Below are 69666 nucleotides of genomic sequence, written 5' to 3'. Positions count from 1 at the left end.
CATTTTTCCTGTTAACTCCACTGGTTCCATGTCCAACAAGCCACAGTCGGTCTTTCCCTTTGCCCAGACGGGGTGGTCCTGGAGGTCCTCCCTCTTGAGGCTCCTCATATTCATCGTCACCTCTCCATCCTTGAAGTCGAGGCTAGCATCCATGCATAGTAGCACATCCATCCCGAGAAGGGCTTCCTGGATCTCTTCTCCTGTCCACAGCTGTATTGTTATCTCGGTCGGTCGAACAGCAAAGTTGATGGGATTTGTTTGTGAAAGCTGGAGGCAGTGTCCTCCGGCGCTGCGGGCCATCTTCTTTGTTTTTGACATGGGGAGGTTGAGGGATTTCAAAAGTCGTTGTGGGATTGTAGTAAATTCGGCACCCGTGTCAATCAAGAAATCAATTTCAAATTGGTGCTCAAGTAAAGCAGTTACGTAGAAGCTGTTTTTGTCTTGTCGGATGGCAGCGGCGATGGCACGAAGAGAGGGGGCTAATTTTTACACAGTGTCCCTTTAACACCAGACCCTCACTTGGACACCACTGGAGAAAAATAGTTTCAGGAACAAATGCTTGTTATTTAGGTATTCACAGAGTATCTATGGATACCTATTATGCCTATTATTAACTATGACTCTAATCAATTAAATAATATTAACCACATAAACCTTGATAATTTCCAGTCACCCAATCATTTCAATTAAGTTGTTTGCTCTGTTCTTGTTTTAATTGGATGTTCCCTTCTGATTTAGGGGACAGGTTCACCTTTCACAAATATTGGTAGCCTATTGTACTTTATTTTTCTTATCATGAATAGTCCCTTTATTGACTGATCGACCACTGCCTTTGGCCATACAAGATTTTTTGGAAATTGTGTTTCCACATTAAGCCTATTGTTACGCCCCACCTCTAGTTGGCCCTACTGGGGCTAACAACAAACCACCCTTGACCCCAAATATTAAAGGACACCTTTTGCAAAAAAACCAACCAGTGGGATTTATTTACATAAACAAATGAAAAGGACACGACATTAGGATATACAACAAAGTCCAAAACATAAAGACAAGACAAATCCCAGAGAGGCGGCCCGACCAGCCAGCAGCCCCATGACCAAAAGCATCCCCATGGGAAGGGGAATCTGGCGCTTTGAACTCCGGTCTTGACGAGCGGTCCAGGTGCTCCTAATCAGCTCCACTGATGCAGCACACCTGAGCATGGGCTGAGACATGCCAACAGAACAGGGACAAACACAGAAAGCAAGCCCCCTTCTGAGGCTGAAGTGTGCACGTTTAACTTGATTGTGCCCCTGAACCACAGACCAATGCACTGCCACTGCAAGGCCAGTGGGGTGTAGAGGGGCGTAACACCTAGGCAAGGCAAGGCAAGGCAACTTTATTTATATAGCACTTTTCATACACAAGGCAGACTCAAAGTGCTTCACATATAAACATTGTCATACAATAAAATAAAATAATAGATAAGTAAAAGAAAACATATGCAAGAAATGAGTAAAATAGAAAGTGCAATGTATTTAAGAGAAAATTAAATTGAAAGTTAAAAAGGCTTTTAATAAGTAAAATTGAAAGTGCAATGTATTTAAGTAGACCCATCCTGATGGTGTTGTTGATAGGCTTTAAGGTTGTTTTTGGTTTGGAGGCAATATGTATGAGATTTGTGAGGTTAGCAGTGTGTCTAAGTTTCCCTTTGTTTACTCTCTTAGTGGTTACAGCAGGAATGCAAAAGTGGCCATGTTTTGACATAGGCAACCTATATCATTAATTCGTTGGTAATCAATCCAACTTGATCATGTGCCTCATTTCCTACCTATGAGGTAGATATTTGCTAAAACTTTGACTTGTAAGCCTTTATATAGGCTATAGTTGGAAAACAATAGACCTCTGATACACAATATCATCTGGCCGGAAAAGGTCATGTGGTCGAAGGTGAAAGAATTTCACACGCCTATAGCATGATATAGACGAGTGAGTTAACGTCTTTTTATTTGTAATGGCTACAAGAAAGTCATCTGATATTTTGCTCTACTTATTCTTAACATCAGAGGACATGCTCTCACCATCAAATACTATTAAATATTTGTCCTGTTGCTTAAGAAAATAAAATGAAAGTCAGTGAACCCAAAACCAATAATTTATTTAATTTTAAGTGGTATTTTTTCTTGTATCATCATCATAGTATTCTATGCCATTGTTCACTGAACAATTACAGGGTGGGGATCATGTCAGGGTAGGGGTTGTTTTGCATGTGAAATGCCTTACTCGGACTAGGAAAGTTTCACCTTCATGAAGCTCACACACTAGAGCCCCATCTGAACATATACTGTTAATGTACCTGATTCAAGGGAACAAAGGAACGGCATTCCAGGTTTGAGTGCGTGTCATGGCAGGCCTTGTTGTTTCACATTTTATGGGAAATGCATGCCTTGCCTTGCACTGATGAGGAAAGGGTCATCAATCATGAAACTCCTCTGGTGACAGAAACAAGCCCACACTGTCTCTTAAATTAACCTAATATAAGGAAACAAAGTAAGGTTTTAAATGTAAGACTTCATGCCACGGCTGGCCTTATTTTACATTTGCTGTATGCACCCCCTGCCTCACTCAGACTACAAAGGTGTCCCATCAATGAAACTCACATAGGTAACATATATTAGCCCCAACTCACACACACACACACACACACACACACACACACACACACACACACACACACACACACACACACACACACACACACACACACACACACCAAAACTCACTCATGTAGGTTACTAACAGGTGATATTGACATTGGTTCTTCAGGCGTGGTTAGAAAACATCTTCTGGATTTCAGAAAGGGTCTCCCCTGGGTCTTCATGATGTGGGAGGTCAGTGCCTGTGATCCTTGGATGTGGCGGCTTCGACACAGGAACGTGGCTGGTCGTCTCCCACAGCAAGACCAGTAGATATCCTCTTTATTATGGTTTTACCCTTTCTGTTAATGTCTCAGGCCTTATGTCTTTGATCCATTTGAAAAGCCTACGAGATCTCGATCTCTGTATTCCTGAACCTGATTGCTGGTGACCACTGCTTTGGAACCTATTGCTAAGAAAAGCAAGGATTGTTATACACTTCGGCTATATTTCCACCTAATGCTTTATCGTGGGATGATAAAGTTTTTGGTTTGGGTTTGTTTTTATCCGTTAAGAACTATGTGTTTTAAGGATATTGTGTTGAGAAGAATATCAGTTATTTACCCTCTATAATAAAAAATCTACAGAGTGAAAATAGCCTGTGCTCATCTCTTCCAAGAATTACTGTGTGAGATAGTGTTGCAGAAAGTACCACACTTTTCAACTCTAACCAGGAAAGAGGGCAGGAAACACCCACATATAGTTTAAGACATACCAGTTTAACAAAGGCTCCAAGCCAGCGATCTGATCAAACAATACATTGCTTCACCACCCACCAACTTCCGTTCTTTTCGTTATCCTGGGATTAGAGCCATGTATCATTGTCGCCTTACTTATCGAAGTCCTCAAGTTTGAACCTGCTTGTATCAGACACTGCCTGCCATGCATGTGTCGGGTGCAAATCAAGACGCTTCACGGCAGGTGAAGGTCGGTGCCTGAACAAACTGTGGATGCTTGGTCTACCTCAATCTCTTCGGTTTAAGCCAGTAGCACCCAGAGATCAAGATGACGCAATTGTGTCACCTATCCCCCGCCCTAAATATTTGTAGGCCTACGGCACAGATCATCGGATGGCCATTTTTTTAAGCCGCGATAGTCTCTTCAGAAGTCTCTCAGTGTTATTCCACTCTTATTTAAACATATAAAGCAATCCATCATAATCCTTCGACGGGTAGAGTAAAAAATCTGCCACTATAGTTGCTTCACTTTTGACGGGTGCAGCACGAGACACTAAACCTGTTTTTATTAAACAAATAGGTTTTTGTTTTTTTCGTAGTTCCTACTTCCTTTACGGCAGGGGAATTTCAATCATGCCAGAGGCTGGGCAAGCATTTGTAACAAAGGGGTGCCAAAATGACGCTGATGTCGGGAATGATGCAGAATGAGTGGATGATGTGTGTGAGTGTCTGTCTGATCATGATAATAACTTCTCTATTTCTGATTGTATCACTGCGTGATTGTTCATTATTGTTTGTGTTGTGACCAAAGGAGCAGCAGTCTCCATTGCACTCCCGATCATCCCTGAAGGGAGGTATCCCCAACACTGCGTTCTTCCTCAAGATTTTCTCCAAGAGGGAAAGACTTCTTGGGGGCTAGGGTCCGGGGATGTGTCATAAATATGGACTGTTAAGGCCTTAGGAGCTGTACTGGTTATTAAGAGTTATACAAATAAAATTGAATTGAATAATAAAATAAAAAATGTAATTAAATATTGAATTGAATTGAGTGGAGTTGTGGGTGGGTCTGATCTGAACCTGAGGACCTAGAGGTGGAGCGCATCGGATGCAGCGAACAGCAGCCTATTGATGGAGTGGCAGCCGCTCGTCTCTGTTTAATAAAGGAGGGGCATATCGCTGCTCCCATTGGCCGAGCAGCAGCCAGCGTCATACGACACGGACACGCCGGAAAAAGTCGAAGCAAAGGGAGGTCACAACCCGGTCACACAACTTGTCCACCTCGTCAAGGTTCCGTCCACCAAGAAAAGTGAGAAGTGGACGATGGATTTCCTCCTCAGCGGCGGTGCAGCCTGCGGTGCGTGTGTGTTCACCAATCCGCTTGAGGTGGTGAAAACACGCATGCAACTACAAGGTGAACTCAGAAGCCGGGGGTCGTACCAAGTGCATTATCGGAACGTATTTCATGCCTTTTACACGATCGGCAAAGTGGAAGGACTCGCCGGGCTGCAGAGGGGACTCGCACCGGGACTCGTGTATCAGTTCGTGATGAATGGTATCAGACTGGGCTCCTACTCCCTCATTGAGTCCAGCGGGTATATATACACGGATGGGAGGGTCAGCACATTTAAGACCACGTTAGCAGGAGCAGCAGCCGGTGTGGCAGGAGGTGTCACGGGAAGCCCTTTATACTTGGTGAGTAGACTACATTTCATGGTACAGATATTGCCAGAGTTTGTTGCTGTTGATTTTTTATTCATGTTATTTAATGCACGGATGGCCCCGCCCTCCTAAAACGGTGTTACTTAAATAAACAAAACATCCAAATTGATAGGTGAAGACCCATCTTCAGTCCCAGGCGACCTCCTCCATCGCGGTTGGTCATCAGTACCAGCACCGGGTAAATATGTAGCCTTTTTAGGTGTGTGTGTTTGTGTTTCGTTTGTGTTTGATGTTACGCCACTGGCCCGCAGTGCATCCTCCCTCACACTTCGGCCCCTATCTGTTGCCCAGGGCATGGTACACGCCATCGCAGCCATCTGCAGGGAGCACGGCTTCATGGGGCTGTGGAGGGGGTCCTTCGCCGCGGTTCCGAGGACCAGCGTGGGCTCCGCTGCCCAGCTCTCCTCCTTCTCTGCCATCAAGGAGCTGGTGGTCGATCTCAAGGTTGGCACGCATTGATGTTCTCAAAATTTGCCTAAGTAGCAAATGGCATCAATTCAAATCATCATCCTTACTCGACTCATCCTAATCAATTAAACTTCCTCCATAGCTCAGTTTGTCTGCACTGGCGGGAAATCAATGCACTGATATTCAGCTCTTTTTCTTTGCCCGTGTAATGGGAAAATTATATTTTTCCATTCTCTTTCTCTAACTGCCCTTCGTTGGTTTGGGATTAAAGGCTCCAGGTCTTGGGAAGGTTGAAGAGCAAGGGCTCCAACTGATAAGGCTCGGCTACGTCCCCCTTTATGACATCCTGAGGAGGTCATCGATAGTTTACTACCATCTGGTTAACCAATGTGCTCAGTATCTTGAGACCTGTCTGCCACTGTATAAGAAGTTCTTGCTTTGGCCAATGAGTTGGACTCCTCCTTGCGGAGCTCCTAGAGAGACACAGGGCGAACTCCCATCTGAGGTCTCGGATTATTGTATGTTAGGCCTTGGATTATTGTGTATCTGTTGTATGTTGTTATGTTTATTACTTAAGTAAACCTAAAGGTTTGGATGACCCTTTATTAAACATTTTAGAGAGAAACAATTGATGTGGTCCAAAATGCCACCACACCCGTTATTTCTAGTGAACAATATGACCTCATACAAAAATAGACGCCAGTTAAAATAATGCTCCTATTTCAGCTCAATGACCTGGATGACATGAAATAATTTTCTGAGCGCGTATTATTTCCCTTATAATACCAGCATGAGACAATGGTCAGACTAACAAAACTATCTGCCATATAATAAGTGACGTTTTGCTTGACTTGAGTTAAAAGAAGAACAACTTGTTCACTTAATAAGCAACGTGCAACCCTTCCCTCCACAGTCACTAGAGGCTGACTGTGGACAAGAACGGACAATGTCTGAAGGTTACATACATGTTGATCAGTGTTTGTAATAACACTGTTTAAAAGAACGGCGTTGGGTAACGCCGTTATTTTTTCAGTAACGGGGTAATCTAACTAATTACTTACTGTATGTTAAATGCGTTGCGTTACTAATAATTGATTGAATTGAACTGCGTAATCCGAACGCACCCCTGGCTCCAAACACAAACTCCTCGGGAGGAGACCGGGTGGGTTAACAACGAGACAAGCGATTATGATTGGCCAAGGCAGTCATGTTTCATGGTAGCCAATCGGATCCACTGTTTTTACACACTAGCCAGGACACGCGCGCCACACAGGCACACATCAAACTGATTCGATTAAGCAGCAGAAATGGTGAGTCCGGAGCAATCCGATGAAAAGTTGGCATTTTCTGTAGTATTCGGCAGATGTTCCACAGCCATTGATTGCAATCAAGCAAATACAAATTATGTTGGAAGTATATCAGGGCCTTGAATGGGCAGTTAAATCCAAAATCCAACAACTTTGGCATTTATCTTTTTTTATTTTTTTACAGTAACGCAAATAGTTACTCTCCCTGGTAACTAGTTACTTTTATAATAGAGTAATTCAGTTACTTTTTGGAACAAGTAGTGAGTAACTATAACTAATAACTTTTTTAAAGTAACGTTCCCAACACTGATGTCGATGCATATATTTCTTTCAAAAGGTATTCTCCAAAGACAGTTTGATGGTGTCGCTGAGTGCCGGTATGGTGGCCAGCGTGGTGGTGGTGTTAGCCATGACGCCCTTCGACGTGGTGAGCACACGCCTTTACAACCAGCCGGTGGACCACTTAGGCAAGGTGAGCAAGCTGACATTTTGTTAGTTCGTAGGGCGTTTTTTTTTCCGTGTGTTTTCATGTTTTAGCTGTAAAGTGCTATACAAATCGAATGTATTACCATTGATGTCATGTAAGGATGTTAAATGTCAAATCCCAGAACAATTCAAAAGGTATGCCATCCCCCCAGGCTGACTCAAATAAATGTGTGTTCAGGGCCAGCTCTACCGAGGATACGTGGACTGCTTCTCAAAGACAATGAGGAAGGAGGGCTTGACCGGACTCTACAAAGGCCTGGGGGCGTCCTATTTCAGGCTTGGACCACATACTGTCCTCAGTCTGTTCTTCTGGGAGGAACTCCGCAAACTCTACCAGAATCACTCATCGCCAGGGAGGGGGCAAGCCAGGGAGATTGATACTAGTAGATAGATAAAGTGACTGGAAAGCCTGCGTTGTTCATGGGAGGATCAATCATGATGAATGTCTCAAGGAAAGATGTTATGGAAGCCTTGAGCCAAGCCCAATGTTGTTTTAGGTTGGCATGAAACGAATGCTTGGACAAGAAATGCCTTATCTAACCCTACCCTAAAAACAATGATTGGCATAAGGCTTTGCTGGGTGAGGTCAGTTACCAACAGTTCCTGGTTGCTGAAAACTGCCACCTTCCAACTTCCTCTCTCTTTTGTCTCTTTTTCCATGCCCTTTTCTCATCTCGAAGGAACTGAGAATATTCCGTACCTTAACGCGCAAGGAGGTTTTATTTCCAAGTATGTAGTCCACTAATACTCTAGTAACAACTCAGTCAATTTTTTGTTTCATACTCGTAGAGACAATAGGCAATTAAGCTTTGCTGGAGAACAAGTGCCTGGTAATAGCAGAATTGTGAACAATCTGCAGTTTTCTGATCTCCTGTCCTCACTTTACCGCACTTTCGTAATATAACGTTTTTCGGTATCCCCTTTCTGCTATCATAGCAGAACAGTACTAGGTTTAAAAACTATGGGCTCACTTTCAAAATGCCCCTTGAAGCTACTTTGGATAAAGAGTGCTAAATTATTTAAAAATATATTTTTATCTTTCTTACTTCATATTTGTATTTGAACTTTTTAATGTCTTCAACTTCAAGATTTTATTTTGTTTTATGGAGATTCTGTTACATTCAAGGTTAACGGCGGCTCCAGACGGCGCCGGCGAATCCGGTGCCTGAAACCGCACATTTCTGAAGCCACCCTCGGAGGTGGTTTCAAATCTATCCGGACCTATGCGGTTTCGTGTTAGGATTCGTGTGTAAGTCGGCGCTGAACATTCAGCAAAAAAGAAAAAGTTACACACCTTATGTAGCCGTTAGCACACCAGGATCTCGTGATTACGAGAAAGGTCTCGTAATTACGAGATAGGCCTATTGATGTCTAAATTAAAGGAGCATTTCACCGGCGGAGGCATGGAATATGTATCGAAATTGGGTCCTATATGTAGTCGAATAATAAATTAAAATTCTAATTTGGTGCCGTCTTGACCGAGAAAAGGCAGAATGTGACTTTTTGGCGCTTGTGGATTGAAGACAACTCCCACCATGCACCACGATGCACAGCTTCGCTGGCCACTCCCGCTGATCGAGACCTCCGCCCATCGGATCCCCCCTCGCTGTTCCTTAGCTTTAGACGCTGTGGATGTTCAGTTTCTACTGGATGAAGTCCCACCCACTGGCACTGCTCTAATAGGTCTGTAGAGTCAGTGGGTCCCACCGTATTCATACGAGAATCCTCCCCTCTTACACTTCCTATTTACTTCTACGCAAAAATCATCATATTGTGTCATCTTAAACAGGAAGTGTTGGAGATCGATACGAATCTCCAGTCTCTCCAGAAAATAAGGGAATGATGCACGACCATTCAAAAATATGAGTGGGTTTCTAACGATACAGAGCTTAATGGAAATGGGTGAAGTTTCCCTTTAATTAAGAGATCCTGGTGTGCTAACAGCTACATAAGGTGTGAAACATTTTTTTATTTAGTGAAAGCTCAGCGCCACCGTAGATCTGAGCTCAAAAGAGAGAACTAGTTCTTTTAATTTCTTCCTTGGTCAGATATGTTGAAACATCTGTTACTCCCTTCTTGGGGTCAAAGGTCACCATGGGAGAGGCAACAATTGATGCAGCTACTCATCCACCAAACCGACTACCATGCAGTCAGTAAAGAATGTCAGGTTTATTTTTGTGCAAGCACTTAAGATCAATTGGTGTAATATTTTATTTTCTATGACAAATTAAGGTATTGTTGAATTAGATTTTTCTAATAAGCAATACTTAAGAAAAAAAACTGTACATTACATGTAAAATAATATCAATATTTAAATATTTTATAATTTTCCACATGCCAATGAATACTCCATCTGTAACACTCATTTCTCAGATTTTTTTTAAATGTGAAGATCATTATAACATACTTTTGGTATTTTGTACACATGCCTTGTGTGGGGGATTCAACAATGTTTTGATTAGTAGTGCCATTTGGGCCCTCTGGATGACCCTATGTGGTAGCAGAAGTATCAGAGTAAGACACCTAGCCCTCTACCTGTTTATGAATTGCATGTATCTGAAGGGAATTCTACTTTACACAACTTTGTATTTGTTAACTGTTTTAGCAGGCATTGAGGTATTTCATGTATGTGACACATTTACATTTAGAATACACACATAATTAATAAACAAACAAATTACTAAATATCTTGGCTGGGTAACGGGGACAATTCTTAAGATGTTAAGCATTTGTTTCATGTGTAGCATTTGTTTTTGTGTGTTCCTCTCATAACACCAGTAGATCCCCAGGAGGCTTTTGTAGACAGTTAATGCTATTTCTTTGGCCAATTTCTGGGCATGTCTCCATCTCCATGTCTAACTCTTCTGGAAAATCATGTCAGAATGATAAATAGTATTCATAAAATAGGCTTAAATATGTCATTTAGAATCATTGTTTAATGGCAAAGTGGCATAGAGCTTTTGGTGGGCGGCTTTTTCCTGAGCAAATCACAGATATGATTAGTCTCAAATCAATAGGTTAGGAAGTCACAGATATGATTAGTTTCAAATCAATAGGTTAGGAAATCACATGATTCGTTTCAAATCAATTGGTTGCAGAATGATAACTTCTCTATGTTTATGTATTTTAATTGTTATTGTTTTTTTTATTAATTTGCAGACCATTCAACAACAGAGTCTGTGGTATACACGCTATATGTCGCCCGCATGCCCTTAGTATGTAGGCCTTTACGCGATCTGAATGAGCTATAAGTTGGGCCTATCCCATAAGCTATCAAGCAAACCTTCAGAATGATTCAACTGCGGCTATGTGTTCAGAAGAGAACACTATTATTTTTTTCCTCCTCAGTCAGATATGTCAGAGACATCTGTGTTATACCGTTTCTTGTCAAAGATCACCATGGGAGTGTTGAAAAGAGGAAACAAGTTATTCAGCTAATTTCCTACAGAACCAACTACTATGCAGTCAGAACACAAGATGAACAGAGTTTTTTTTGTGCGTAAGCAATTAAGACCAATGATTTAAATGTTTTTTTATATTTTTATACTTATAGCAATGAAGGTATTGTTTAATTTGATTTTTCCGATATACAATACTGAAAACACAACCTGTACATAACATGTCAAATAGTATTTAAATAATACCAGACCATACATTGAATTTCCCACATGCCAATGAATACTCCATATGTAACAATAGCTTCTCCTCTGTGAAGATAATTTTAACCTAAGCAATACATCTATAATATAATATATGTAAAACATCCACATTCAAATATAATTGATTCAAAGGTAGTGGTATTACTGGTTGAAAGTGGAAAGAGATAAATTACTATATCAAATATCTAGTTCAAACATGTTGGAGTGACATAGCTGCAAGTACATCCTCTGTGTAATCAAAGGCCTGCTAAAACTTAAACCAAATGGACATATTACATCTCATTCCTAAACTAACCTCATTACTACTAACACGGTACACTTATTCGTACAAACAGCACTGCTGACCGTCAGAAACCCCTAGAGCACAACATCAGAGGCTAAACCCAACATCTGAATACTCCCAACAACACTGTCTTGGTCTTCCACCGAGGCTGGGTGTTCTCCTTTCAACACAAATGCAACGATATAGGACCACAAACGATGCACCTCGTTGCCAATAGCTTACAACCTCAATCGGGGTCTTTTGCGCACACAAAACCAGTATGAAGTCAATGAGACATTAGGGGTGGATGGGCGTGCATGCTGAACGGTAGCAGTGTCCATTTGACCGATGGCTACTCACTCTTGGCTTTGCTCCTGGTGCTGATTCTCTGACCGCATCGAAGGACCTGGGCCAGTAGCACAGTGCTGAGACACGCAGAGAGTATGTGGGCCAGAAGAGCCAGAATGGTGCCCTTCTCCTGAATCAAGGCGGCGGGGGGGGAAAGATTAGAGACAGTCAGTGAAGAGGAGTTTGTGGTACTCTTGTTGGGCAGGATGTTTGTATTTGTGACACCTAGAGGTAAGCGATGATGCAGAGAGATCCACACCTGCACAGAGACGAAGATAAGAGCCAGGGAGCCCGCCCATACCAGCAATACGGACACACGGGACAGCTCTCCTGTCTGACCGCTGGAGAAGTTGGTGCCAGCCTGGACAGCCTGTTGAGATGTAAAATGAAAAAAGGTTTTGCCAATTCCATTTTGCTTGTTATGCTCCTCTGCCCTCCTCACCAACCCTGGAAGGAGGGTTCCTGCTTTCTCCTCAGTTCAACCATAGTGAGCACTCTGCACGGTGTACATATTAGAACCTTGACACAATTGTTTTTTTAATTGCTGGCAGAGTTTGTGTTCGCCAAATACACCCTTACAGATCCTCGCTTCCAGCAACATGATTGGTTGAAAAAAAAAATCATCTGAAGTCTGTCTTGTTGTGAGACTACCTTGCTAGCAATCAAAGCTAGGATACTAGAGCTCTGTAGTGTCGTGGCAAGCAATGTTGTTCCGTAAAATCCCAGGAGGACGACCACAGCACCGTAGAGCAGCACGAGAAGAATTCCTGGAACAGGAGGAATGCATCATCAGACACTAACATCAGACACTAACATCAGACAGTCATCAGTGTCTGATGACTGCATCATCAGACACTGCATCACCACACAGAGCCACTCAAGGTGCAGCATTTTCCTTCCCCCGTCCAATTGCCCATCAACATAAGACCACAAAAAGAATCAAGATTGGTAAAAAATGGGTTGAAGTCCTTTAACACATTTAACATTTTATGGCTCTCTGTAACACTCTGAGGTGTCCCCATAATGGCACCAAAGGACAGGGTTTTCAGAATGATTTAACAACTTAAGAGTGTACAATTAAATCATTTTAAAGACACGTTCATTCAACGTGACTCATAAGTGAGGGCTGAAGGCGACCAAAGAGGATGAACTTTTGGAGTACAGAAATGTAAAACTTTCTGTACTTTCCACCCAAAGAAAACATTGGACACAGTGCAGAGCCCCCAACCGCATCACAACCAAAGGCTCATCTTCTTAACGTGTCACAACAGCTGCAGCAGCTCTGAGTTTGAATAAACAGAGTCGAAATCCTGTTGACTTATTTACCTTGTATGGTTCTTCCTCTGTAATGCAGGAGTAGAAAGCAGACTGAAGCAGCTTGAACCGCTATGAACAGCTTATCACTCCAGGCACTGGTCCAAACAATATTACAAACTATTTCAACAACAGTATACAGAAGATTATAATGCATTAGTGGATATATGCTTTGTATTTATCGTTATTGTGCCGCATGTGAAATGTTCCCATGGAGAGAGGGTTAAGCTAAACGCTAAATTCTCTGTTGCATCAAAAAAGCTCCTCTAGAAACAGTTTTGAGTCTCGGGTTCACTCGGAAAACTGCAATCACATCAAAAGACTAAAGTCGAGTTTCACTACCGTTAAAAAATAATGGCTGCATGTATCACAAGTGCATCTGCCTCCTTCAAGGCATGTTTTCATGTGTCAGCTTTATCAATGTGTGCACCTGAACGGAACAACAAGCAACAGCCTTCAATGCCAATGCAATGCTTGAATTTCAGGCCTCAACAATAGTGCATACAAGTCCCAAAGCATGCAGATCCCAGTCAATGGAAGAACGCTTAAATCTTAAACGAAACATTTGAAACATTCATTATTCACATTGAAAATAAGTGCCCAGTGTATGGGATCCCCACCGCCCCACCCGGTGGGGTGACGTAGCATAGCTCTGGTGTGCAGCCCACCTGAGGGGGAAGTCCCTGGCTAGGCAGTAGACCAGAGGGCCTGAGATTGAGTACAGGTGTAGCAAGGCCGAACCAAGGCTCACACCTTCTGCGCTACCCCTCCTCGTTAGTCTCAGCAGCTGAGGTAGTTGTGCTGCAAGGGGACAGCATGTCATCATCAATATCATCATCATCGATCAAACTGAGCAATCCCAACAATAAACAGTGCTTTCCAACTTTACATTTAGGGGATTTTGCTGAAGCTTTTATCCAAAGTGACTTACAACATTTCATGCGCACATTCACACACCGATGGAGAAGTCAACCATGCAGGGCGACAGCCAGCTCATCAGGAGCAATCCGAGTGAGATGTCTTGCTCAGGCATACCTCGAAACCCAGCTAGGACGAGCTGGGGATCGAGCTAGCAACCTTCAGGTAACCAGTTAACCCGCTCTACCTCCTGAGCTACTGTTGCCCTAACTGCTGGAGAACCAACTCTGTTGTTGCTCTCCTCAATCCAACATCCACAAGTCAGCCCTTTTTCAGTACCTTCCTTACCCTCTGCCTTGTTTGTTGTATGGGGTATCCCGATTCAACAATGTGGGATAGTGGTACCATTTTGGCCCTCTAGATGGCCCTATGTGGTCGCAGAAGTCAAAGAGTAGGACACCTGGCCCTCTACTTGCTCATGAATTGCATGCCTCTGCAATGAATTCTACTGTAAACGGCTTTGTATTTGCTTACAGTTTGAGCAGGCATTGAGGTATTTATTGTATGTGACATTTGGCACACATCTACATTTAGGATACACATCCAATAATAAACAAACCGTATTGAATAAATACCCCGGCTGGGAAGTGGGGATCATTTGTAGGCCTACGGGCTTTAGCTGATCTATAGGTTGGGCCTATCCCATAATCTATCAACCAAAGATCACTCCTTATGCAATTGTGATGGATGCATTGAAAGGGACACGGGGAGTCTTACCTAGCACTGTGCCCAGGACGATCCACAGTCCTACGGTTTTGCTCAGAACAATCTTGAGACATGGCACTGAAACAAACACAAACAGAGAGAGACATCATAAAAGACATGTCTCCTAAATTGTATGTAATCAGGCAAGACCAAGCAAACACGAAATCGTGTTGGGGGTGGTGGGGATTACTATGAAGTGTTGGCAATATATCGCATGCTAATAAACTCTGAGCACGCCTCACCGTGCAGGAAGTTTAAGTTGGTGAAAAAGTACTCGAAACATTTTTCTGGCATCAAATAAAGAAGTATAAACTCTTTCACGGGAGAAGTGGGGTCCAGCCCCTCCGACGTGGTCATGGTAGCTCAACTTCACCAATCGAATTCTGGATTATCGTAAAATGGTGTTTTACGTTACAAAGTAACATTCTTCTGGAACACCCCCTCAACTCTCCTCCCACAACAACCACATGAACGCGCTGAAACTCACATGCATTCTAATAAACACGCACGCGCGTGTACACACGCACACACCAATATATTTAAAATCTATTTCAGGGTTTGTTCCAAACTTCCAGATTTAGTTCAAGCTTTGCTTCTTTTTGTAGATTCCAACAAGCAAATTGCACAAATTCGATGAAAAATAAACCATGCAACACGGCCTTTAAAGCGGAACGAGCTGCGTCAATTAAATTCGTGCTCATTCTTTTATTACAACTTAACTCTGTTTTGGTCTACAGATGACTGTCAGAAGTCAACATCTTAAAAACGTTTACACTCGCAACATATCTACAAATCTGTAAAATCGTTTAATAAGACCGACTGCAGGCTACACAACGTTTACAAAAAACATTAGCCTATCTTGAAAAAATGAAGCCATTTCCGGTGTGCTGGTGGATGTTTATGTGGGTGGATGTCTGCAGCGGAAGTTCGTGTGGGGGTCTGGGTGGATGTGTGCAGCCAGACCCCTCTCAAACACACAAGACGGTTTCACCTATCCGTGTGAACAGGGCCTGAGATTGTTTATATGTGGAATCACAATTATGAAAATTGCCGTGCATTTTGGATGGATCTATGCATTGTTTGGGATGGACAATGGATAGAGACTGAGAATGAGTTGGAGTGGAAAATCTCAGCTGCGTAACATGCTCAACAATGTTTTGTTTGATTGAGAAATCTCTACAGGCTGTAAAACAGAACTAGATGAGTCAATCTATAAAAAAAAACAAGCTGTAAATGCAATGGTTTATTTCTTTAAAATTACAATATTCAAGTCCTTGTTGGCAATATCATATTAAAACATCCCTCTATGATGCATTTCCCTAAATATTAAATTATAAACTTCTATAGTTTAGGGCTAGGCCAAGCCATTCTTCTAGCCTTAATCAGCTACATTCCAACGTCCACAGCACTGGTCAGGTACACTGCTTAAACAAACTTTATCTAGGGTGTGCAAATAGCAAATAGAAGAACATGACCGCTCACACCCATTGGAGAGTACATCGGTTGTCTTTGGTAGTGGATCCACCCAAATCTATAATCTGTTAACCGTTATACGTCACTATTAGTCATCGGTATCGAGGCACTGGCCCAAAATAACACACTTACATAATTCTTAACCGCAGAGATGAGGAAACACCACAATCTTGGTTCTGCAAAGTTAATAATTTCTGTTGTACAATCATCATTTCCTATTTGTCGGCTCCAGCAGAGGCCTAACCCACTCTACAAATGCTGTCCCATTTTTCATCGACCTCCCACGCCACCTATACTCCCAGCCCTCTGGCTGCTGCCTTCAGTACCAGAGAGAGACACAGACACCAGACTGCCTCCCAGACTTCAAGTTCAAGCAAGCTCCTGTTTTTCCTCCCACCCTGAAAGCAAGAATTTGAACAAATTGGAACAGATCTCCTTTTTCTACAGAACTGCAGTGTAGTAAGAAAGAGAAGCAGCCATGTGTACAGGACAGTGCTCCCGCTTCATCGGGCTGGCTCTGTACCCGCTGGCCTTCATCTCCATCCTCTGCAACATCATCCTGTTCTTCCCGGGCTGGGACGTCAAGTACGCCCAGGACGGGCACATCACCGAGGAGGTCAAGTACATGGGCGGTCTGGTCGGTGGAGGACTCATGGTGAGTGGGGAGGGGGGAGGGTTGTCGAACAAAAGGCAGCAAAGCACAAACAGTAGAAATTAGCTGTTTTGAGTGTTTTTTAAGGTTTCAACCTAAGTTTGGTTAAATTGAGGACAGGAAGTTGAACTCTTATTTACTAAAGAAAAGTCGAAGAGTATTATTATTTTTGGTATTTTGTGATTAAGTTAGTTGAAAAAGATGCAGTTTTGTTTTGTGTTTCCACTAACACTACCTGGCCTATTAAAAAGAGGTATTCAAACTGCTAAAATTCCCACCATTATTCTGTGTTTTAGTCATTCAAATGAACTTTAGCTTGCCTTACAGCTTTGTAACTGTCCTGCTGACAGGTACTGGTGCCTGCGCTCTACATCCACATGACTGGGAATCAAGGCTGTTGTGCAAACCGCTGTGGGGTTAGTCCTTAACACGATGCTGGGTTAAAAACGCAAGCAAGACACAGAAGTGAATAGGCCTATTCTATATGGTCATATACCAATAGCATTAATGGATTAAATGTGATATTACCATACAAATCATCAAATGTTTAAAAGTCAAATATTCTTTGTAAGGTAGCAAATGTCATAAAAAATGAGAGTAGGGGGAATGGGAATCTCTATAGTTCATGAATTTGTGTCTAAATCATATCATCGTTTTCTGCCTTTCTTTAATTTTGTGCAGATGTTCTTATCGATTGCTTTCGCTGCCGTCGGTGTGGCTGGCGCCCTCTACAGTTTCATTGTGGCAGTGCTTGGTCTGCAGAATGGGCCTCTCTGTAAAGTAATCTTGATTTGGACGACGCCTTTCAAAGACATGTGAGAGAGACACACACACACACACACACACACACACACACACACACACACACACACACACACACACACACACACACACACACACACACACACACACACACACTAACTTTTGCAAATAAATGGGTGCAGGAAGGAGAGTTACCTGAGTGACCATAGCAAATGGGCCATATGCACGTCGCCTGAAAATGTGGTGGAGTTCAACGTGGGACTCTTCGCTACCTTGTTGGTGACAAGTGGCCTTCAACTTGTGCTGTGTGCTGTTCAAATGGTCAACGGCCTTTTTGGATGTTTGTGTGGAACCTGCGTTAACAAAGGGGTAAGAGGAAAAATGAGAGGAAGAGGAAGCCATAAGCTGAACTGTACCAGTTATTTGCCCGTTATCGAGCTCACAGGCGTTGATGTCATCGTGTTGTTTATGCTTCTGTCCTCAGCCCCTGTAAGTTCCCGCTTCGGATGTTCATCGTGTCATCATCTACACTCCCGGGGTCCTAGCTCGACGATGACGTCACGAACCCCTCTTGTGGCTTTGTGTTTGTTTACCAAGCGAGTGTCTCTTCATTTTCTGACTGAGTAGTGATGGCAGTGGTGATGTTTAGTTCCACCAATACCTACTGGGACGTTATCACTATAATGTGCCATTGTTACGATTGTGTGTGATTTGTAAATATAAAAAAGCTTATGCAATCTGTACCTGCCACTCACAATTTGTATTGAACAAAAATTGAATAAAATTGTAAAAATAAAACACAAAAGTATGAACTTCTTTCTGGGAGACCCCCTCCAAAGTGGGCATAATCCCCAAATCGATCGATTGGGCAGCCATAGATACCTGAAGTGGGGGGCCCTCTTGATGCATTGGAGTTCAGTGGAAAATGTCAGCTGCATAACATGCAGCGGCCACAATGTTTTGCTTTCTTAGGAAACGTAAACTAATGTAAAACTGAATGAGTCAATAGTAAAAAAAAAAAAATGCTGTAAATGCAAGGATTTATTTCTTCCAAAGTCCACAGCACTGGTTAGGTTTAGTTCAAACAAACTGTATCCAGGGTGTGCAAACAGCAGAACATGAACGGTCACGCCCATTGGGCAGTTCCAGAGGCCGCACCAAAGTGGTCTTTGATAGTTGATCGACCCAAATCTCTAATCTGTTCAACGGTAAGAACGCTGTTAGTCATCTGTAGTGAGGCACTCAAACAAAATAACGTACAAAAATAGACACCCCCCCCCCCACCCCCAGGCAGTCCTGAAGCCTCCTGGCGTACTCGGGACCCGGGGAAACAGTCAGGGAATCATGCGGCCGACCAAACGTCAACTCTGCTTGGGTTTGGAGCTCTCTCCCCAGCATGAGAAGGGCAGGCGTGTGTGCTGTGGACTCCTGGACCGCAGAGCAACATGCCATGAGCACCGTGGGTGGATGGGTGTCCCAGGCGGCTGAATCTGCCCTCCACCAGGGCATCCACTGTGGTCTCCGCCTCCTGGTCTGGGAGGGTGTCCGCCTCTGGCCCCTCTGTAAAGTACTCCATGCGGAGAGGACCCACTACATCCATCGCCATTCTTTCCATTGGCGCCCACACTGGAAAGTGTTTGAATCGGGGTATTCAGACACATAGCAGGCGCCCCCCCCCTCTTTGATCTGGGCACAAATTTGACCTAAAACACACTCTGATATTGAATCAAAGAAATAATTTTTAGTGCACCAGGACAGATATCCAGTGTTTTTTTTAGAGGCAGCCTTTCTAAGATGCTCTGCCAGTGTAACATCATACCGTGCTATGAGATCAAGGATACCCAGAAAATGTCCATTTCTAGGATTTCCTAACTGTGCATTTTGTCCCCCTCAGTGGCAGGTTTCTTTCTGCAAGGAAGAGTATGCAGTCGATCAATCGAGTCAACAGGCTCTCTGCAATTCGCTATCAATAGTTTTACCTAGGCATAAGCGGGATGGCAATTCTTTCCACATCAGATAAGCATTCATGTGGTAACCACTTGTTTCATGGTGCTTCAGTATCTTTGAATGACACTGCCAGTTATTATACCCCACCACAAGGCGCGTGTCAGCAACTCTAGCTTCATCAAAAAGCTTACATGCAAAACAATAAACTCTGTGAGAACTGTAGTTTTTATCCAAAAGTACAATGTATTTTTGAGTACAATGTACAATAACCAATAAGGGTGGGAAAATAATCGATTCTTCGATGCATCGCAACACTGTGTAGAACGATTCAGTCTCGATTCAGTTACGATAATAATCTTTTTTTTTTTTTTTTTGATTATTAACTTTTTGATTATTAATTAACGGAGTTATAAAGTATCAACTTTATAACTCCGTTTTTACTGGGTCTATTGACATAAAACAGAGACTTACATAGAGATTGAAGTAAAACAAAATAACCACAAACCAGTTCCTTTATTTTTCTTGTTATGATCCGTTATATTGTAGGCTCCATTCTGATCAGTACAAAGTTGCAAGACAACAGTAACCTGTTGTTTTACTAGTAGTAGATTTAGCTAACCTGAATATTTACAAGCCTCCTCTTGATACACTGACATAAAAACGACTGTCTTACAACCACTTTGAAAAGCTTTCTTTCAACCCTGCGCACCCTTGCTCCTTCCCAATCTTTCTTTTTCTATGTTGTGACCCTGAGGGCTTTCTTCTCTGCCTCTCCATATTGAGGTACGTGTCATCAGATGACAATACGGTTCAAATGAAGACACTCTGGCGCTCACCTCCAGGGCGTGGTTGAGGGGGCGCCAACTGGAGCTCCGTGTGGGGAGGAGGGGAGGGAGGCGAAGGAGCGGGGGGGGGGGGGCGCCTTATCAGTGACGTCCCTCTGTTATTGATCATCATATAATGTACACAAACGCAGCTATCTCTCACGGGTCTCCCTCCGCTCACAGTAGTGGCTCCCCTCTTTGGCGCACGGACGGCGTGAGGGAGCGTCTGCATTGTTGTGGTGCGCCCCAGCCCTGTGCTCAACTCTTGGGTGGAAAGCCTGGAACGTCTCCAACCACCAGGCAACCTGGCTCCCTGAGTGTCTTGAGCCACTGAAGAGCAGGGTGGTCAGTCCTCACCATGAAGGACAGGCCACACAGGTAGTGGTTAAGGTGCCTGATTGACAGCATCACTGTCAAGAGCTCCTAGGAAGCTCTTGAGCTGCTTCTGGTCGGCTGGGGTCGGTCAGTCCGTGACAGCCCGTACCTTTTCCTCCACTCAAATGCACCAAGCACCTTGTCCATCAACCTTGCAAAAGGTGGCAGGGGCATTACAAAGTCCAAAACTGAGGACCTTGAACTTCCAAAGCCCCCGCCAGGTGCAGAAGGCTGGATCTGGCCTCTGGGGAGCCTCTGGGGTGCCTGGTAACACCAACTGTTGAGATCCAAGCAGGAGAACCAGGAGGACCCCGAGACTGCAAGGGACCTGTCTATGTGTGAGAGGGGGTTGGAATCTTTCCTGGTGAACTAACAAAATGTATGGTTGAAAACACAAGCAAGACACAGAAGAAAACGAATAGGCCTTTTCTATATGGTTCATAGCAATAGCATTAATAGACTAAATTTGATCTGAACAACAAAAGTTTAAAAGTAAAATATTCTATGGAAGGGAGCAAAAGGGAATCTCTATAGTTCATGAAATTATGTCTAAATCATATCATAATTTTCTACCTTTCTCTGATCTTATCTGCTTATGCTGCCGTCAGTGTGGCGGCCTCTAAGGTTAAATGTGGCGGTAACTGGTGTGAAGAATGTTTGAAGAACGTTATTTGCCTGTTATCGAAAGTCCCTTTATTGGCTAGTGAAAGGCGTTAATGTCATCTTATTGCTTTATGCTTCTTGCCGCCTTCAAATCGGTCTGAGATTCCGGAAGGTTTGGACCTTAAAGGAGAAATCCGGTTTAAAATGGATCTGGGATATGTTTAAGATGATAACGAGATGGGTTGTTCGTTTGGGAGCACAAAAGCGCATGTAAACGCATTCTTAAATAGGCTGTTTTTAGCCGATTCTACCAAAACGCTCATAAACTGGGAACCATGGGGGCATCTTGTCATGGTAAAAACGAAATCGTTATTTTAAACAACTTAAAAGGCAAGAAGTAGCCCGACACTTCTTTGATAATATAATCAAATAATTAAAATATAAAACGAGTCATTGAGAACTTTGTAAGTGTACAGATTGTTTATTAAAAAGTACATTTTATACACACAATACCATCAGTAGATCACCCGTCGACGCCATTTTGTTTTCAAGACTCGATAAGTAGATTGACGAACACAGAAATTGTGACATCCGTCAGCAACACACAAGCTCTGTGTTTGCCAATCTGTTGGGTCTGAGTTTCGTGCGGAAGTAGAGCTACCCGAGTCCTCCGCGATCACGTCACAACAATGGCTGCCCATTTCATTGATAGACTAAATGTGAAGAGGCGAACTTAATACCCATTCTAACATTTGCATTACGATACATTATAACATCGGGCTACCTTATGGGCTTCTATACTTGTTGATATGAAGTATAGTCTCACAAACAATCTGTTTTTCCGGTTTTGCCTACGAACTTCTGAGGGGAGTTTCCTGAACACTCTTATTTCGGAAGAAGGGAAAGTTTAGTAAAGACAAGTAAGAGCTTCTGAACTTCCGAGCTACTGAAGGCGGCATCTGTCCTAAGCCCCTGTAAATTCCCGCTCCGGACGTTCATTGCATCATCATCTACAGTCCCGGAGCCGTAGCTCGAAGATGAAATCAAAAACCCCCCAAAAACGTTGTCTTTGTTTGCCAAGGGAGTGTCTCTTCATATTCTGACTGAATGTTTTATGGCGCGTTCAGATCGCTGGGAATTATGGGGAATACTTACATTTTCTCGACGGCAGAATGTTCTCGTGAACGACACCTCATGACGCTCTGATGAATCTACTTCCGTTCGGCAACTGGGGCCAGATTTTGATAACAGAGTGGCCCGTTGGTGACGTATTGTTAACTATTGTCGTAAAACCCACTGTTTAATCCCACTGTCTATACCAGACATGGGGGACTCGAGTCACATGACTAGACTCGAGTCAGACTCGAGTCGCAAATTTGAGGACTTGAGACTTGCTTGACTAACACTGATAAAAGACTCGACTTGACTTTGACTTGGTCTTCATGACTTGAGACTTGACTTAGGCTTGACACAGATGACTCGAAATGACTTTTTTAAAGTTAGATTAAAGGTTGGATATGGGATTTGCGATACGCCAGCAGATGAAAATACGCAACTAAAATGGTCCTACCCCCTCTCCTTCAACGCTGACTCTGACTCCACCCATTCCAAGTACATGGACGCGCAATCACACACGAGCGCGAACACAGATGCGCGAGAGTGAGCCAGGCTAGCTAGGTTGGAGTTTAGGGTTGTATTCTAGTGCTAGGTCCAAATGTGGATTAGCTAGTAAACTAACTCCAGTAGCTACCGCAGGATAACAACAAATAGAAGCTTGCTCTGGGTCACGAGCTTTGAGTACGTGCACGTGCACGAAGAGGTCACGCGCGGGGAGCGGGGGTAGGGGAGTGCAGTACGCCGTTTGATTGATGTACTGTCCAATGCCACTCGGTGGTTCTGAAAATCATTGGCTGGAGTTTTTCGAGCCCTGCCCGTTCCACAGATGATTAACTTGTTTAATTTTCATGTCAGTAGGCTACTTCTAACTCAGTGGTTGTAAGTGTCTTTTTGTTCAAGGTGGAGGTAAGAGTTATGGCAGTCCCTGCATCAAGAACACCTGTTGAACGTGTGTTCAGCCATGGTGGGGTGATAATGTGACCGCATCATTCAGTACTCAGTGACAAAGTACTGTCAAATTATTTTTTTGGCAAATGCAATGCATTGTAAGTCGATGTATGTTGCGAGGCAGCAAGATTGCTACCAGCTTTCAGGCTTGTGTATTACTATTTCCCCTTCCTACAGTATGTGTGATATTACTTTTAAAATATTCATTTTTTTCATGTCTGATGTCATGTGTTGCAAATAATATTCTACAACATGTAGGGAGATTGAGTGATTGACTTGAACTGTTCTCGTATACAGCTACCTAGAGGTTCTATTTGATTCTGTTCACAGGTTGGAGGTAATGATCATAAAAACATTTTCAAACTATGTACATAATGGTTTTGGAATGTTTTGAATAGTTTGAGTTATTGTTATTGTTAAGACATTGTTATTGTTAATGTTGAAATAAAACTCAACTTATGAACCACTCTCTTTACCGATTTTTAAATGTGGAAACTGTGTTAGATCATCCGATTTTTGTATGACTTGACTTGTGACTTGCTTGACCTGAGCAATGACTTGACTTGTGACTTGCTTGATTCTCACCACAGTGACTTGCTTGAGACTTGAAGGTTATGACTTGAGACTTGCTTGTGACTTGCACATGGATGACCCCCACCTCTGGTCTATACTGTCAAAAAACGAGAGGTAGAGAAGGACTAGGGTTAAAAGGGGTTTTATTGTCTTTTTGTATTGGGGTAAACGGGTTTGGGGTATGTCTTCGGAGAATGTAGTTGTGTGTTGTTGAGTGTTGCTTGTTGTGTGTAGTGTTGCTGGCAACCGTTACAGAGAGTTGCATGTCTGTTGGTTGGGTGTGCGGTGCGCTGTGTGTTGTGTGTCGTGTTAAATAAAGGAAGCTCTCGTGCAGAAGTAGTCGTGCGGTGTATGGGGCACGAGTTGCGTCATCGCTTAACCTGGGCTCCCGTCTTTCCCGCACTGCTCGCCACAATACATTCTCATACAGTAATTCGAGCATTAGGCCTACGTACAAAAGGGTTACCTATTAAGCATTATAGTTACATAACTAACAACTACCGCCCCATCTCCAATCTACCTTTTCCGTCTAAAATCCTGGAACGTGTTGTTGCCATACAACTCATCACCTACCTAGACACCAACGACCTCTTTGAACTCTTCCAATCCGGTTTCCGCTCCAAACACAGTACAGAAACTGCCCTCCTCAAAGTGACCAATGACCTTCTGCTATCCTCTGACACTGGCTCCCTCTATATTTTCATCCTCCTTGACCCCAGTGCTGCCTTTGACACGATCAATCACTCCATTCTCCTCTCCCGTCTCCAATCCACCCTTGGCATCACTGGCACCGCCCTCTCCTGGCTCGGATTCTATCTCTCCGACAGACATCAATTCATCGCCATCAACAACTGTCAATCAGCCACTACTCCTCTCATCCACGGTGTCCCCCAGGGTTCTGTGCTTGGTCCACTCCTCTTCATTCTGTACATGCTTCCACTTGGTCAGATCCTCCATCACCATGGACTCCGGTTCCACTGTTACGCCGATGACACACACATCTTTACCTCCCCTCCAAAACCATCAGTCCTTCCACCCTCTCCAACTTTTTGACTGACATCAAGACCTGGATGCAAAACAGCTTTCTCAAACTCAACTCATCATTGGTCCTGACAACCTCACTCACTCCACTCAGAACTTCCCCCTTAACATTGACGGCTCCACCATCACCCCCTCCACCAAAATCCGTAACCTTGGAGTTATCCTGGACCCCACTCTCTCCTTCCTCCCCCGTGTTAACCATATTACCAAAACTGCCTTTTTCCACCTCCGAAACATCGTCCGCCTCCGCCCCAACCTGTCAACTACCGCTGCTGCGACACTCATCCACGCTTTCATTTCATCCAGGCTCAACTACTGCAATGGTCTTCTCTACGGCACCACCACCAAAGTCCTCAATAAACTTCAATATGTCCAGAACTCAGCTGCACGCCTCCTCACTGGTACCCGCTCCAGAGAACACATCACATCTGTCCTCCGTGAACTCCATTGGCTTCCAATTAAACACCGAATCAACTTAAAAATCGTACTCATCACCTACAAGGCCCTCAACCGCCTAGCCCCCCCCTACCTTGCCGACCTCCTCCATCACCACGCCCCCTCCCGATTCCTCAGGTCCATCTCTGCCAACCTGCTACAAGTTCCACGGACTGAGCGCCGGACTTGGGGTGATCGGGCCTTCTCAGTTGCTGCCCCCACCCTTTGGAATTCACTCCCCTCCCACATCAAAGTCTCTCCAACCCTCTCTTCTTTCAAATCTGCACTCAAAACATACCTTTTTACACTAGCCTTCCCCACCTAACTCCCAACTTATTCTTCATGTTTAACCTGTTTTTCTTTTAAATGTTTTATTATGTCCTCTACATAGTTTTGATAGGGCAATATGTAAAGCATCTTAGAGTACCATATTAAGCGCTATATACATTTCAGCTATTATTATTATTATTACATGAAGTTACATATTATACATTAGTTATATCAAGTGAGGTCTTTGATTAAAATCCATTCATCGCCTTGTTTATTAACCTCATCTTAAATCACCATGACTTATCACATGGGTTTATGAGCCCTGTGAAAGCAATATTCATGTGAACAGGAAAATATGCATATAGTTAACAACACCCCTTTATTTGTCTCTGGCATACACAGTCATAATCATAAAGCTGATGGTGTCTGATTTTAACCGGGGTATGGATTAGTTCACATAGACTTCTAAATTGAAGCCTACAGAATAAACATTCTAAAGCCATAAGGACGAGGAATCGCAGGGGGACGGGGGGGGAGGCCAGTTGATATCAATTCAGTGTTTAACATTGGGCTCCATTGTAACACTATTTATTGAATACCTTGAATACTTAATACTCAAAGTTAACCTTACTTATACTTATTTTCTAAGTGAACTTGGAAATAGACTGATGTCATTGATAACAGAGGGATGTCTGTCTGAGTGTTCTCCGGTCAACCCAGGACCCTCTGAGGTGTTATGAATATCACAAGGACAGGGCCCGGAGCGTGCCCCTTGACCCCTGCCGATGCCTTCCTCTCTACCAATATTCCACAATGTGGCTGAGAAACCTCCAATATTTTTCACCATATATTGACACGCATGAACATGGCGGAACATGAAAGTTTTACTCAATTCAAAAAAATCAACCATCATATCACGTACTTAAAAATGTATTGACGTTGTAACCATCTGTTGGCGTCGACTTTGCTCAGCTTTAAACGTTGGGTCCTAAACCAGCTCTAGATGAGGGCAAGTTTAGCCTTCATACAGTGGCAATACAATGTGCTTCTCATAAATAAAAGCAAAAGGATAGTAGGGGATAGGCTACAAGGAAATAAAGGCGTGCAAACTTGAAACTGATCCTACTAAGTTCTGTTTAGTTCAGACCGGTTTTTATCGGATAAAAAAACCCTCTTGTGAATAACTTTTAGATTCCGAACGCAGTGCACATGAATGGTCATTGGTCGCTGTCGGGAACACGCGTAAGATTTAGTCTTTTGTCCCACCAATACCGATTGGTACATGACATCCCTATAATGTGAAAATATTATGTTTGTGTGTCAAATCTACAAATATAAAAAATCGTATATAATCTCTACTCACTCACAATTTGAATTGAACAATATAAAATATACACCAGATTTAAAATCCACTTAATTTAATGCAGATCATACATCACACGGAAATAACCCAATACCTATCCGTCATCTACAACTTCTATAAAACATTGTTATTCATTTTCTTGAATGAGGCACACTTGAGTTAACACTTACTGTAAAGCAACACTGTTAGAGGGCAAAAAAAAGAGCAACACAATAAGATAAACAAAAAGCGCTATCAAAGCCATTATGGTCTAAAGCAAAAACAATGAAAATGGCAGTGACTGAAAAGGCAACAAGCTTAACCACAGTTTGATCATATAAATTGGAGTGCCAGATCCATAAGAAGACCTGCATGGTTCAAACTCCTGTCAAACTCACCATTTTTTTATCTGATGCCACCAAGAGAAGGACATCAACGTAAACCCTTTCACATTAAATCAATATTATTTTTATTAAAAATCACAAATAAAACACATCAACGCCCTCTGGATGAACGAGCTTTAGACAAAGCTTCATTAAAAAAAGACAAATCAGTCTGATAATTACTGCACTTACAGTTGCAGTTCACGGCACAACAGCTTCCTCTAGGTGGAGCTGTTGCAGAGGGAAGAGGAACACGGTAGCCTGCTCTGAGCAGCAACGGATATGAGAGTGAGGACGTACAACGTCTTCCCATTCAATGTTGAGCAACAGCCGTTATTTGTGCGTACAGTAGAGAACGAAAGTACAGTTCAATTCTAATGAGGTCTTAGTCGCAATCACAATTCATTCAGTATTAATAATGGAGTGTTAAAACAATACCATGTCCCGCAAAGGGAGAAGAGACCATGTATCAATTTGGACTGTACAAATTAGATATTTTAAAAACACGATTCTATCTGACGGGAATGTTTGTGGGCTCTTACATTTTTAAAAGAAAAAGGGGAGTGTGCTTCTTTTTCGAAAGGGCACGAACAAGACAGAGGAGCCCACAGAATGCCCATGACACCATGAAGCCCTGTGGAGAAGAACACAGGACCATGACTTGGCAGGTAGACACCCTCCAGAATCCTGGTGGAGTCAGGGGGACCCGACGTCAACGCTTGCTGTGTGGAGGAGTGAGTGGTCGGCTGTAGATTAAACGTCATCAAACTGCTTCATCATGAGCTTCCTGCTGAGCTCGTAGCCCAGGAAGAGGGCGCCGTTGGCTGGGAAGGTGCGGATCATGGTGGGGGTGAGCCCGGAGTACAGTGCTCTCACGCCTACACAGGGGAGAGGGCCTTCACAACAGATACTTTGACAGGCAGATGGTTACTTTTTATTTTACAGGTCAATTCCTGAATTCAAAGACTATTCAGGGATGACAGTTTTTTTTTTTTTTTTACTCTTTTTTTATAGGTTAAGATTATATTGATTATATACCCTAACCCATAAACTATTATATCTACACTGTGAGGATAGTTTGATTCCCACAGGCCAAACAGCTAGATTAAATTGATAGAATACACTAAGCCGACTGTATTGTTTAGGACTGTATTGCAGTTAAGTCAAAAAAATTACTTAACTGCCAAATTATTATTATGCTCATGAATTTTGTTTGGTTTATATTTTTGCTAGAGCTGTCAGTTAAACGCGTTATTAACGGCGTTAACGTAAACCAAATTTAACGGCGTAAAAATTTTAGCGCGCGATTAACGCAATTATTTTATATTAAAAAAAAATATATATATATATATATATTTTTTTTTTTTCTTTGGCTCAAAACAAAGAAGCAGTAGCCTGACTGCTATGTTCAAATGACATTTGTTCAAAGCAGTCGTTTAATTGCACTATAGGCTCTTTTTTTGTATCGTCCTGTTTTGATCAGTATATGCCAATGTTGTTATCAATAAAAAATCATTTGCACAAGGCAAGCCGATGCAATTCACCATGTTGATAAGAGAATTAAAATGAGAAGAATTATGGGACAAAAAAATCAAGGGATATTTAGCATAGAAAAATAATTTGCGATTAATCGTGAGTTAACTATGACATTAATGTGATTAATCACGATTAAATATTTTAATCGCTTGACAGCTCTAATTTTTGCATATCTATTTATTGTTCATTTTTATGTCCTTTATTATAGTGGATAGTATAGCCCTATATTATACATTTAATTTGTATATATTATTATTTTTTTACTTTTTTGTGCGTTTACCTATTCCGTGGTCAGAAACCAGGGAGGTTGTACATCCATTCATAACTGTCAACAGGCCTTCATTTTGTTTTCCTGTACTGTTGAGTTCAGGTAGGTTTTCACACATTTCAACAAAGAAAACGACCTTTCTCCTGGACAGATACAATCAGCGATGTCAGATAGATAAGGTTCATGTACCACATGTACATTATCTCCAAGTAATCTGAAATACTTTGCCCCTTACATTGCCTCTAAAGTTGTGTATTCTTAAATTGTAAAATGACAATAATAATGAAAATAATAAATTAATGACACTTTATACAAAATGACATGTCATTAATGAGCAGGTAAGGGGTAAGGCATCCAACTCAAAATGGAGTTAAACCATATATTATAATATATTCTATGAGTGACGACCATCCTTGAGATTGCTCGGCCTACCTTCCGCGCGTGCGATGGCCATGAAGGTTTTGAAGAACCCAGGTTGCTTGCTGCTCATGGACATGACCTGGATGCGGGACTTGACACAGTCCATGGGGTAGACCACTAGCCACAGGCAGGCGCCCCCGAACCCCCCGCTGAACATGATGGGGGCCACACCTGTCGGGCAGGAGAACACACAGCGCCCGTCACACCCTCGTAGACATCACGACCACCATCGCGCTAAATAAGGACCGGGAGAGCGGCCGGCGAGGCAACATAACAAATACAGCACATGCAACACATAGATAAACAACTCCTTTTCAGATTCACCTATTCAAGAGGTCAGTGTCTTGACGTACTAATTATCCGAATCACCAGGTTATATTGGGTTGAGGGCCTGTCCTGTCCTGGCGGGGGGCACCTTGTCTGAGATGAGATGTTAAACCAAGGTTGTGAGTTCCTGCGGTCACTAACGAACCACCAACCGCGGTGTCCTGGTACAATTCCCATCCTGGCTATTGTACCCACATGGCCCCCTAATCATCCTTCGGTCTGCAATGGTTTTCATGCCTAACTAAACGTCTCCACTGCGCTTTAAAAATGCCATTCATTTTTGCCATTATTATTACCTATGTCGTCCTTTTCACATTTCATGTAGCTTGCGAAGGAGGAGCGGCAGAGCTCGTAGGCCCCGAAGAAGCAGAAGTACCCGGGGATCTCCCTGGCGATGGTGGTGGTGAGGCCCAGGAAGAAGCCGCTGGGTCCCTCGGTCCTCATCACGGTCCTCATCACCGACCACACCGTGCTTTACAAGGTAATGAATGGTAAATGCTCAAATGACTGCATTTATGTCGCGCATTTCTAACCAGTGGCCACTCAAGGCGCTTTGCAATATTGCCTAACATTCACCCATTCATGCACACACCAACGGATGTGCAGGGCGACAGCCAGCTCGTCGGCAGCAGTGAGGGTGAGGTGCCTTGCTCAGGGGCACCTTGGCACTCAGCTAGGAGGAGCCGGGGATCGAACCAGCAACCTTCTGGTTACCAGCCAACCCGCTCTGCCTCTTGAGCCAAATGCTGCCAACCATGAGAGGTCCGTTACAACTTGTAAATAAATGGATTTGTAGCCTCCTCACTCATGCTGTTTATTCAAAATTGTAATCTATATTCTGGGGGCCCCACTCTGTTCAAGGTATGTCAGACAACCTTAGTTTGAGGTAGCGAGGAAACCCGTTTGACCGGTGGAATATTTACGGCCAATCATGTGCTTTGCCACAGAGGAGAGACTCCTGCAGTGCAGGAGCAGAGCACTATTCCAATACAAACCAACAATTTGACGGTAACCCTGAAAGAAACCTACTTTTGACCCTTGGTGATTTTGCCGGAGGCCTCCATTTCGTACATGGCCTGGAGCCGGCACTTGACGAGCTCAGTGGGACACAGAACCATGGAGGAGAAGATGGAGGCCACTGAACCAGCGCAGGCCTTCTGCACGTCGCTGACAACACAAAGATAGACACATTAACAACAAGGGCCGCAGCTTCAGCAGGGTATCCCAAGCCTTTTGATATTCAAGGTTGCATATTGCAATGAATATCAGTCTGGTCTTGGCTGGGCAGTAATAGACTTCCAAATATAGCCGCCACCTTATGTTGTTCAAAAGATCAAGCCCATCAGAACGACCCTCTTGCCCTTTCCGCTCCTGCCGAAATCTAGTTGGAAGTATTGCAAAAGGCTTCCCTGGAGATTATGTACAGTTTCTGACATTTTTTTTCTTGCTCCGTAGATTGCTACACTCTCCTTGGGCTGCGCCATTCTTTTTATAATTCTGTGAGGCTGCTTGTTTGTCTCAAACTGTAAGTCCCTCCCCCAAGGGAGCTGATTTGTCCTCACATCTTTCAATTTTAGGCAAAGGGTTCAAACAGGGTAGAGGCCTTATCAGCAGATCAAGAAGGTCTCACGAGGCTAGGGCCTTCCTGCATTACTTCACATTAACAGAAACCTGTTTTTAGGTTCCTAATATAAACCCTATCTCCTATTGAGTCAAATATTGAGCTAACCATTTCAAATAAGCCAAGTCAAGGGAATTAAAATTGTACAGCTCTATAGCGTTACAAGCCCCACAAGAACCCAACACCTAAGTTGCAACAAATCCAACCACATAGTACATCATAGTAATAAAAATCAACAACACACAAAGCCAATAATCCTAACCGGGGGCTTGTCTGCTTATCTGACACTGAATAGTTTTTTTTACCAGAAAAACCTTAAAGGCTGTGTTGCAGGGTTTACTTTCCAACGAATTTGTGCAATTTGCATGTTGGTAATAAAGATTTAAACTGTTATCCATTGTATTTAATGTTTTGTGATATGTTAGGTATCACAAAACGGAATGTAATACGAAAAAAGTAGGTTATATTTTAGCGGTTTGCTATTGATTCTCATTTCCCCCAGGATGCATTGCATGACGTCACGTTGGGGAGACACGGACCAAAGCCGCATTGAGACCCTTGAGAGTAGAGACAAGTAAGAGAGTGTTCAGCAGATTATACAGATACATAGATAAATACATAGATATTATATATAGTTAGTATATGCTACACGTGAACCTCCTAAGATGGCGCAATTTGATTGGTTCGCTATCTTGGGATATTAGGCAATATCCCATGATTGACATCTCAAACTCGATATTGTTTTCATCGCAAAATGTCTGCTAATAACAACAAGTAAACCGCTAATAAAAACAAATAAATCCCGGCTAAAAGTGTTATCTTGTTTATTTTTGGACTGTTCACGTGTAGTATATACTAAAACATATAATTAACAATTATTCACCTCAGGCTCCGTGAGTAGTGGGGAATACGCTATTCCCCACTATTCACTTCGCTAACAATAATTGTTAATTAATAGCGTAGATCAGGGATGGGCAACTTTCATGATAAAGAGGGCCACATTTTTCATCATAACCATTGGAGGGCCACATGACTGCACACTTCAACTTAACGTGAGCTGAGAGAAGCTACACAATTTTGAATTTGGTAGATATGATTTCCTGTATTCTGGTGCATTTTGGGGATGGCCACTACCTAAAAAATCATCCAGAATCATAACCTATGTACGGTATGTTAATTGAACCAACATACATTAATTTCATGTTTTCCAAGCTCAAACAGCCACATGAATGGTCAGTATTTTTATCAGTGCAAAGGGCTCAACTACATCATCATTAAATGAAGTAAAAAAACTGAAAAACAGTGGACCAACATTAAGTGCAACAACTCAATGAACTCAAACCCAACAAGCAGTTGTAGTAGTTGTAGTGGCGACTTAAGTGGATATCTTTAATGACTGATATCGCTTCAAAGCAAAATAGACGCATGGGTTTGCCTTCGAATTCTATGAATTCTTCTCATCTTTCTTGACCGAGGTTTCTGTAACTCGATCAATTATTATTATTATTTTCTTTTTTTTTCTTTCTTTTTTTATTATGTGCGGGCCTGACCGAGTGAGGATGCGGGCCGCACTGAGTGAGGATGCGGGCCGCACTGAGTGAGGATGCGGGCCGCCAGTTGCCCATCCCTGGCCTAGATAGATAGATAGCCTAGTCAAGTCTTTATTAATACCAAACGACACAAATCGTCAGGAATTAATTGAGGTGATTCGGCTCACACAGGACAGTATAGCCTACAAGACCACACAGAACAAGGGAGACAACAAGTCTGACTGGACATGCACAAAATACATCACATTAAAACTATGGATGGATGGATGGATGGATGGATGGATGGATGGATGGATGGATGGATGGATGGATGGATGGATGGATGGATGGATGGATGGATGGATGGATGGATGGATGGATGGATGGATGGATGGATGGATGGATGGATGGGGTAGAATGTCAAAGGGTAGAAAGTCGAGGGTCATTATGCTACACCACATGCAATGGTTCAACTAAGGCAACCCCTAGCTCTATGGATGCTTAAGTGCCTGTCAGAATCGGGGGGGAAGGTTTGTAAAGCCCTGATAGATTCAGGCAGTAGCCAGACATTTGTCCAAGGAGCATGTCTGGGTACAGAGGGGTCAGTGGGAGTGGGGAGCGTCAGAGTACGTTGTCTACACGGTGACGAGAGTGACCACCTTTAGCTGCTGTAAAGGTGGTGATTGAAGGACAGTCTTACTTAATGAATGTCGGCATAACGGATAACTGTCCTTACCCTGTTGTGCAAGAGTAGGGCTGGCCACAAATACATCTTGGTAATATGCGACTATGCGACTCGCTATCCTGAGGCTTTCCCCTTGAGAAACACCAAGTCTAGACAGGTAGCGAATAGCCTAATACAGCTATTAACACGGTGGGGATCCCTAGAGAGATCATAACAGATCAGGGCAACCAACTTCAACTCTGGGTTCATGAAGCAAGTGTACTCACCGTTAGGGATCAGGGGCATTAGAACTACGCCCTGCCACCCTCAGACTGACGGAATGGTTGAGCGCTTCAACCAAACGCTCAAGGCAATGTCGCGGAAGTATGTGAGCGACACGGGAGATAATTGGGACCAGTGGCTGCCCCATCTTCTCGTTGCTTACAGAGAAGTCCCGCAAGCGTCCACCGTCTACTCTCCCTTCGAGCTGCTCTATGGACGTCAGGTGAGGGGAAGCCCTGGATATCCTGAGAGAGGCCTATATGGGAGAGAGTCCTCAGCCACTAACCAATATCGTGGAATATCTCAAAATGAGAGACAAGTTGGGGGTGCTAGAAGGCGGAAGCTATGCCATGTGCTGTCTGTGTATTCTCAGTTGTGTGAGGAAGAAATGGATTGAAATGGATTCAAAGTAATTTTTGCTTCACTGCTGCCTTTTTGTGCTGAACCTAAGACCCTCGACATTCTACCACCTTTGACAGATGGATAGATGGATAGAAAGATAATTAAATATGTTCTATTATTTGCCTTGCGGAGCCAGCCACTCCTGTGCAAGTACGCAAATTAGCCATGTGCGCCTAACAGAAGAATGACGTAATGTTGAGAACGAGTCATACTAAAAACAGATAGCAATAGAAAGCTAAACCAGACTGTATCAATCACACACTTTGGGTCCATTCTAACTTATGGTTCTTTCCGGCTTCGGCATACTGCATGGTGATGAAGGCCTTGTGGTTAGTTTTGGTCTTAATGAAGCAGCCTAGCCTTGGAGTTGGATAAGTTGGAGTGATTGTGTATGGGCGTACGAGAGTGAGAGAGAGAGCACACCTGCCGTGGTGATGTTTGGTTTGTTGTGGGCTGTCTGTCAACATCCGCCAGGTTGGACGATGTGCTTTGTGTATGTGTTTAATGTACATCTGTCGGGTCGTATTTGCAGTTGATTGATGGTTAAATAATGTCACACCACGATCGGTCATACTTGCAGGCACTCATTTGCAAGTGCACTGATTGCGTGTCCGATAGGCTATACCTGCCATTTATTCAGTTGTCGTGTTTGCATTGTAATGCACAACTTTGCCTCTCCTTCTTATAAATCAACGTGCATCAAAACAACTTTAGCCAATGCAGCCTCCTGTGTTGCTTTAAAATATATAGCATATCGGATTATCAAAAAATGTTAAGTGTGTGCGTGTGTGTGTTATCATGTAGGCTAAATGCTAATTGTCTTGCATCCATGAAATATTGTAATGTTATAGGCCTACTGCAAAATGTATATCGGTATTGCACAACAATCGGGAGAGGGGACCCCTAAATATTGACGGGTATTTCAAACACTGGGTAAAATAAAGCTTTGAAATAAACACTAGGCAATGATGTTGTTACTGGAGCAAGTAGGCTACCATCAAAACGTGGGAGAACTTATCAGAAATCTGATTACAACGTCGGGGGTAAGATTTAATTAGGGATTATCTGGGGGGGATTTCACAGGTGGGACAGGCAAGGTAGCACATTATGCCTTCTATTTCTAGATCTTCTGACTGAGTTTAGCGGTACTTATCTGAACGACATAATCGCTGTCACTAGAGATAAAGAAAACGTTGACTTTCACTCAGTGCTATTCACTGACAGTAAAAATAAATAAATATAATAAAGTGTCGTTATTGTATGCACTGCTGTTCATTGACTAGCTCCAGCGCTCGTTGCTGCGTCGCTAAATGATAGCAACTCTCCACTCATTCTCCTCTGACCATGCATTTAATTGGCTTTGACCGCCATCAGTTCTCGGCAATTCCTCATTCACCCTCTCACGTCTGACAGGTTCGAAATTACACTGCTGGGGCCATCAAACATGTTATTTGTGGTTCTTTCCACCTCTTAGACTAAATAGTTCTAGTACTAGGCTCAGGCTACCTTCCACCACGTCTCCCCAACGTGACGTCATCGCCGAATGGCATTAGAAAACTCCCGTTACTGCCAAAAACGCCAAAAACTGGATTTTAAAACTATTTTGGAGACATTTTATAAATTCTATGCATATTTTGAGTGCTTTATGTACCCATTAATCAAAACTTCCGGTTAACCATTACGTAGGCCTTTAACAACTCAAACTGCACAATCGGTAATCTACCGCCACCTAAACCTGTTGGCTCGGCAGGGAACACAAGTACGGGTCCAACCTGAGGCCCGCCTCCTTGGGCTTCCCGGCCAGGAAGCTGACGAACTGCTGGCAGAATCCGTAGCTCATGAACAGCACCGAGTTCTCCGCGATGTTGGCCACCAGCGCCGGCGTGGTTCCCTGGTACAGACCCCTCATCCCCACCTGTCTGTAGGTGGACGTCACACAGTCCAGGAACCCCCTGTACATGGTGGGGAAGGTCTGCATCTTCACCTTGGCCGTGTCCAGGGGCTGCCCGCTCAGGACACACGCAGTGCCCCCTGTAGTTGTGTGATGGATAGTACCGTTTCACTATTTTGACATTTTATCCAAAGTGCTTTACAGTTAATTGTTTTTAGAAGCCTGAGGCTGATGACCAGGATGTGGTGTGGCAGCTTGATAAGTGGTCCCTAGAAAGAGTAAAGGGGCATTGGGATTTGACCTCAGAATCTTTTGGCTGGAAGACAAACTCCAAAAAACCATGCCCTGTGAAAATGATGCGTGAAAGGAACCTGTACTTACCCACAGCCCCAGCAGAGAGATCAATCATGGCTTGGACCACTGGATGAGGACTCATGGTGTCCGTTTATTAGGCTCTACTGAATGGGGTAATACCTGCAAAGGTTGTTTTAAAGACCAAAGTCACATTATTAAAAGTCTAGGACTCCCCCATACAGATTTTTCTAAAATGTAAATCTAAGATATTAAGCATTTGATTTAAATATTTTAGGCAAAGATATTAAGACATTGCAAACTATTCAAAGATTTTGCCTGTGTTCTGCCAATATCTGCTACCTGCATCGGCAGCTGCCGTATTCACCGAAAGTTTGGGCAGAACTACATAACGCAACATAACAGCTGCTACATTGAATGTTAAGGAACTTAACAAATGATACCGTTTTCTTTGGCAGTAATAGATGGATCACATCGACATAGAAATGAATGAGGTTATTACCTAAACCCAAATATATAACCACAGCATGTTGACATCACGCCGACCTCTCCCCTTCTCTTTACCATGAGAGCAAGGAGAAAAAAGTGTACAGACCTGGAGGCAACGAGGGGATGAAGTTTCAGATACAAATGGTTTTCGCCGCTGGTGTGTTATTTTGTTTGTTTCATTTGTCTAAATACATCTTCATTGGGAGGACATACGATCTCATAAATCGCATGATCCTGTCTTTTGCGAGTAAAATGTGAATGATTGAACTCCCTCTTCCAGATCCCAGCTAGGTCACCACCATCGATGTGGTCGCTGCAACCGGTCCGGAGAATGGGGAGTTCAGGGTCAATGTTGCCAGATTGGGCCAGCTCATAGAGATACACACACAGATTCCGCACTGACGCGATGCGTCAACGTAGCCGCCATGTTGGGGAGGCGGCGACTGGCGACCTTAAACATGTGCAAGTGAACTGGTGAGCTGCGGTTTTTCATGATGTAAACACTTTGACGTTGACGTTTTTCAACTGATTTCAATGCGTCGTTTTTAGATTCATGTTAAATCATGTAAATTATTTATAGGTTTATCTTTTTTTATTTTTCCTTCACGTCGATCATAACGGTTTGAATAATTGGTTGAGAATGTAAACGTTATACTGTTTTTTTATACACAAAAAACGCATCTCTTTCCCTTTGCCTCTCCAATATGGCGGCGACCTTGACGTACAATCCAGGCCATGGCCTCTTCTATGTGTACATGTCTATTCTAGCCTACAATGCAGTCTGGCACAAGCTTCCGGTTAAACTGTTCTTCTTTCAAAATAAGAGCCCACAAAAGGACGATGCCTGGTTGGCATCATAATAAATAGGTTTGTATGAAGATGTATTTGCGAAGCAAATGTAATGTATGTTTAAATATAATATTTGAACGATTAAAAAACTGTAAACCTAGTATGTAACTTTGCATATTAGCAGAAAAAAATACTTTATTAATCCCCTCGGAAATTGGGTCACGTTAAAGTTGTTTTGTTATTTTGCTATATGTATGTATTCATAAACATAGATATATAACAAATAATAAGTGTGTACAAATATACTTCATACTAGTATAATGCATACGAAGAACAGTATAAGTAAGACAATCCATTTTAATTTACAGTATAAATAATTGCAGTATTCGTGCTAGGGTATTGCACAGTTGAATTATTGAATTATTTCACAAAATATTGTTAATTCAGTAGTGCAGATAAACAATTATATCAGAGATGAATTATGGGCTCACAGACTCAAGAGATTCTCTGACACTATAAGGGAGAAGTGGAGAAGTTTGATTGCCACAGGTGTGACTTCCTGTGATGCTCCATGATGCATCTTGGTGGAATGAGAGCACATTCCACCAAGTTCCACATTACACATTCAGTGAGCACTGAATGTGGAGTGGCCGGGAGAACCTGTAGCAGATGACCCATAGCCTGTCCAGCTCCAGTGTACAGACAGCAGCAGGGGAATGATGTCTCCCTTGACTCCTAGTCGGGGCTGGTAGGTGCCTGTAGGGGGTCAGAGTGGGGGCCTGTCAGTGTGTTGGAGCAAGAGCTGTGGTCAAGACCACCTTAGTCGAGTCCAAGACAAGTCCTAGACCAGGGCTTGAAGAGTCAGAGTCAAGACCGAGTCCAAATGAGAAAGACGGTCAGGGCCGAGACATAAAAAAACATCCTTATTTACCTGTTTATAATATGTGTGCGATGCTAGAGACACAGTATATCTTTTTGTCAGTCTTTCTTTTTAAAGTTATTATCTTCTGTATTACTCAGTAAAAACACAAGCAATAATTCTATAGCGCCACCAACATAATATTCGAAGCAGTCAACATATAAACTGCTCTTTCCTCTAGGCCAGGCCTATGTGTTGAGATGAATTGATGCATGAATTGATATCATTGATAACATCATTATTTAATTATCGAATTGTAAAAGGAAAATAATTTTGAATCTTATTGATCTTCAGTCACTTACAGTAACAAATCACACAAACTTCTACAGAAAAAAAAAGTGGGGCTCTCTACCACTCTAAGCTGGTAGAGCTCACTCGAGCTGGTACCATGCAGTGGAAAAGCGGCATAATTATGCCGCTTTTCCACCGCACATGTAAGAATATGTAGATAACTCAGAGTCATTGAAACACGTAAAATGTGCGACTTGAGCACGTCTCCGCTGATTGGTTAGATTCATAAACATTAGAAAAAACACTTAATTTTTTAAACCTACATTTCTTTTTGCGATGTCGGTTTGAATTTGAAAAAAGGCTTGATCGAGACCGAGACGAGTCTGAGACAATTAAAATAAAAACGCCTTGAGTACGAACTCTACAGCACTGGTCGGAGCAGCTCCGGGACAAGTCTCTCCTGGGTCTTCATGATGTGGGAGGTCAGTGACCCTGGTCTGCGGTCCTTGGAGCCACTGGGGCTCCTTGTCTTTTGCTCAGGAACAAGGCTGGAGGTCTTCCACAACACAGGGACCCTTGAACGACTGATGTTGAAGATATGGTGAAGCACTCCACATAGCTGAGGGGACGAGCTTTCGTCTATAGAGCTAATTGTGTGATCCAGATGCCTCGGACACGAGCCTTCCGAGTTGTTACGTCATTTCCGGTCTCGGAGCACTTCTAGCGTTCTGTTTTGACTTTGTGTTGTGTCATTAAATTGGCTAGTCGTTGTTTATTGTTAGCTACATTAGCCTCTTTAGCAAACCAGCTCGAAAACAAACAACACAACTTTACATTGTATTGCACGCACAGCAAGACCTTGCAATGCATAAATTGGTGACCGAAATAAAGTAGCAATGTAATCAAGTGCGTAAGAGCATTTATGATGACCAACGTGGTACAGGTACAAAGAAAATAAATCTCTTCACGGGCACAGCCATTTTCGTTGAGAGCGTCACAACTGCTCTCGGTCTACTCTCAGAATTCCGAGAGATGAAGACAAAAAGGGGGCGTGCCTCAGAGAAATGCCGCGAGAAAGCTGGGAGATATCCCAACTTCCGACTCGGAAGGCTGGCGCCCAAGGAATCTGGAACACACCATAACATAGCACACCATGTTTTCAATAATATCATTAAGAGGTTTAATATTATTGTTATCTTGAGCAGAGCTTTTGAAACTGAGTGCCTCCGGGATTAATAAAGTAATAAGAATCTGAAAAATGCTTTTATGCTTCATACTTAAACCTAAATTATTTTTCCATTGGTCTATTCATGACGCCGCATTGCAACTGTTGCCAGGTCTGTTGGCTAATTAAGCATAATGACTTCTTAGGACATTGCTACTGACCCATTTGAAGACATAATATGGAGACTGTATATGAGATTAAAGACGTGCGCCCCTCGTGCAAGGCTTATGCCAGAGCAGTATGATAGAGGGCCATTGACTTAATAAAGTCTTGACTGATCTAAGTAGTTCTTAAGACATTTCCAAACTTTTCATGAAAACACAGACAAAGAAAAAACACAAACACAATCGTACTATTTTCAGATGATTTTACCTTTTATATATAAAAAGAAAATAATAAAACAGAAACATTGTCTACGTCACAGACAAGAATCATCAATATTCCGATTTAAACAGTTGGCTGTGAACTAAATCAACCCCATGCCCATCCCCCCCTTAGAACAAATTTGTTTATACACAGTATACTTTACATAGCTATTTTTCTTTTCTTTTTCTATACATTATTATCAAAGTATTATCAATAGCTTTAAAATAAATACAATGTTTTCTCCTTTGCATTCATAATCACATTTCTGATTGTACATACAGTATCATTATTCACAATGGATGGCATATAAATCATTTTTATATGCCTCATTTCAACAACAATTTCAACATCACTGTTTTGTAAAATCCTGAAGAGACGACATTAGTCTCTCATTCAAATTGAAAATCGTCAGACTTAGAGAATTTTGATAATTCATAAATGCAAAGCTCATTTATACAATGCTGTATAGTGCTAATACATAAGACAGCCTAAGGCAGTAAACGTAGTAAAAAAAAGAAAGTAAAGACAAACTTATATCTGCTCAAATCCAAAGCTTTCATAGAGTCTTTTTTGTATTTAAATTCAGTTATATCCTTAACCCTTTTCAGAACTGCAAATGTTCAGCTCAGTAATATCTTTAACCCTTTATAGGAAGTGCAAACGATAAATTCAGTAATAACTTTAAAGTTTTTCAGAACTGCAAACAATAAATTCCTTTATATCTTTAACCCTTTTCAGAACTGCAAACGTTAAATTCAGTAATATCTTTAACCTTTTTCAGAACTCCACTTCATAAATGTCTTTTCATAACTGCAAACGGTTGTGAGGAATTGAGAGTATGAGGTAAAGGAGTCTCGAGCAGGAGAATCCCCCAGCATCAAGGCTGCCGAGGGAGTAATGGAGGAACGATAGAAGATCCCTTGGAGAAGGTGGATCCCATGAATAGGATTCATACGCATCACACGAGAGATTGCCAAGGAGGTTCGTCGTCAGTACAAGTAATGCTGGCAGCAATGGACTATGGGAAATCTTATTTGTTATGATGATAACTGATTTCAAAGAGAATAACATTAAAAAGGTAAAAATGCTATAAATACATGATCTGCGAAATGGAAAAAGAACCAACCTTCAATTTAAATAGTTTTTGTTCAATATCAGCTGCAAAACTCATAGGGCAACAAGCGTATTTGCTAGACAGAAATTGTGTGTCCAAAACAAAACTTGTTCACGTGAAGCCAAAAGTTTTGCAGTGTTGTGCTCAACTGAATCAGAACGCTTGTTCGGTTTAAATGCAAGAAAGACTTTATTTTCCAGGACCTGGTTTTAAACAGGGTTTTTTTTCCGCATTGAATCAACATTAATTGCTCAATTCAAGTGACTGGAGACGCTGAGTGTAATAAAATCAGATACTGGTGAATTTTCTATCAAAGCCAGGCACTTAAGTGTCCTTTTAGTTGAGGGGGCTAGGGGGGTAAGTGATGTGGTGAGGCCAAGCCAGATATTAATAAGTCAGATATTATGCAGTATCCAAGGTAGTGTTAAAATCTTTCCAGTTGCCTGAATAATGTTGACGGAAACATTGTCTTTGACATTTATATGTCTTGAACACCTGTTATTGATTCAGTTGCTTGAATTATATTGAAAATGTAATGTTTTACAAAAAATATTAACAGCAGAGTTTGCATATATAAGCTTTTTATATAGTAATGTTAATCTGTAATTCAATATAGCGCTGTAAAAGGTTAAAAAGTATTGTGTCATCCCGAGCCCTGTTAAAACATTTTCACAGAAAAGAAAATATAAAGGTAACATACTAATACTGTCAAAGTACACCATAAAACTGCCTTTTTCAACCCCCTGTATAAAAGTGTGAGAGCTTTTGATTTAAAGAGTTTGGTCATGTCTAGTTGATGTTTCTGGCAGCTTGGTTATATCACTGCCTTGCTATCAAATGGGATCCATCCTTTTGATATGCAAGTTGGCATTACAATTTTCATAAATACTTAAATGTCTACGATGGCGCAGTAACACTGCGCACTGAGTTGCTTTACAACTGCTACCAGCACACGCTAATAAGCATTAGTTAGCTTAGCATATATAGTGCTTTTGTCTAAAAACTGACCAAACTCATTTAAGCAGCACCTCTGTCATTGTAATGCACAAGTTATTTTCTATGAGTCAAACTACTTAGTCTTTGCTGAAATATGAAACAAGGCTATATCATAGTTTTGAAAAAAAAAATCCAACCTATGACTAGATTTATGCTTCAGAGTTTGATTTGTTTTTTGGCAATTATGTCAGAGCACCAAAGGTTAATGTGATGGAAAGCAAACAGCAGCGCACAGGAAGATAGATGAAAGAAAAGTTAAAAAAAATACAAATTATATATATATTGAGAGAGAGAGAGAGAGAGAGAGAGAGAGAAAGAGAATTTTTAGGCCAAACTTCAGCTAGATGAAGCCAAACAGAGGTGGGTGAGTGCTCACATTTTGGCTGAAGTGTTAGGCACGGCATAAAGTAAAATGTGGAAGTGGATTCATGGCAAACACAGTAAGGCAATCTGATCACTGTTTGACTAATAGCTAGCTCTCTGTTCTGTGTTCTGTAAAACTACGATTGAAGTACTGTAATCTGTGTACGATCAGCTACAATCAGAAATTAGGCACTTTATAAGAGTAAATAGATATGAAGACTAAATAGTATGACGCGTTTTATATGTAGATTATTTTCTTATATTCCATTGGAAATGTATTATTTTATATTACAACTGTGTTTACTGTAATGCAAATGTAAAAACAAACTACAGTATCTACGATGTTTCGTACAAAAGCTATTGTAGATTAAGCTATAGCTTATACTTCAGTAAAATATACAGGTATGTCTCAAAGCACAATACAAATGTCTGGTTATGTATTATGCAACGGTAGTTGTGCCTCAAAATCCCCCACAGTGATCTCACAAATTTGTGTTTAATCTCTTTCCAATCTTCAAAGAAATGAAAAAAGAAATGGTATGAACCAAATCGTCAACAATCCAATTTAGAACCTCTTCCTTCGTCTTCGTCTTCTTTTAACTCAGAATTAATGAATCGTGTAGTTTTACAAGATTCAAGGTCAAAGTTGTTGAAAACATTTCTTTACCAATATAATAATTCTATTGAGTATTTTATTTTGGTATATTTACAGTTCTGTTTCTCACAAGACTATGAGGAATACAAACCGCTTTTAATAATCAGCTTGTTGTATTTGGAACTTGTACTGAGGTGAACTGAATAATTGATCAACTATAATTACAGCTTTTATTGGTTTGCTAAAAGGTTTAATCATCAAATTGGTTTTCATCTTGTTTATGTGTGCATTATGTGTGACAAGGGTTCATTGGGTAGATAGATATAGAATTTGTTTTACGGTTTTGGCTTGGGAGAAAGTAAAATGCAACTGTTGGGTTTATTTACGAATGCGATCGTTACCTTACGAAATTATGAATCTCATTCGATCAATGTAATTTGAAGTATTTTTGGCACAAATAAATAGTTTAACATTATACAAGTTCATGTTGTCTGTAGGTATGTGTATGTGTGTGTGTGTGTGTGTGTGTGTGTGTGTGTGTGTGTGTGTGTGTGTGTGTGTGTGTGTGTGTGTGTGTGTGTGTGTGTGTGTGTGTGTGTGTGTGTTTGTGTGTGTGTGTGTGTGTGTGTGTTGTTGTTTGTGCACCATACAAAACAATTATAAATCGTTCTTTATTATTATGTCTTTTTTTTTTTACCTCTCTTACCTATAAACTTAAGACGTAAAGAAAGAGTAGTGTGTATAAATTATTAATAATATTGTTGAAATCATAAGCATTCATCAGTGTCTCTATGCAGAAAAGGTACTGCACCAATACTATTAACAGGTTGACGCCTCTAAATGATTCCAAAGGTAATTTGTTATGAAGGTTCTGTGTATTCAAGTAAAGAGTCCAGGTGTGTAAACTATGTGTTCCTGCAACTGAAAAAAGCATTTCAATCATAAAATTGTTTGAGAAATTGAGTATCATTGGATTTGAGTTGAGTTGTGCGGGGGGATTAGACAAAATTATGTTGTTGTTTTTTATCAGTATTGTACAATACAAATATTTGGACACACCAATGGGTTTTTCGGCCTAATCTATGTTGGAATACTATTTGGCAAAATTGAAAAATAAAAAAAGATATTCATAAACCTGCTGCCAAAACAAAGAGTTTTTCTCCTGGTAGGGCTGATGTTTGTTTTCTTTTGCTGAAGAGAATTGTTTGTAAAGAGAGCTGTGGACTTTTGGCACACGTCTGGGTAAGCAAAACATGAGATGGGAAGCATCCATGCTCAAAAGAGATCAACTTGGAGTAGACTGTTCTGGTGTTGAGACATTTGGAGAAACGAAGAATAGGCCTACTGTGGCTCTCGGGTCCTTAGCAGGCTGAGAGCAGGTTCGGTCTGAGACCTAGCAGGAGCACAGTTTGAAAACCTGGAGGAACGCTAACAATCTGGAAAAAGAGAATAGGGTTGCAGAATATTATTATGTGTAGTCTATATCTGAATACATCTGAATACAAATCAATCAAAATAGTAGTAAAATAGTCATAACAAATAGTAATTAGGATTAATGAGTTTATTCATCATTCAGAACTGCTCATCTGAGCTTTCTTTTGGACCAAAAAAGAATAGTAAGGAAAATAACTTTGTTTAACAAATTTGAATATCTCCTTGAAGCCAAAGCATTTATTAAGAAAAGGCATGGTTTATGAAATCCTACGAATTTGTATATCATCCTCAATAAAGATGGTATTCTGCTACTGTCAGCAGAGCGAGAGTAGCAGAAGAAAGTAGCACAAGAAAGTGCCTACTTTTAATAAAAACGCTAAAAAACGTTGACATTCTCATCTCCTACCTTGAATATCTTTCCTACTGGTCTGATGTCCCCTCCGTTCCTCAGATTTGTAGAAGTCAATACTGGCATAGGTGTTGAGACTGGCACCAGCGGAGCTGCCCAGGCCACTCGCTGCCATGTTGTAAGGGGCCGAGGCATGCTCTACCCCGGCCTGGGGGCTCTCCGCCATGGCCAGGTCAAGGTCAACGTAGTTCAGGCCTGGTTCAGCAGTAAAGGAGTCAGCTTGGGCTGGCGCCACCGCGGACCCAGCCGCCTGCCCGCCCTCCCATGACGAGCAGTCCCAGGCCGGCCGATGGGCCGCGGACTGGCCAGCCTCCGGGTAGAGTGCGCTCAGAGAAGACATTGAAGGTGTGGGCCCAAACGCCTCGCCTGCACGCGGGCTCCTCAGACCCTGGGAGTCGCCTCGCGCCAGTCGGCCGCTCCGGCCGGGAGACGAGAACGACTCGATCGGGGAGAAACCGAGGCTGGGGTCCGGCTGAAACGGCAGTTGGCCGGAGTGAGCTTGGGGTCTGGCCGCGGTGTTAGAAGAAGAACTCTTACTAGGAGGATCTGGCCCTTTGGGGGTGTCCGTTGGGAGGGCAGCGCTTGTTCTGTAACTGCTGTGGCCTTCTGCTGCAAGGGGCGAGGACTTAGCACTGCGACCGTCTCTGGACTTGGGGGAGGCCGCGGGCGGGGTGGTGAACTTGGAGCGGGCAGGGGTCCGCGGGGACGCAGAGGACCTGCCCACCTCCATGCTGACGTACTCAGCAGAGGCGGACAGTGGCGCCGAGAAGCTGCGCGAGAGGTTGGTGGGGCTGTCCCGACAGAGGACCGAGCGGTCCAGGGGCCCGAGGGGGCCGTGGACCGCCTGACCGTGCCGGGATGCCGAGCGACGCCGTCCGTTGTACTCTCCGTCCTCGCCGTACTGGATGCTGACGTACTCGCCCACGCTATGAGCGACGGAGGGCTGCAGGTTCTCCCTGGCCCTCGGTAGGGTGTTGGCCTTGGCCATGTCCGAGGACGCGCCGGGGGGCCGGCTCCTCCTCCCCTGCTGTGAGCCCTTACCGCCCGACGTGCTCCTCGCGTGGCGTCCGTCTTTGGCACATGCTCCGCCCGCTCGCAACACACTCAACCCCCGCCCCGCCACCAGGGACTTGTCCTCCAGACTCTCACTGCTGGCCGAGCTGGAGGAGAAGGAGGAGGAGGACAGGGACAGAGGACGGCTTCCTGCGGGACCTGCCGCCATCTTGTTCCTCTTGCTGTATGTCCCTCCTCCCCCTCCTCCCCCTGCTCCCCCGGCTCCTCCCCCTGCTCCCCCGGCTCCTCCCCCTCCTCCTCCCCCTCCTCCTCCTCCTCCTCCTCCCGTCCCGGTGCCTTCGTGGCCGGCTCCACCCTCGCCGCCCTGGCCCTGGCTCAGGTCGTCCTCGAAGCGGGTGTAGAGGGTGTGTTGGTACGCCCTGGGCAGGGAGAAGTAGGAGTTGAACATCTTGGGCTGCAGGGGGTGCTGCTCCGGGTGGGAGGGGGGTGTGCTGCAGGCCGAGCGGCTGCTGCCGGGGGAGACGTTCATGTAGTCGCTGGCCGGGCGGCTCTCCACGCTGGAGCGGCTCCCCCAGGCCACCAGCCCCTGGAGGTCGGAGGAGCCGCCGTTGGGGGACATGAGCATGTAGCCCTCGGCGCCCGGCGGGGGGATGGGCTGCGGGGACGACGTGCTGTTGTTGGGCGTCATGGCCATGTACTCGTCGGCGGCTGCGGGCTTGGCGCCGGCCGCGCCCGCGCCCGCGCCCACCGCCGCCGCGAGAGCGAGGGTGCCCGGCGGGGACGCCGCTCCGCCGGGGACCATGGCCATGTAGCCGCCGGCCTCGCCGTCCCCTCGGCCGACCCCGCCGCTCTTCCTCGCCTCCCCCGACGACGCGTCCCCCGCCGGCGGCCCCCCTCCCCCGCCGCCCGGGCAGCCCCCCGGGCCGGGCGGCCGCTCCGTCGTGTTGTTGGGGCTGCGGCACATGACGGCGTACTCCTCGTCGTCCTCCTCGTCCTCGTCCTTCCTGCGCGGCCCGAGGCGGTCGTGGGCCGCGGCCGAGGGCAGCGACGCCCTCTTGCTCAGCAGCCGGCGCTCTGCCTCGCACTCCCGGCCCGAGGAGCGCCGCAGGATGCGCCGGCCCTTGGAGCGGTGGCCCGAGGCCAGGAGCCCCTCCCGGTGGCCCATGACGAGGTAGCTGGCGGGGCCCTCGCCGTGCCCAAGATGGCCGCCGATGCCGTGCGACGCGCCGGGCAAGTTGGGCACCATGAGGGAGTGCTCGCCGGGGCTGGAGCCGTACTCGTCCGAGGAGCCGTAGTCACTGGGGGACCCCGAGACGGAGACCCTCTGAGGGGCCCGGGGGTACGAGCAGATGGCCATCCCCCCCGCCGCGGCCCCAATCAGGCCGCACTCTGAGCCGTGGCCGGAGCTGGAGGACAGGCTGGGGGCCGGGGAGGGCGTGGGGTTGGGCGTGTACCGCGCCAGACTGAGGGTGATCTTGGCGGGCGTGGGGGCCCGGGTGGGCTTGGGCCTCAGCGTGGGCGTGGTGGAGCAGGAGCTGTTAAGGCTCGGGCTGGAGCTGGCCCACGTGCCCTTGCCGCAGGCCCCGCCCTCCTCCGACCGCGCCCCGATGCTGGCGGTGCGCGCCCTGGGGAAGCCGTGGCGGGACGTGGGGGAGGTGCTGGTGCTGCTGCCCCCCGTGCCCGGGGTCTCGGTGCGGGCCCGGCGGGAGAAGCCCACCTGGCTGGGGGGCAGGTTGGGGTGGTGGCGGCGGCTGGGGGCGCTGATGGGGTTGGAGGCCGTGCCGCCGCCGCACGACGTGCCCACCGACTGGGACTTGCTGCGCTGCCGGAACTCCTCGCTGAGCGCCTTCATGGCCTCCAGCAGCGTCTCGTGCATGTGCTGCGCCACCACCGAGTCCTCCACCTGCATCCAGAACTCCCCCGGGCCCGTGACGGCCGAGCGGCCCACCTCGATGAAGAAGAAGTTCTCCGAGTGGCCGCAGCGGCGCACGTTCATGAGCTGCAGCACCACGGAGGCCACCTCGGAGTTGAGCTTGACGAAGTTGACCGTCTTGTCGGTCAGGCACAGCCGGTAGATGCCCACCAGGTTCCTGGCGTGGCCCAGGCCCTTGGGCCACACCTTGACCTGCCACACCTCCTTGAAGGTGGGCACCGGGGAGGGGGAGCTGCACTCGCCGCTGCTGCCCCAGTCGTCAGGGGCTTTAACTGGGGGGGGGACACAGTGAAGAGAGAGGGAGGGTTACTCAACAAATACATTGAAGATGTATCAAGATTGATCAATAGATCGGTGACTCTATCAATACTTCTATCAAATAATCAAATCATTTCTATCCATAGTGCTAATCAAAGGTTTTGCAAATATGTGTTATCGTTTGGCTGCTTTAGATTGAAGTTGATGTTGTTTTGATTGGAGGCCGGCAATACCTACGCTTACCTACATACCGTGTAGCTTAGCTTAATGTTACATGTAATTGTAGATCAAACTTCTACATGTTAAGCAATTGAATTGTTAATTACATAATAATAATAATAATAATAATAATAATAATAATAATAACATTAATAAATATGATGATAATAATAATAACATATAAGTCATCATTATGTTGAGTTATTACAATAATTACAATTACCATGATTATTATTGTAATAATAATCATTATTATGATTATCATTTGGATTAAGATGATAAATCGATCCCCATAAATGTAGTAGGCACCTTCCTATTCTTATAACGCGTGGAAGTGAGAAAAACGCTGTTGTGATGGTGGAATAATCACGAATCCCAAGCAGGCCTTTCACACGAGAACCCACTACCACAACGTAAACACGTGAGCAACCAACAGAAACGCGTTTTCCAACAAGAGCCCTGTGACGACGCGATCTCCTCCCAAGCAGCACCATACAGATATGTAGGTTAAGCGGACGACAGCGGGAGCCATGCAGAAAAACAAAAACATAGGCTCCAACGATGCAGACTAGGCTAGGCTACCCCTGCACGATGCATCCAACCATTTCAATGCTATGCAATATTCCCTTGACGCAATGCAAAATAACCCCATATTTGTGTCACCCTATGAATGCACGTTAAGGTTAATCGTGGATTGACGAAGACTTCGATGCATTAAATGAAAATGAATCGAAGAGAAAATGATCTGCAGCCCATTACATGAGATTGATGCTCGTGGTGCTTCACAGACAGCGCGCGCCGCCCATCGCTGGCTCCTCTATGCTTATGATCTGAACCCATGTACCTGTGCTCCTGTGATAATACAAGTATTAACCCCAAATGGCACCCATATCCCATTTAAATGATCCTATATGATGATTTGCACATTCACATTGGAACTGCACCAAGGCCTGGCTCATCATCTGACCAATGTGTATGTGGCGCCTGCATGGTGGAGCGAAATGCAGCACGACGTGATAACAAACAGCCTGAAAAGGCCCTGAAATACTGACAGACAGTCTGGACATAACTCAACACTCCGGTGGTTTGCATCTTACAATTACACTGGAGGTCCAGCATGGCCTGGTACCACTCGTCTTGCACCTCCTCGGTGTCTGCGGCGATAGCGAAGCTCTCGCTGCGGGTGTACAGGACGATCATGTGCTTGTTCTTGGAATCCGCCCGCTTGTTGATGTTGAAGCACGTCTCCAGGTTCAGGGTCTTCTTGGGGACCGGGGATTTACTACGGAATTTCTTTTCGTTCTCGTAGTACTCAAGGCGCGCCGGACCCTGCTCCGAAGCCGCCCTCAGCACGAAGAACCGCCGGTGCATCGATTTATGCTTGCGGAGGTACCCGCTTTTCTGCACGTCTTCGTAGCTCTGCTGCTCTCCCGCTTGGTTCTCCATGGCGAGGGGAGCGTTCTTTTTTTCATTTATCAAACCCTGTCTTTCAGAGAAAAAGAAAAAACCCGCGCTCGGTCCGTGTATCGATTATTAATCCATTATCTCCACGATATCCGCCGTCCCCGAGCCCACATCGAGGCGTAGAGGCTGTCCACCACCGTGTGTGTGTGTGTGTGTGTGTGTGTGTGTGTGTGTGTGTGTGTGTGTGTGTGTGTGTGTGTGTGTGTGTGTGTGTGTGTGTGTGTGTGTGTGTGTGTGTGTGTGTGTGTGTGTGTGTGTGTGTGTGTGTGTGTGTGTGTGTGCTAGAATCAGCCCAACCATGTGTTGTGTCTCATATCATAGTAGCCTGCTGTGGCAGCGGATGGCAGAGCGGTAGCGGCGCGCACGACGCGGCGGTGCATACAGCGGCAGCGGATGGCAGCGCACTAGCGGCGCGCACGACGCGACTGTGGGTACACTGGCAGCGGTAGATGCACCGGCGGCGGCGCGCACGACGTCCACCTCCCAGTAGCCCTTCCCGAACCCCGACGCACACGGTTTAACGGTCGTATTAACAACACTCGTAGCCTGTTCCACCTGTCCGCTGCTTCTCTTCCTCATAGTCTTCTTCACTTGTCAGACGCTCGTGCATCTCGAGGTGATAACAAGTGTCCGCGGGGCTCCAGGGCTGACGAGAAGATGCGCGCGCATGCTGGAACACAGTGTTCGACTGTGTGTGACGGACAGGCGAGACGCGAGTCAGCGTGCAAAAACCAAGATGCATGTTGAGCATGAGGTAGCCCGTATTCGATATTCGAAAAGGTATTTTATTTTGTACGCCTATTTGCTGCAAATAAAGGTCTCCATTTGGTACTTTGTATCCAAGGTAGTTTTAACGCAAGTCTAGACTGATGGTGGGCTATAACTTGCACTAACAGCTATATGCCCTAAGAATAGCCTTCATAAAACATGTTGAGGATTTGGTTGAGAGGGATGTTTTTTTTACGTGTGTGTGTGTGTGTGTGTGTGTGTGTGTGTGTGTGTGTGTGTGTGTGTGTGTGTGTGTGTGTGTGTGTGTGTGTGTGTGTGTGTGTGTGTGTGTGTGTGTGTGTGTGTTTGTGTGTCTGTGTGTGTGTGTGTGTGTGTGTGTGTGTGTGTGTGTGTGTGTGTGTGTGTGTGTGTGTGTGTGTGTGTGTGCGCGCGTTTACGTGGGTGCACATATGTGTGCGTTTGTATGTGTGAGTGTATGGTTGTGGCTGCATGTTTAGTCACATGTTCCAAAAATTGTCCACTTAAAGGTCAATTGTAACCGTTTCATTAACATTTATTTACAGAAATAGAGTGAAATCTCCTTTCCCAAAAGAACTGTACCGTGTTATTTCCATTCAATATATATGGCAAAGGAGAGTTCAAATCTTCACACACCATGGTGCCAGGGACGTCACTAGGATTTAGAGGCTGGGGGGGCTTATCCCCTAGCAGTATCCAAAGTGCACACATCACATCTTTAAAGTGGTTCTTTAATTCATCATTTATTACAGTATAGAGTACAGCACAGCATCTATCAGAGCCTGTTTTCTGGCTCAATCTCTTTTCTTTACTTGCCTTAAGACCTCCTGCTTCCCTCTCCTGAGTCTTCAGGATGTCTTCCTTTTTAAAAATATAAATAAGCTAAACAAATGTAAGAGTTGGTATGATTTAAGTCTACACATTGAGGTGAGTTCAAGGAAAATAGGTTAGAAAACGTATCCATCAATGCAGTCTCGGAAACAATTTTAATCCAAATAAAAGACAACTTCTTATTGTATTAGTATTTATTTCAACTCATATTCTGGCTTATTATGTTAAGTGCAGGCATGTTACGATTTCCTTGATTTTTTTTAAAATTGGCCTAACGACATCCCTGCCTGTTGCTATCAACAAAGCACTTCTGGGAACAACCCAGACCTCCATACATATTCAGAAGGGTTTTCCAACAATACCCCCCCCCCCTCCCCCGCCCACCGCCCCAATCCGGAATCATTTGATTCTCTTGCTTGGCCGGTATCCACTCATGACCATAAGCCTCCCTGCATTTCAGTTGCCCGTTCAGATGGTCTGTCTGGACTGGGCCGATTGCTTGGCCTCCTGTATTGCTGCCTGCAGCATTCAAGGCCCCCTCAGCCCAGAATCGTCATACTAAACCACTTCCTTGTGTCTTCCACAATGCAACAGCCAAGTGTAAAGTCGATCGGAAGAACGAGACTACTCTGATTACGGTTAGAGGTTATCGCATTGGCTAGCTGCATAGCTAACAATCAATTTAACTTTAAAGTTCTTTCCCCTATTCATCCTCCATCAGTAAGCCTACTAATAGAGTAAGGGATGTATGTAGATATGGATTTTTTTATAAGTCATAGCCGGTTTGATTTATTTCAATTTCAATTTATTTGAAAGGGACCAATTTCAATTTCATTTTATTTGAAAGGGACCATGTGCAATTAAAAGAAACATTTCATGCATTGCACCCGAGTTAGCCTAAGGCTAATTTACATCCATTATTGATTGATTGATTGATGTCATGATCATGCTTTCCTTTTCAGATCTCATATACAGTGTTCAACCAAACACGCCTTATTAATCAGTGATCAGTGAAATCATAGTCCATTAGTGGTAAAAAACGACCATGTGTAGGCCTACTATATATTTTATATCTTCCTTGTGTTAATACCAGCTACTGATCAATCAAACTCCCATCCATCAATCTGTTTTCTGGTTTCAATTTCTGAGAAAGAGTGAATTAATAATGTATGTATTTCTATGAACAAAGCAATGGTTTTGAAATGTGGACCAAATTCCGTAATGTATTTTTTTTTTTTGGGGTACAATTTCAGACCCTTAGATCCAATAATCCAATCTGATTGCTAAACTGTTAGCCTACTGAGGCTAATAACAGCTCCAATAAAATTGTGATGTGAAACGTGTCCTTCAATGTTAAACAGTTGACACGAGTCAAGCTGTTGATATAATAGCACACATATGCTTATTTCATGGTATGTTCAAATTATTGCTGTGGAAAATAAAGAAATGGAATTTATAAAAACAAACCATACCTATCCTTACTTGAACTCAATACCGTTGACATTTCCATAGTTTCCTGCTGTTACTACTGTGAACATAGACATTTGTACAATGGAATTGTAAACAATACAAAACGTTTCCATATTACTAGCTGAGTTGACAAATAAATGGTTTGGTGTGTAATTCATAAACTCCTAATGGTTTTTCTAAATAGCATAAATAAATATATACAGTTCAAACATTGAAACTTCATTCTTATGTACATCTTTGCTTTTTGAGATAATACACCTGAGGTATATTTGAAATATTTTTTCTCATGCAAATTTGCAAGACTACATTTCTGGATCGTGGCTTTTATCAGGGTTGGGGAGTGAAATTAAATTAATAAAATATAATCATCTCCTCAGAAAGACTTTAGATTTTGGCAATCTCAAGCAGGTTGTTTGAATTATTTTTAAAACTAAAATATGCTTTTTAGTTTAAAGGACTTAAGGAACTCCATGAATTGAATTTTAACTGAATAACTGCAGATTTCTTCTTTTTCTTTCCATGCACACAAATATCCAATAATCCTTCAGCCAGTCCCTAAAGGAGTTCCTTTTGTTGTTGTGGCCGGCCATTGTTCACCTAATGCTGGTTCTTCTGCCGATCCAAGAACTTCTGTCTTCTGTCCGGAGGGATTTCATCCAAGTTGATACCATGGTTACTCGCCCTGTAAAGACAAGAGTCCATATTATTTACACACGGTCACGCAAGTCGTATGCCCGGAGGCTAACAGCAACAGGGCATGGGTTAGGATAGTCGAGAGTGTCTCACTCTCAGCCAGAAGTCTCTGGGTTCAAACCCAGATGCCCACGTTCTACTGGTATGCCAAGTTCAGGGGTTGGCAACCTCAATATCAAAAGTGTCCCTTCTGGCCCCCCTACCATATAAAATGTATCTGGAACCACAAAACTTATTCAACCCCTAAAATGAAGTTAGCACAGTATCTAACGTTTTATTTATAGTTATCCTACATATAAAATAACCAATAGCCTTTCGTTTTTTGCATTTATGAAATAATAAAAACACTTTATTTTGAGATGTTCCCTTTTGGTTAAAAAATCGAAGTCGTTTTTATTATTTATTATAAAAAGAATCAAAGCTGCATGGAGCCACCGCAGAGGGGTGGAAGAACCGCATTCAGGGCCAGAGCCGCGGGTTGCTGACCCTGACCTAGCCCCTTACATGCTAAACTATTTCTCTCCGATAAGTAGCCTTGGTTGAAAGCGTCCGCTGTGTTCTCTTACCCTGGCGTTAGGTCCGGTGGCACCGGCAGGGGCTTGGTGAAGTCGTTCTTGCCTACCAGCCAGTAGGTGTTCTCTACTCCTTTACCCTGAAAACAGACACATTTAGAGGTGAAATAAACACCATGGTAAAAGCAGCTGGCTTTTGAGGAATGTCTGTATGTGTTGGTGAGGGTCTCACCTTCAGCTCTGTCATGCCTCTTGAGTCGATCTTGTAGCCGTCATTCAACTCTCTCAGAACGTCAACTGTGCTTTGGTTGACGTGGATTCGGTAAGCTATGGTGAGAAGAGAAGAATTTGGGAAATGTCTCTTAAACTGGTTCATAACAGGCTGTAAATATATTTTGGTCCACTTGGTAGCAGTAGAACAATTCACTTTCTTTAATATTTCCCAACTATTCCCTCCTGTCTTTATTATTGAACCGAATATAAATTGATTCATGCATACACAGAGAAATGAAGAATACCACCAAAAAAGTAAAAGTCAAGCACATAACTACTTTTATGTTCACAATCGGTCCAGTGTAACTTACGTATCAATTCAAATGTTATTAACCTTGGATTTTCAACAAATAAATATGATTAACGGCTGACACAGTGCATAGTTTTAACGTGACATTGATGCCATCTTCTAGCATCGAGAGAGCACCGAGGGCAAGACAGCAAATAAAGGGTATTTAAATCAACGCTCAAACTCAGCCACTAATTCCACTGATTGACTTAAGGGATTATTAAGGGGCGCTCGCCCTAAACCCTCTTTAGCCCGGAGCTGTGTGGACACACTGCCACACCTCCTACCTCCCCTTTACACCAGTAGTTAAACAGGAAGAGGAAATGCTGGATGAGCTCTTTACTCACGCAACCCTGTGGACTCCATTCGGGAAGCTGTGTTCACGGTGTCTCCGAAGAGACAGTAGCGAGGCATGGTGAGGCCTACGACACCAGCGACCACTGGGCCTGGGGAGACACACACACACACACGCGCACACACACACACACACACACACACACACACACACACACACACACACACACACACACACACACACACACACACACACACACACACACACACACACACACACACACACACACACACACACACACACACACACACACACACACACACACACACACACACACACAGGAATGAAGGACAACTGTCATTGTTGTATCACTTGCAAACCATAACATATCTTAAATGTGAGGTGAAGACTTAATGACACATGGTGTCATTAAGTTAAATGACATCTGTGATGTTATTTATTATTTTACCACTATATATATATAATTTATCCATTTGACGCCACCGCTATGGCCATAGGAGCAGCCTTTATAATTCAATAGATCCAGGCAGTTCTAAGACGCCGTCTTTGGTGTGTAATTGGATGACAGTGTGCCTAAGTGGATAGCGTTTCACTGTTCCAGGAATGGGCTCCAGACGGGAGGATTAGGTAAAAATAACACTTTGTCTTGAGCTGGCTGTTCCTCAGGTGTCCAATAGGAGTCATGTACACGTCATGCATGCACGTGTACCCATGCGTACCCTATGGTGCAAAGACAGGAGTACACACAGAGATCTAGTAGGGGCCTACCAGAGTGCAGGCCAATACGGATTTTGACTTTGACGTCGGGCATGTGCCTCATTTTGAAGGTGCCGATGCAGTGCAGGATGTCCAGACACATGTTGGACATCTCGCCCGCGTGCCGATTCCCGTTCCGGTTGGGGACTCCTGAGGCCACCATGTAGGCATCACCGATGGTCTCCACCTAATCAACATGCAGAGAAAATATAGGAATGAATACACTGATACCCATAAGCCCTCTGAGTGACCCTGTGCTTAATCCTCACAGGATCTATTTAAAAACCTCATAGAGATACATATTATTACGTACAGGTTTCCACATCATGAAGTACTTAAAAATAATAAGAAATAAATAATACGTATTTCATAAATGTTATTTTCTCTATAGATATAAATGCAGTGAAGTATTACCATTCATTCACATGGAATAAAAGCAAATGACAGTTATGAGGTCAAATGGATATTCCCAGTGAGCTGGTTGCAGGTCAAGGTTTTCAAACAAGGCATCAGCCAAAAAAAGAGCATCAAATCTCAAACTTCAACCACCATGGGGCTGCAGCAGCAGGCTGGAATGTCATTCTTCAGAATGTAAAGACATTTCCAAATTTCAATTCAGCACCTGCAGCTGAAACGTTCAGTGGATGCACCACGTGCGTTCCGGGCGAGGCGCGCGCACGTTACCTTGTACACGTCGTGACGACCAATGATGGCGTCGAAGAGCGTGTAGAGGTCGTTGAGCAGGTCCACCACCTCTATGGGGTCGCTCAGAGCCGAGATGGTGGTGAAGCCCACGATGTCGCTGAAGTAGAGGGTTACCTCGGCAAAGTGCTCTGGCTTCACCGGCTTGCCTGTCTTCAGGGCCTGAGCCACAGATCTGGGGGGGGGGGGGGGGGGGGGGGGGAGGAGAGAGCCCCAGCGGTTGCTTCAAACATGATGTAGCGTAATCATGCGTGCAGTCATGGAGATGTTCATCTCAAAGCAAACACATGTGAGGACTGTGAGCTCTTTACTGTATGGGGAACTCGCGTACAAGACTCGCAGGGTAATCTTGCATGGCAGACTTCCACCTACGACCTCACCAAAGTGTAGTTATCCAAGACCCGAGTGTCAAGCATCGAGGCATGGTTACTCCCGATGGATGCCTACCTGGGCAACATCTGGGCCACGAGGTTATCAGTCTTCTGTCGCTCCACCTCCAGCTCCTCGGTCCTCTCTCTGATCAGGTCCTCCAGGTTGGAGGAGTACTGCTCCAGCATGCGCAGCATTGAGTCAATGATGTTGGTCTTCTTCCCCTTGGTGATGCTTTTGAACTGGGTCGGAAACCAGGGGGGTCGGTTACACACGGGAAATGTGGATGAGTTGAAATGAAATGAGTTTATTTTGTATTCGACGTATCAAAAAATGGGGAACATTGTTGTTTGTTGTAAACATTCTACGTTTTTGTATTGTAAAGTATCTACTGTTGTGTTTTGTAAAGTATCTGCCGTTCTTTATTGTAAAGTATCTACTGTAGTGTATTGTAAAGCATCTACTATTGTGTGTTGTTACAATATCTACTGTTGTGCTAATTACAGTATCTGTTGTTAAGAACAGTACAGTTTATAAATGTGTTATGGTTCAGCTCTATTGTTACATATTGTACAGTATCTACAATACAGCAGTGTAGTGATGTGATCAGTATAGAGGTAGTGGATAATGGTGTACGGTGTTCCGTCTAGGACAAGGGAACTGCTTCCTAAGTGAGTGGTGTAAAAATGACGGTCTGCAACGTGACGCAAATTCGCTTCAGTTCTTCCGACGTCCGCGCGAGTCCTCTCTGACCCCTTGGATATACCTGCTTCAGGATCTCCTCGAAGGTGGGCCTCTTGTCGGCCTCCTCGCTCCAGGCCTGCTTCATCACCTGGAGGACCTCGATGGGGGCCTCGTCCAGCGACACCTCGGGCCGACACAGGGGCGGGGGGGACTTCACCTTACTGATGATCTCTGACCCGGAGGACGAAGGAAACACACAAGGGCACAGACGCATTCACGCACACACACAAGCAGGGAAACGTAGGCATACACACAAACACAAACACACACGCACACACACACACATACGATGAGGGTGACGATTAATAGCGAGACTAGCTATATTACAAAAGTATATTAAAACACTTCCCATCCATTTTTAGGATTGGTTTCAAATAATAGCTTCATGAGAATTGCATACAAAAAAATTGTAAAATAGGTTAATACAATGCAGTAAATATGATAACAGTCTCATATATTAAAGGAGCATATTTACTTAAGAAAAAACATAACTTCTAAAAGTGTGATTTTGATAAACAAGTTCAACCTTAGATTCGTATCTGGTCCGGAAAAAGAGGGGAATACAAGGAAGATAAGCTCACTCCTTTCACAGACTGTCATCCATATTTAGATGTGAAAACAATAATGAGAGCTATGCGTCTGATTTCTGACAACCTATTGAAAATACATCTTGCCAAGTACAGCTGAATGCTTGCTTGCTGTAGAGTATTAGACTTCCAACCCAAAGGCAGTCCTCATGTAGACCCACTAAACCTAACCCAAACCCTAAGATGCCTGACTGCGACTTGCTCCCAAATATCACATCCCATAATATGCCAAAGATTATGTTACACCACCGTAAAAAAAATAATAATAACAATGAAACAACACCCAATTTTCCCTTCTGTGATCATTACAGTATCTTATCTGAGGTTATATGATGTGTATTTGGCAGCAACAATAAGGCTGTATGCTGTTGTTCTCTCTTTGTGTGTATGGTCAAATAAAGATAGCATTGGACTAGTGATGCTGCTCCGGCTGGGGGGCTCACCTGTGACCGGCATGTCCAGCATGCAGAAGGGGGCGCAACGGGAGATCACCTCCTGCATGATGATGGAGAAGCTGTACACGTCCCCCCGGAAGGTGCCCCTCTTATTCTGGTTGGGGTTCCTCAGTATCTCCGGCGCGGTCCACAGAAGATCTGGACGAGGAGAGGGCAATTAAGGCTTACAAAAAACACACAACAAAAACAGCACGACTTTTTAGGACTAAGCGTGTTTCGATGCATATATGTTCACCGGGACATTGATATGGTTAAGATTTGTTTTTGCATTTATATGCTTTATGATAGAGAGGGAGAGATAGACAGGATGTTATGAAAGAGAAAGGGGAGGACATGCAGCGAAGGACCACGGGCAGGTATCGATCCCCGTCGCTGCGGTCAAGACTGGCTCTTAATAGGACCTGCTCTACCCGGGGAGCCACCGGGGCACCCCCCACGGTGATATTGTCGACGGGGTTAAAAACAATGTGTGGGGAACTGGCTGCACATAATCGGCTGCAATTATGGTCCCACCTAACAACGAGGGCGTGGTCCCAAAATGGTTTGCCCACACTGCACTAAACGATCCTGCCCTCCGCCAGGATCGTGTGCAAGTAAAGAAAACGCAAGGCTTTGACCTCTGACCTTCAGGCTTCTCCACTGGCAGCGGGAGGTTCTGGCATAGGACGATGTTCTTGAAGTTGTAGTCGGTGACCTTCAGCACAAAGCGGCCGTCCACCACACAGTTACGAGACTTCAGGCTCCCGTGGATGATGTTGCGGTTGTGAAGGTGCCTCATTCCCTGTGTGTGCGTGTGTGTGTGTGTGTGTGTGTTTGTACAAATTGGTAGAAAAGGGGATGGAAAGCATGTGTGTTAGTATTTTTCAGATTAGTCTTGCAAGTTGCCGATTCTATTTCGAAAGCCTAAAGACCACAATCTACCTGTAGGCATGCCTAACACTGAACAAGCTATCCATCTCCTCTGTGCATCTACAGTCAACACCTTCGATAAAAGGGATGGATTTATAACTGGAATAGTAGAGTTTACCATATTGGATCTGAACCAGGGACTAACAACACAATAAAACCACAAAGGTGTGGGAAGCTGGGCTCACCCGGACCAGATCCATCAACAGGGACGACTTGAACATCCAGTCCAGACGCATTTCCTCGTTGTTGAGGAGGTCCTCCAGGCTTCCTCGCGTGCAGTGCTCGGTCACGATGCCGAAGATCCCGGAGTCGCAAAACAGACCCATGTACAGGTTGAGGTTCTCGTGACGCATGTCTCGCAGCTGTAGATTCGGGAGCAAGTAAGCGTTGAGTTGCATAGGACAGCGAGGTGCCAGACCGTCACCAACACTGTACTGTCACAACAGTGTCTAGATTTGTAATTTATATCATTTGTGGTCCGCTGTTTTTGCTTGGTACTGCGTTGCTTGAATCCAATGGTGACCAGAGAACACAGGGACTAGTAGTAGTCTGCAGTGGTCACTGACTAAATCATAATTGTCAATCATATTAATTGTAATGATAAATTCAGTGTAATCCCATTCTGTTTGCTTACCTTGATGAAAGAAGACTCAGCATTGCTCTCGACACTTGTTGTGGTGGAGTCAGGACACTTCTTCAGCCAAACCCAGTCCCCCTGAGGTGCAGAAAATAGCAACATTTTACAAAGGTGTGTGTGTTTCAGTTTGTGGATGTGTGTGTTTGTGTGTTTGTGTGTTTGAGTGTGTGAATGTGGAATATGAAGACAACAATAACTAAAATCACTTACAGAATACTATTGGACTTTTTTTTTTACTTTTAGGAACTCGTTCCACAAATAACAGCTGCATCTCTATCTTCTGGAAGGTTCCTCATTAATGGAAGGCGGTTGAATGGCGGTTGTGATTTTCAACAACCGTAGGATGATTTATATCGGTAGGGGGCGGACCGCGTTGCTCACCTCAAAGACGGCGACGTTAGAGCTGTCAGGGGAGGACGCCATGTAGCTGCGACCGGATACACACGGGCGCGCCGCCTGTATCTCCATCTGGCTCTTCATGACGCTATCCTCGTTCAGCTTCTGCTCAGAGGACCAGAGGAGGGGTCAAAGGAGGAGCGGGGGGCCGGAGGGAGTCCTGGGGTTTAACGCACAAGGGGACGGCGGGCCCTTAAGCGTGACAAAAAAACACTGACCCGTTTGCTGAGCTGAGTGTTGATGAATATCAGGTCATCCAAGGTGAGGACCACCTTCCCTGACCCGTTATTCCCACCACCACCACCGAAGCCACCAAAGCCACCAAGGAGGCCGTGTCTCCTACAAAGGATCAAACATTTAGGAAATTTCCCAATACCCTACCAGTGATCCATCAATGATAACCAATAACAAAACCCCCAGGCAGGCCATGGCATCAGTCCTGGCAGTGGACATACTTCAGGTAGAAGAAGAGGTAAACCCCGCCACCGGCCAATGTGATGAACAGAAGGCAGAGGAAGAAGAGACTGGCCGAATCCAGACCTTTGAACAAGGAAACACAAAAACACAGGGAGAGAGAGGGGATGAAGCCTGTGTCACAGACGTCAGCAGCGGCGTTGCTTGAACTACAACCACCAGGCCCAAAACGGACGCACAGAACACTGAGCGTGAACCGGAATTGGTGATCCGTTAACGAAAGGATCAAAGTTGTCTTTGTGTTCGCTTTGGTCACGCGGACACACTGAAATTGTCTTGGGTCTCTCGGGATTGAAAGACTGTCATTGCACCCGGGTGTTCGGCATTCAAAAAACACAGGCATTGACCGTCTGAACAGGTGTGTATTTCCTACCGCAGCACGGGGACTTACCACCACTGCAGGCGAAGTAGGGGCTGAACCAGCAGCTGGAGTCGCTGTAGGGAGTGCTGCCCGCAAAGTGGATGGACCGGCCCAGGTATTTCAACCCTCCCGTCTTCCCATACGTGTGGGCGGCCTCTAGGATGTGCGTGGAGTACAGGGTGGAGCCCACGCCGCTGTAGTCCAGCACCACGTAGCGCGCCAGCATGCCTTCTCCGTTCTCGCCCCCGTACAAGGGCTGATTGAAGCCGTCGAACTCAAAGCCCCCCTCGGCCCGGGTGAGCATCTCCCCGGTGACCCAGCCGCCCCCCGTCTTGCGGGCCTGCTCCGCGGCCATGGCGGTGTAGTAGTACATGTTGTAGACGGTGCCGAAGAACGGGGAGACCTAGTGAACACACAGGGAACACGGTGCGAAGAAATCATTCAATAAGAAAATAAATCATTCAATCAATAATATTCGATAACAGTACAAGATACTAGTTTCATGGATTGCATTAATATTTGTGCGTGCACGTGCATTGCAGTATTCGTCGATGTATAAGATGTCGTTTTAATTGTATTTGTGGAGGTAGTAGTAGTAGTAGTGAATTAGCTAGTAGTAGAATTAGTTTTGTCCTAAAAGTGAAAGAGTCGCAAGAGGAGGAGCAGGAGGAGGACAAGGAGGGATTTCAGTTGCAGTCATAACTTTTTTTCTTTTTTACCGCCAATAGTTCTGCCCTTAGTTTACCTGCTCGGCGGGGATGCTGGAGCGGATCTCAAAGGTGTTCTGCGCCTCCCTGAAGGCGTCGTAGAAGCTGTTCCTCCCAGAGTCCATGGTGACGGTGAGGACCCCGTCGTAGGCCTGGCGGAGCTTGGTGTCGTTGCCCAGGACGTAGTGGGGCGAGTCCTGGTAGGGCAGGGAGTACAGCAGCGTGTCGTAGGGGATGAAGACGTAGCCGCGGGCGATCATGCGCATGTCCAGGGCCGTGGTCAGCAGCCTGTGTTGGGCCGTTCCGCCGATCAGCACCGAGTGCATACACATGACCACCACTGGGAGCGGGAAGGGAGGGGAAAACAAGACGGACACCAAACAAATCTTAATAGGTCTGTCATAAATCGTAATCCTACCTGAAATGACTAAAGGGCACCTTGTTCACTGATTAGTGTTAATCAGCCATTATATGCCACTTCCATCATGGGAATGTCCACCCGGAAGTAAGATGGAAAGATCGACCTCACGGATCGTACCAACTAGACCATCTATCGATCCATTCTAAATGTTGGTTGCGACACTCCCAGGCTTGCCGTCACTATCCGGTAGATGGATTTTTTTCCATGAGACGGTTGAATCAACACTTTAAATCGAGACCTCCAGCGCGGCGAAGGTTCACGACCGGTACGCACCTCTGACCCGGTCCGCGTCGCGCACCGTCTCCAGGGCGCGCTGGGCTCCGCCCTTGTCCGACTCCATGGTGACCACGGTGCCGACGGGCAGGCCCAAGGCCCTGAGGGACGAGGCCAGCTCCTGCCCCGTGGCCTCCCACAGGTCCCCCTCCTCCGAGACGATGGCCACGTGCGCCCAGTGGAAGTAGCGCAGCACGGAGAAGAGCACGCGGGAGGACAGCGGCAGCGGCCGCAGGAAGGTGGAGTGCATCCCGCCCTCCTCCATGTTGGGCTTCAGGCAGCCCCAGGAGAGGAGGCCCAGGTCCCACTGCTTGGCCAGCAGTGCCGCCGAGGTGCAGTACCCGGGGTTGGCCGGACCCAGGAACGCCGAGCCGTAGCCGTCCAGCTCGGCGAAGCGGGCGAGGCCCCGGGAGGACTTGCAGTCCTCGTTGATGAGGGTGTAGTCGTACCAGTAGCCTTTGTTCAGGTAGGGGTTCTTGTTGATGCGGCTGGTGGCCAGACGGGCGGCCAGGTCCGGGAGGGCTTTGGAGTAGAGAGGGTCGCAAGTCCACGGCCCAACGATGGCCACCTTGAAGGTCGTGGCCCAGGACTCGCAAGGGAGACAAATTGCCATCAGAAGGGCCACGAGGATCCAGTGGCCCCTCCCGTGCTTGGGGCGTATCAACGGGGGTGATGGCAAATGTGGTTTGAGTGAGGATTGTGATGTTAAGGAGGATGTACATGTGGATGATGATGGAGATAATGAAGATAATGACATGGATGATAACGATGACAATATTGATCTGCTTGGACAATGGCCACAATTGTTATTGGAATCCAAAACAGTCCTGGTGTGTCTTTTGGCCTTGGTGGTGAGGAGCCATCGTGGGTGATAGGACAAGTTGTGCAAGAAACGAGGGTCTTTGTGGCTTGCCATTCTGCCTGTTGAATGTCGCCAAGGTCTCAGCCGTAGAGGATGGACTCTTTATGGGGAATAGTGTTGAGGGCGTCTGTGTTCGTCGATCAAATTTTCTTCCTGGGGTTCCAGCACGCCTCTAGCCCAAAGCAGGCCAGTTGGTCACGAGCCTCCAAGCCATCACTGGGAAGGCGGCGCAGCCACACAGAATAGAAAATGGCAAAGGGTTTGCAATTAGCACAAACAAAACACAGTGCAATCAATAATTCCCTTTTTATTTGAAACCCACACCTTCCATTATACCAAGAAAGGGATGTTATAATTCAATGATAAAAGATAGCAAGCATGAAGGTCATCTTGTTGAGTCAATGACAAACATTAGTTGTAAATCAACTGGCTTATTTATTTGGGTAAATGCATATTCATAAGTTTTATTTATAAATATGCTCATTCTTAGACATTTTGCTTGAGCCAATGAGATGACAAATCACAAAACAGCAACCATCTGTCTGATTGGCCCTCGGCAGTCATGCCATGCCCTCAACAGGTATCAGAATGCTTAACGTGTGACGCAAGCTGATTAGCTGTACGGTACATGACGGCTATAAGCCATCGTAACATAGTGCTAAATTGGGCCTTGATGTGGCCAGGACTTTCTCTTTCCTCCTAATCCAATCCCTTTATGTCCCCCGCTCTACCCACCTGTCTCCTCACTGCTGACCTGGCAGGCCTCCCTAGCACAACATATCACTGACAAAATTAGATAAAGACTAATAGTGTAGTTGTAGGTCCGTACTCTTAAAAAGTGAGGGAAAGATGCGAAAAAAGCTACATAGGCCTTGAATTGATTTGTGGAAAAAATAAAATTTAAGGCTTTCCGTGCTATTATTTATGACCCAAAATCCTTCCTCCATTCCAGAGCAGCCATGAATCACAGGTGTTCAAATAAAATCCACCGAAAGTTGCTAAATATAGAGGTGGGTTAGTGTTTCCTAAAGACCAAGCATAGGGTTAAGTCCTAGCTTTCCTTGCTACTCTGACATGATTGGCAATACTTATGAATAACGTTAACTGCTTTGGTTCACTGAGATTCTGCTTTTATCATCAGGATCATCAAGGGCACTGGTAACTTTTGATGTTAGTTATAAGATATCGAAGTGAAGTTGCAAAAGGTTTAATCCTAGTCCACATTCATTAACACTGTTCTTAGCATCTTGTAGGAAAATAATAGATTGATGTGCAGTGATCAATGTTAAGTAATTTCTGTTATTTGGACAATGTATTAAATTAATTCATGCAAAAGATGTGTTCACTTAGTAGTCTGGGAAGAAACGTTTCTTACCTGGAGGGTGTACACATAGGAGTCATATATTGCTTGCATTGTTCGGGTTCCAGGTGAACCAAAAAATAATACAGAACGTTTTTCTATCCTTGAGGTTGGTTCAAGAAAGCAAATATATCTCCTAGATAATCCAAATAACAAGAAAAACCAGGAAGCCCCCAAATAGTATCCTCTCGGATCTGGTGGTCCATCTGTCTTTCTCCTGAAATATTGTCCTTGAAGAGCAAATACAGAAGGGAGAGAAGAATTCCCAATCAGTGGAGTCTGTTTGGTGGCTGTGGCTGTCTTTTGACAGGGGCTGTCCCCAAACCGAACAGCCCAGGACCGGGATGAGCGCAACGACACGAGCGGAACCCAGGAACCAGAGTTCAAAGAGATTGGCAGATGGCCGGGGGGAGAGAGAGAGAGAGAGAGAGAGAGAGAGAGAGAGAGAGAGAGAGAGAGAGAGAGAGAGAGAGAGAGCGAGAGAAAGACCATGAGAGGACGAGCAGGCCGTTTGACCTCTGACCTTTCTTAGCTTTTAATCCTACCTGACAAAGTAGGAGTTCAGAGAAAGGGAGAATGTAGACGGAGAAGACAGAGAGAGAGAGAAAGAAGGACAAAGAGAGAGAGAGAGATGGAGAGAAGGAGCGAGAGAGAAAGAGGGAAACATACACATAATGTAACTCTACTTAGATAAGTAAATAAAAATGTATTGCTTCAATGGCCCACCATTGGCCTTAAAAGTGTTAACTGCTGGCTTAATTCATGTACTTTATCCTTAGCTTAGTGAAGATTTGGATCAGAAAACCCTTGATAACACCTAACCCTAAAGGGCTGATTATGGTTCCACGTCGATGCAACGCAAGGGGGTAACGGACCCATTACGTCTTTGTGGACCCTCGCTGCGCCCAGCGGCTGTGATCGCTCACTAAAACCCGACGCAGAACAGGTTCACATCTGTGTCGAAGCGTCTGCTTGGTCATTGCATTGTGGAACCATAATCAGCCCTTATCCCAACCGCCGACACACAGGAATGGAGCGAACATCCCTACACAGCCGTAAAACCAAACCCTAACCCTCAAACCAATCCCTGAAACATAACCCTTAAACCAAACCCTAAAACCAAATCTTAACCAAAACAAACAGACGTGTGGTGACAACTGAAGGGAAGGAGGTTATGATCCCAACAGCAGAGAGAAGCTGAGATGACTCATTGGTAGGCTCTCGTGGCCCAGAGCAGAAGGTTCTGGGTTGAAGCATGACAGGGACAGGTTGTATAATCGTCTCCTAAAGTTCAGTGGCTGCACTTTGAGAGCTGAGCGAGAGCCGGGAGAGCGATGAGTCATTTCTCCCCGAGGCTCTCCTACCGCTCTCGGTTGTGGCTCCGCTGAGAGCCAAGAACAATTTCTGTGATTAATTGATTGAATCACCTGCTTCGAACCCTGATTCAAACAGGTTGAGCCTCTAACCACGCTTCGCTGGGTGGGAGTGCTCTCCCACCATGAAAAATCTCAACTTAGACAAAAAAATAAAGTTCAAGGTTCTTCATACATTAAAATGTGCCATTTTGTATTATGAGAATGGACGGGTACCCACCAAACAAAACAAAGTAGTTTCTTTACATTTGATTAAATTGTTGGTATATTCTAAAGAACAATTGGATCATTATGGAGCCAACACTGATTTACTCATTTAGTCTTCCCGGAAGGTGCCCTTCTGTGGGTTCATCTCTGAGTATGTTTGATTAGTTAGATGATAATCAGTTTACTGATTAAGACAAAGGAGAGACCATTTGACCAAAAATATTCTAATTTCTTGCTGTAAGATGTGTGTGAGATTGTTATTATCTTTCTGGCAAAACACGAGAGCTCATCTGGTTGTGGGCTTGTGGTATTGGTAATATAGCAGTGGTTTGCCTTGTCTCCCACAGTGACAGCAGCCTCATGGAGGTAATCAGATTAGCCCTGGGATGGCCCGCTAAACCCACGACCCTGAAGTCTCTTAGCGCATCGGCTCATGGCACCGTAGAGATCACTTCTATGAAAGCTCACACCTTGGTAACACAGCAACCATGACGGCACAAATAACTTGTCCACTGCAGGGGTAAGGACGTTGAAAGAGACTAAGTACTTGGTCTCATTTTTAGTGCCCTCTTCTCCAGTATTACTAGCCTTCAAGCTAACCTTAATCAATCAGAAACGTCCGGTCAGAGATGAGGCCGGGAGCGGTCTAAATTCGAAAGTGGCCCATACAAAGGCAGGCACAATCAACTCTTAACAGATATTCTCATAGATCCAGATGGCAGTGCCATTTAGGTTACATAACACTCAAATAATAGCTAAAATCTTACCTACATATGTCCTTTAAGGGGGAGTTTTAATGTTCAGTGTGTAGAAATGATTGGCAAATAGCGGAATGGACATGGTAGAAATGGACTATAATACCCATAAGTATGTTTTAATTAGTGTATGTTTGAATTAGTTTATAATTCCATGAAATTACGAATTTGGTTTTTGTAACCTAAGAAGGAGCCCTTTATATATATATATATATATATATATATATATATATATATATATATATATATATAGATAGATAGATAGATAGATAGATAGATAGATAGATAGATAGATAGATGGATTGGTTTTTTTTCAACTATTACTCATTACATTTTAACAAAAACATCTACTTTCTACTCCTTACATTTTCATAAAGAGGCCCGTTCCTTTGTTTGAATGCATTTAAGGAGATTTATCGATTTATTTATTTATTTGCATAATTTGGGCCCTTCCCAACATCAACACCGATGTTTCCACCACTTTCCTTCTTGTAAGCGATGACCTATAGTTTTTTACAGACTGAATAAATAAATACAAATTATGAATCTGTCACCTCATCCCTTGACTATTGGCTACTCAGTGCTGCCGTAGACGATGAAATCATCTTGGAAGTGCGCCCTGGCCAGTAGAGGTCAAAAGTTTATCCCACATCGTTGTGAAGGGAGATGTGAGGGGGTTAGAAAGGGCGTGGGATTTAGTTGGTTGCAATCTGCAACTTCACCACTAGATGCCACTTAATCTTACACACTGCTTTATCAAGAATTCAAAATACTGAAGCTATATTGAATGCTTTCTAATACAGACAGATATCTTTAAATCTATGTTTATATATTATACATATGAAATATCTTTTCTCACAAGTTCTAAAGGGCATTGATTATTTTCTGTTTTGGTTAATTATGAGTTCTCATTCCAATAGTCCAACCCACCTTAACTACATAGCTCTATATTCATGGCCTGATTGAGCCTCTAGGGGGCGCATATGCTCTGAGCTAGCGTGTCTAGTTGTAAGTGTTGGCATAAACTGTATTAAATAGTGCCTAACACTCACACTACGGTAAGCCGAAAACAATGAGTAGAATACCATTTAAATAAACGCAAATATTTAACTTCAACCTGAACGTGTTTGCATTATTTTTTACACTAGCTGTGTGTGGGATAACAGGTTTCAGTTTGATAGTGCTGATACCAAAGCCGGATCATCTGCAACAATAAAATAAAGATAACATGAAACTACTTGAAGGATGGAATGCGTTTTCATGGCCAAATATTCATGACAATGATTAAGACCATACTAAGGTACAATTCCAAATAATACCTGTATACCATTAAATTATGCCAACACTAACGAGAAGAATATATGTGTTACATATAACTACAAGATGCATTAGCCTGCCACCCTTTGAAATTGGTATTGTAAATTAATCAAATAATTGCAGCTTTATATTCCCTCAAATGTTTTTCATAGCATGTCCATAACTGCGATATTCAAGGTTTACCTTTAGGCACATCAGCATCCCGAATGTAAGTGGGAACTTTGACACTGAGTAGTATGATAGTGTTCCCTCCTTAAGCGGAGCGGGAGCCCCTGCATCGTGCCCCCTTTGTGGTCATTCAGACGCTTCTCCTCTCTAGGTAGTTACACGATACCACATTATTTACACCTTCACTCTGTGTGGTTCTTTGTTCTTCTACAATCAGCCTTGGGGTTTCGTCTTTCTACTATAAATGTTTGAGAGACTGAAGATTTGATTTTGTAAAAGCATATCAATCCCGATATGAGGTTGGCCTGGAAGTAGGCCAAAGCAGTACTCACAGTACAACAAATCCAACATTCCAGTTATGACAGACATGACTTTACCACACCTAGTGACACACACACACACACACACAC

General features: G+C 44.2%; 6 protein-coding genes across 7 annotated transcripts; 2 read left to right on the top strand and 4 right to left on the bottom strand.

Annotated features, from left to right (window-relative positions):
* The first annotated feature begins 4593 nt into the window (after positions 1–4593).
* slc25a35 (solute carrier family 25 member 35) lies at positions 4594–11479 on the top strand. Its single transcript, XM_056595183.1, has 5 exons — positions 4594–5044; positions 5184–5249; positions 5363–5515; positions 7124–7258; positions 7451–11479. The coding sequence occupies exons 1-5, from the start codon at positions 4673–4675 to the stop codon at positions 7661–7663; spliced, it is 939 nt and encodes a 312-aa protein (XP_056451158.1). The 5' UTR covers positions 4594–4672; the 3' UTR covers positions 7664–11479.
* On the bottom strand, positions 10790–15321 carry LOC130386332 (mannose-P-dolichol utilization defect 1 protein-like). Of its 2 annotated transcripts, XM_056595184.1 has the most exons (7): positions 14721–15318; positions 14491–14556; positions 13524–13656; positions 12868–12953; positions 12193–12308; positions 11801–11911; positions 10790–11671 (listed from the first exon to the last, which is right to left on the bottom strand). In XM_056595184.1, exons 1-7 carry the CDS (start codon positions 14833–14835, stop codon positions 11546–11548), a joined length of 753 nt encoding a protein of 250 aa, XP_056451159.1. In that variant the 5' UTR covers positions 14836–15318; the 3' UTR covers positions 10790–11545. The 2 variants fall into 2 exon arrangements, with proteins under 2 accessions (XP_056451159.1, XP_056451160.1); XM_056595185.1 differs by lacking the exon at positions 12193–12308 and having other exon boundaries at positions 14721–15321.
* A 902-nt stretch (positions 15322–16223) lies between these two features.
* On the top strand, positions 16224–18174 carry tm4sf21a (transmembrane 4 L six family member 21a). The gene is made up of 5 exons (XM_056594480.1): positions 16224–16606; positions 16954–17019; positions 17285–17418; positions 17548–17734; positions 17850–18174. Exons 1-5 carry the CDS (start codon positions 16430–16432, stop codon positions 17856–17858), a joined length of 573 nt encoding a protein of 190 aa, XP_056450455.1. The 5' UTR covers positions 16224–16429; the 3' UTR covers positions 17859–18174.
* Positions 18175–26229: 8055 nt separating this feature from the next.
* slc25a15b (solute carrier family 25 member 15b) lies at positions 26230–37325 on the bottom strand. Its single transcript, XM_056595345.1, has 7 exons — positions 37070–37325; positions 36544–36636; positions 36044–36302; positions 30803–30940; positions 30070–30245; positions 29459–29617; positions 26230–28100 (listed from the first exon to the last, which is right to left on the bottom strand). The coding sequence occupies exons 2-7, from the start codon at positions 36596–36598 to the stop codon at positions 27976–27978; spliced, it is 912 nt and encodes a 303-aa protein (XP_056451320.1). The 5' UTR covers positions 36599–36636; positions 37070–37325; the 3' UTR covers positions 26230–27975.
* An 8002-nt stretch (positions 37326–45327) lies between these two features.
* On the bottom strand, positions 45328–50274 carry si:ch211-284e13.4 (insulin receptor substrate 1). The gene is made up of 3 exons (XM_056595655.1): positions 49926–50274; positions 46730–48623; positions 45328–46645 (listed from the first exon to the last, which is right to left on the bottom strand). Exons 1-3 carry the CDS (start codon positions 50272–50274, stop codon positions 45391–45393), a joined length of 3498 nt encoding a protein of 1165 aa, XP_056451630.1. The 3' UTR covers positions 45328–45390.
* Positions 50275–53897: 3623 nt separating this feature from the next.
* On the bottom strand, positions 53898–64130 carry gucy2d (guanylate cyclase 2D, retinal). Its single transcript, XM_056594675.1, has 18 exons — positions 63215–64130; positions 62559–62860; positions 61844–62216; positions 61434–61518; positions 61197–61317; positions 60964–61083; positions 60580–60660; positions 60131–60307; positions 59661–59817; positions 59025–59174; positions 58017–58165; positions 57329–57492; positions 56864–57056; positions 56192–56366; positions 55455–55553; positions 54778–54872; positions 54600–54685; positions 53898–54022 (listed from the first exon to the last, which is right to left on the bottom strand). The coding sequence occupies exons 1-18, from the start codon at positions 64128–64130 to the stop codon at positions 53938–53940; spliced, it is 3528 nt and encodes a 1175-aa protein (XP_056450650.1). The 3' UTR covers positions 53898–53937.
* Between the last annotated feature and the right edge of the window lie 5536 nt (positions 64131–69666).

Source organism: Gadus chalcogrammus, chromosome 7, assembly GCF_026213295.1.
Source record: "Gadus chalcogrammus isolate NIFS_2021 chromosome 7, NIFS_Gcha_1.0, whole genome shotgun sequence".
Lineage (NCBI taxonomy): Eukaryota > Metazoa > Chordata > Actinopteri > Gadiformes > Gadidae > Gadus > Gadus chalcogrammus.
Note: the sequence above shows the minus strand (reverse complement) of the source record. Positions and strands in the feature narration are given on the sequence as shown.

What these genes read in the sequence shown, in the direction of transcription:
- slc25a35 (XM_056595183.1), top strand. Translation starts at nt 4,673, where the DNA reads ATGGATTTCCTCCTCAGCGGCGGTGCAGCCTGCGGTGCGTGTGTGTTC. An exon ending in CGGGAAGCCCTTTATACTTG is followed by an intron (nt 5,045 to 5,183) that starts GTGAGTAGACTA and finishes CCAAATTGATAG; the next exon opens with GTGAAGACCCATCTTCAGTC. An exon ending in CGGTGGACCACTTAGGCAAG is followed by an intron (nt 7,259 to 7,450) that starts GTGAGCAAGCTG and finishes ATGTGTGTTCAG; the next exon opens with GGCCAGCTCTACCGAGGATA.
- LOC130386332 (XM_056595184.1), bottom strand. Translation starts at nt 14,835, where the DNA reads ATGACCACGTCGGAGGGGCTGGACCCCACTTCTCCCGTGAAAGAGTTT. An exon ending in TAGCTTTGATTGCTAGCAAG is followed by an intron (nt 11,912 to 12,192) that starts GTAGTCTCACAA and finishes ACATCTCAACAG; the next exon opens with GCTGTCCAGGCTGGCACCAA. An exon ending in TTATCTTCGTCTCTGTGCAG is followed by an intron (nt 11,672 to 11,800) that starts GTGTGGATCTCT and finishes GCCTTGATTCAG; the next exon opens with GAGAAGGGCACCATTCTGGC.
- tm4sf21a (XM_056594480.1), top strand. Translation starts at nt 16,430, where the DNA reads ATGTGTACAGGACAGTGCTCCCGCTTCATCGGGCTGGCTCTGTACCCG. An exon ending in TGGTCGGTGGAGGACTCATG is followed by an intron (nt 16,607 to 16,953) that starts GTGAGTGGGGAG and finishes TCCTGCTGACAG; the next exon opens with GTACTGGTGCCTGCGCTCTA. An exon ending in ACGACGCCTTTCAAAGACAT is followed by an intron (nt 17,419 to 17,547) that starts GTGAGAGAGACA and finishes AAATGGGTGCAG; the next exon opens with GAAGGAGAGTTACCTGAGTG.
- slc25a15b (XM_056595345.1), bottom strand. Translation starts at nt 36,598, where the DNA reads ATGAGTCCTCATCCAGTGGTCCAAGCCATGATTGATCTCTCTGCTGGG. An exon ending in CCCAAGGAGGCGGGCCTCAG is followed by an intron (nt 30,941 to 36,043) that starts GTTGGACCCGTA and finishes TTGTGTTGTCAG; the next exon opens with CGACGTGCAGAAGGCCTGCG. An exon ending in ATGTGAAAAGGACGACATAG is followed by an intron (nt 29,618 to 30,069) that starts GTAATAATAATG and finishes CCTGCCCGACAG; the next exon opens with GTGTGGCCCCCATCATGTTC.
- si:ch211-284e13.4 (XM_056595655.1), bottom strand. Translation starts at nt 50,274, where the DNA reads ATGGAGAACCAAGCGGGAGAGCAGCAGAGCTACGAAGACGTGCAGAAA. An exon ending in GCTGGACCTCCAGTGTAATT is followed by an intron (nt 48,624 to 49,925) that starts GTAAGATGCAAA and finishes TCCCCCCCCCAG; the next exon opens with TTAAAGCCCCTGACGACTGG. An exon ending in GGGACGGGAGGAGGAGGAGG is followed by an intron (nt 46,646 to 46,729) that starts AGGAGGAGGGGG and finishes GGGAGGAGGGAC; the next exon opens with ATACAGCAAGAGGAACAAGA.
- gucy2d (XM_056594675.1), bottom strand. Translation starts at nt 64,130, where the DNA reads ATGGCAAGCCACAAAGACCCTCGTTTCTTGCACAACTTGTCCTATCAC. An exon ending in ACACTCAGCTCAGCAAACGG is followed by an intron (nt 61,084 to 61,196) that starts GTCAGTGTTTTT and finishes TCCTCTGAGCAG; the next exon opens with AAGCTGAACGAGGATAGCGT. An exon ending in GTGGCCCAGATGTTGCCCAG is followed by an intron (nt 57,057 to 57,328) that starts GTAGGCATCCAT and finishes CCCCCCCCCCAG; the next exon opens with ATCTGTGGCTCAGGCCCTGA.